Below are 72,089 nucleotides of genomic sequence, written 5' to 3'. Positions count from 1 at the left end.
GCAAACTTTCTGTTGAAGTTTTCAGGGATCTAATTGAGGTGGCGTTTAGCTATTGGACACACGGCCGGCCCACCTGCACCATTGGCGTTGCCCGCTCACACCCATTGATTTGCAGCTTCTGTGGTCGCCTATGTGGCCTGTGGACTCTTGAGATTAATCACTAGTAGCCATAATTTGTACGGCCATGCCCACCCGAGTATGTACTTAAGGCTTTGATGGTAGTTGTCCGTCCTTCGGCCATCATTGCATGCCTCGGAAATGTATGGGAAGGCTTTCGCTCTCAGCAAGGCAGAATGCTCAGTAGTTCTGGCCCGAAGGAAGGGGCTGACCGTGGACAGGACTTTCCTGCCTGATGGCACCCTGGGGGCTACTGCGCAGTGTATTCGAACATCGAACGACAAGCCATCGTTTCCCAATGAGCTGCAACACCCTTACCTGCAGATCTGGGGGTCTTGAGGCCGTGGATTGTAGTATTCTCTCTCAATCTTCAGACAGCATTATCTGACATGTCTACTCCAACTTCCATGAGCTCAATATGCACCTGGCGCGGGATCAGGTTACAGTTGACCAATTTTTTGTTCGGTTCCAGAGTAAAGTCTAGCGTGTCTTCTGAATCCCAGACGGAAACGGTGCCATCCCTGCACCGGGGCGGGAGGAGGGTGGGGGATGAAGAATGTTTGTAAGCGCTGTCACAACCTCCGGGCCGTCAAATCCACGTCAGCGACCGAAGATGGCTGTGTCATCCCTCCCCTTCTTCCGCCTACAGCTACAGCAATGGCTCTGGAGGTCGTAGTTTCCAAGGGGTTGGAAGGTGCGGCATCGAATAAAACATCTAAATACGTGTCCCCTGGACACTAAGGAGCAAAATGAGCCTGAGCAAAAATTACCTCTGAATCTGATCCCAGGGAGCTCATCTGCCCCCTTGTTTAGCTCAGGCCCAGGAGATCTGGGCTGAAGGAGGGTGCGGAGGTTGGGTCATTGACAGCTTAGGTAATGGAGGTCTGTGAACCTCTGCCAGTCTCCTGGAATATGAGGAAAAAGAGCCCCTCCTCTGAAGGGCACCCTAAGATGCAGAGTCTATCTCCTGGAGCGGGTCTTCGGGCTGCTCGCACAACCAATAGCATTAGGACCTCAACACTTGGGCGGAAACCTTTTATCTCTCAAGACGGAGGGGAGGGCAGAGCCGCTGTATATCTGATAAATCCCAGTGTGGGGGGAATGGCCCCGCCTGTGGCAGGGGATTCGGTGGACCCCCAGGAGACATCATTGCATTTGCAACCGGGTGAGATCTCCTGTGCGGGATTCAGGGCAGGATTGAGAGTGGAAACCTCTTAGCTGCCAGCTGCTGCCAGCCGGGACGTGTCCGATCCAGATGGCCATTTGAACATTGTAAGTAGTGTCACGTCTGCTGAGCCTTGGGCACTTGTGGGGAGCAGGACTCCTCCACCATCTATCGTGGGGCGAAAATCTGTCAGAGCTGGCACAGCCGAGACATCTGCCTCACAGTGCGTGTGATGGGAGGGGGGCGGGGTGGGGGTTGGTGACGGTAAGAGGAAGAGGGCATGCCAGCCGCTAACAATAACTACCCAGTGGAGGAATGGATTCTGATATGGAGTCCAACACCAGTGAGACAGGAGACACCCTCGTGCCTCCAGTATGTCTCCGACCATCCCTATTGTGAAACGCCTGGATTTCCTTGCTGCTTGCAGGAGTAGCCAAAATAAAGTTCAGCAGGGCCTCGAACGACGGTCGCATCTGTCTCTCTTCATCGGTCCATCTGTGCCGTCCTCAAAAAAGATGGTGAAGGGTGCAGACATGAAAACATTCGTGCAGCCCTGGTACAAGGTGTTCGTCACTGGTCTGCTGAGGGAGTGGTCACTGACTAGCACCTCTGCTCCCGACTCTATTTGAGGTATTTTGCTGAGGCGATTGAAATACTTTTGATATGAAGATATCCACAGCCAGCATCAACATCACCGGCAGCAGGGGGAGACTTTGCAGATTTCCCAATCTCTCACTCCTGAAGGAAGGGCGATATGCACAGTGTCATAGAGTCATTTGCAGCACAGAAGGAGGCTATTCGGCCAATCGAGTCCATGGCCGTGCTCCACGGAGCTATTCAGTCAGTCTCACTCCCTGGCTTGATTGGCATAGCCCTGCAAACGTATTTCTCTCAGATGACTATCAAACTTCCTGTCAAATTCCTTCCTCATTTCTGCTTCCACCAGCCTTGTGGGAAGCGAGTTTCAGAGAACTGCCACAAGTGAGCTTTCTGCAGGAAACCATCACCGTTGCAAGACACGAAGTGGAGTGGCAGGATGGAGTCCACATGTGACACCTCACCGCTTATTCTAGTGGGTGGCAATCTTCTTGGCCCCGAATTTTCACCAAAGATCGTGGGGATCAAGGAGCTTCTGTCAGGCCATTTGTTCGACTTCGTCCTTCTCTTATGTGACATGCCACTCCATATTATGAAAGCGTACACACCCACGTCCAGCTTGTTGCAAGCGTCCTTTGTTGAAGATGAGTCCACAGTCTTCAGCCCTGTCAGTAGTGGTGGGTGTATCAAACACCCCGAGGGTGGGGGGTGGGGCGGGCGTGGGTTTCAACTGAAACCTCGAGATGAGATATCGCTCAGCTGCACACCGTTAAGGATTGTTTGAAAAGTTGTGGGAAATTATCATTTCCTCAGCTTGTTGGACGTCTGGAGGGATGTACATCCCGAATCCAGCGCCTTCATCTGAAGGTATGGAGCAGGAGCCACACACATTGATCCGGTCCCTGCATTGCGGCGGTCTCCATACGGCTGGTGATGTGATCTGATCTCCACGCGGTGTGAGTGCATCTCACTTCATTATGCACACAGGCAGTGTCTGATTACTGGAAATTTACCAACTGGCTGCTGGAGGAAGAGTTATTAGAGGACTAGTTCAGGTAATGCTGGACCAACTGGAGCTACTTTCGAGTATGATGTGTCGTGGGCAAGAATAATAGCCACGTCTTCTGTCAGGATTATGAGAATGGGTCGACCAAGAGGCAGGGGTCCTAGATCGGGTATCTGGAGAGGTCGCTCCTCGACTTGGAGTCCCATCTCCGCCAAGGCGTTATCGACCAGGCAGGCATTCAAAGAGTCGAAGTTTGCGCTGAGGGATCTGGAGCTTCTGAGGTCCCAGGACACCTATGTAACATCATGGAACAAGATTCTGGAGTATTTGGTTGGCATCTCACCACTAGCAGCTCTTTAAACTGTTGGCCAACAACATCACAGGTTCTCCATCACAGTTCCAGAAAGATTGGGTCGTTTCGTCTCTCCAGATTGTTTCAGTGAGGATGTGCGCAGAGATTTGTGGGAGAGCCTTCCAAAGGTCAGTCCTGAGGGCTCCAAATGACTGGAGGCTTTGCTATATTTGTCAATCTGATTCCAGTCTCGATGGTCCAATCGACGTGGCTGGACGGGCTGTGCGTGAAGATCCTCAAGGCATTCAAGACATGATGGGGGTGATTGCACGTGGATCCGAGGGGAAAGCGACGAGTTAGGTGCCCCTCTCATGGCACAGGTTGGTCATTGACCTGCTGCCAAAGAAGGACGAACTCTGTCTGCCTAAAATCTTGCATCCAGTCCATCCCCCCTCAGCATGGATTATAATATATTTGTTGGGAGAATGTTTACCTGCTTGTATTCCATGCTGGCCCACATGATTCATGCCAACTAGTCCTATGCAGTCATGGCCAGTCCATCACGGAAAGCACCAACTTGGTTCTGGACCTGATCCATCTTTTTCAGATGACTCATCTGTCAGTTACCTTTCTCTCCCTCAATCAGCAGAATGTGTTTGGTAGGGCAAATCACAAATACCTTTACAGAATACTGCGCATGTTCGGACTTGAGCCTCATTTCGTGGCCTGTGTCTGACTTTTGTAAACCGTTGCAGAATGCCCAGTTAAAGTTAACCGGTCCTTGACAGCACGGCTTTGTTTTGGGGGAAGGGTACTTCAGAGATGCCCAATATCTAGGCAATTGTGCACCATCTGCGTGGAGTCATTCCTGTGCAAACTTCACAGGAGACTCGTGGGTTTGGCACTGTTGGTGCCGGGCATGCAGGTCATAATCTCGGTTTACTCCATTGTCATGCTCCTCACCGTCACCGATGACTTGCAGAGGGTGTGCGAGTGCCAGCAGGTTCCTTCTGCTGAATCCTGTGTGAGGAACAAGTTGCAGGAATATTCCAGATTCCTGATGGGTCAATGGTGGGTGGACCCCATGCAGAGGATTGTTGCGTGAAGGACGGCGCACCTTCTCTGTCTGGGACTCTACCTGAGCCCTGCTGAGGATATTTGGTCCATACACTTGCAGGGGTTGAAGTTTAAAATTCAGCTGTCGGCTAGGGCTATGGACAAGGCTGCTCTGTGTACTTTTCTGCAGGGGCCTCGATACTGTGGCATTGGTTGGCCACTTCCGTCCAATGATCATAACCAATCTGTTTTAGCAAAGTGACAACACTGACATCTATCTAATAATGTGGATAATCGCCCAGGTGTGTCCTGTGCACAAAAAAGGGTAAATCCAATCTGGCCAATGACTGCCCCAACAGCCTACTGTCGATTATCAGCAAATAAATGGAAGGTGGCATTGGTAGCACTACCAAGTGCCACATAAACAGTATCCTGCCCATCGATGCTCATCCTCTGTTACTCCAGGGACATTCTTCTCCTGGTCTTGGCCCAAACATTGGTAAAAAGAATGGAACTCCAGAGGAAACATGACAGTGATTGTCCTGGATATTTTGAAATCATTTAACGGCGTGTGGCAACAAGAGCCCGATCAAAACTGGAGCCAGTGGTGAAGTGAGGGAACTCTTCAGTAGTTGGAGCATTGGTAGCGCAGAAGAAGATTGTTCTCATTGTTGGACGTCAATTATCTCAATCCCAGGATAATACTTCAGGAGTTCCTAATGATAGGATCCTTGTCACAACCATGTTCAGCTGCTGCATCAATGTCATACCCTCCATTATAAGGTTAGAAGTGGGAATGTTCACTGATGATTATGTGATATTGATTGCCATTTTACAATTCCTCAGTTACTGAAGCAGTCTGTGTCAATATGCAACAAAACCTGGACCATTTTCAACCTTTGATTGGTTATTGGCAAGTAACATTTGCACCAAACAAGTGCTAGGCAACGGCAACTCCTATAAGAGAGCCTGTACCCATCTCTCCCTGACGTTCAACACCATTTCCATCGTTGCCTCCTCCACTTTCAGCATTCCTAGGCTTGCCATTGACCAGAAATTGAACTGGAACCAGCCACATTAATAATGTAACCACAAGTGCAGGTCAAAGGCAGGCAGTTCTGCGGTGAGTAACCAAACTGCAAGCTTCCCAAAGCCTTTTCACCATCCACAATACACAGGTCGGGAGAGCGATGGAATATTTTGCACTTATCTGGATGCGTGGAGCTTCAATAGCACTCAGGAAACACAACACCAATCAGGACAAAGCCTCCCAGTTGATCGGCAGCTGATCAACAACCATAAACATTCACTCCCACCACCACCAATGCTCAGTGACAGTATCGTGCACAATATACAACATGCACTGCAGCAACTCACCACACCTCCTTCAACAGAAGCTTCGAAACCTGTGACCTCTTCCAACTAGAGGGGCAAGGGAAGCAGACAAGTGGCAACACCAACATCTGCAAGTTCACCTCCAAACCACACATCATGACTTGGACATATGTCATTATTTCTTCACTGTCATTTGGTCAACATCTTGGAGCTCCCTTCCGAACAGCACTGTGCGTGTACCTGTACCAGATGACTGCAACAGTTCAAGAATGCAGCACACCACCACCTTCTCAAGATGAATTAGTGATGGACAACACATGTTGGTCTTGGCAGCGATGTCCACAATCCATGAAGCGAATAAATAAATGAAAGTTACTGTTAATTGTTAGTTTGGGTCAGATAAGAAATATGCTGAGGTATGAAGTTAGATAATGCCTCAATTCAATACAACGAGTACACGAGCTAATAAAATGTGCTGCTTGTTAAATTAGAGATCTGGTGATGTACTTCGGCAGAAGGGACAGTGAGAGGCAAAATAGAATTAATGGCACTCTGCTAAAGAGTATGCAGGAACTTAGGGACTCCAGGAGTGCATATGCATGAATATTTGAAGGTGGCAGTATACATGGAGAGAGTGGTTCGAAAAGCATGTGAAATATATGGTTTTAAAACTAGAGACATAGAATGCAACAGCAGAGAATTTATGCAGAACCTTTATAAAGCTCTAGTTCGGCATCAACTAGGTTATTGTTTCCACTTCTCGACTTCACACCTGATCTCAGTGTCCTTCAGAGGATACAGCGCCTCTCACTATTTAAAATATCCACTGACTTTCTGTTGTCTTTTCTCCCAAAGTTGATCACTTCACACTTATTGACATGATGTTCCATCAGCCATGTTTTTGCCCATTCACATAGCCTGTACAAATCCCCTTCAGGTGTCCTCGTATGCTACTCACGACTTACTTTCTCACCTGGTTTTGTGTCATAATGAAAGTTAAAAATATTGCATGAGGTCCCCACATCCAAATCAGTTATGTCGATCGAAAACAAATGTGGCCCAAGCACTGATCCTTGCAGTACCCCACTAGTAATAAACAGCCATCCTGAGAATGGTCCGTTTATTCCTACTCTCTGTTTTCTATCGTTGATCCAATTCTCTGTCCATATCAATATATTATCCCCCCCACCCTCAACCACAGCGTGGTCTAATTTCCTTTACTAACCTCCTGCATAGGACCTTATAAAAAGCCTTCAGAAATTCCAAAAGCACTGTCTCCACTGGTTTGCATTTATCTGTATTGCAAGTGATACGTTCGAAGACCTCCAATAGTTTTGTAAGACATGATTTCCTTTCATAAATCCATGTTGGCTCTGCCCAATCATATCATTATATTTCAAATGTCCAGTTATTACGTCCATTAATAATATTCTAACATTTTCCCTACTACTGACGTCAAACTAACAGGTCTGCAGTTCTCCATTTTCTCTCTCGCTCCCTTCCTAAATATCTCTTAAATTCTTTGCATGTGGCTGACTTAAATTGTCCACAATGCATATCACTAAAAATGTCAGCAACATATAACTCTTAAAATGTCCGCCACATGTATCTCTTAAAATTGCTCCCTTGTATTTACATTAAAGTGCCTACTAGGCATATCCATTAATTTTACAGTAAACAGATCGCTTAAAATGTGTACGCACATACTTCTCAAAATAACTGCCATACATATCCTTTACAATGTCTACCCATTCCGCCTGAAAATGTCTGCTATGAATAATTCTTAAAAGAACGCCATTCACAACCCTGACAATATTTCATCATGTGGCCCCTAACATTGCAGAGCTGACATTTTTTTTGTCCCAACAAGGCTATAATCAATATCGCAATATAGTGCTTCTTGTAGTCAGTCAGGAAAACTTACCTAAGAAATAAAAAGCGATGCATAAGAAGATTCAGATTGTCACTTTGTGGCTCTCAGTGTTGCGGTTTGCAATCGTATTTCGGTCGAGGGCGACGTGAGGACGCAGTCAGTCTATCTGGTCTTTTGACTTTTTTATTCGTTCTCCAACACTTTCTGGAATTCTTCTACTTCTATGATTTCACTTCTAAAAATATTCATGATCTCTGTGCACCCCAGCGGTGGGAGCCCTACCTTTTAACCCTTTATGACTGTCAGGCCATTTGTGTACGGCTGGATGATTGGCTCAGAACTTGGTATGGTTGTTGCTATCCCACTTGAGGTGACAGGACACCTGCCAAAGTTGTGAAAAAATCTATTCACTTCAGTTATCACCCTCTTGTGCTGGCACAGACAGTCCTAAATTTGTACAAATCTGGTTCATTTTTAGACAGGATGCTGAAGGTTGTCAAAGTTCTCAATTTATTTCTGATGGCAGAAACAATACATTATCGTTAGACTTTTTTTTGTTTACATTGTGAAAGTTACATTTAGGCTCTATAATCCGACATGACAGAGATGGAGGTAAGAGAGGAGGGGGAGTTGTACTATTGATTAGGGAGGACATCACGGCAGTACTTGGAGAAGATATTCCGGGGGGGAACGTCTAGCAAGGCCATATGGGTAGAATATAGAAATAAGAAAGGGGTGATTACTTTTATGGGATTATACTATAGGCCTCCCAATAGTCAGAGGGAATTGGAGGCTCATATGTGGAGGGAAATCACAGATAGGTGTAGGAATTATAGGGTTGTAATAGTAGGTGATTTTAACTTCCCGAATATTGAATGGGACTGTCTTCGAAGAAAGGGATCAGATAGGGAAGAGTTTGTTCAGTGTGTCCAGGATAGTTTTTGAAGCAGTGTGTGGATGGCCCTACTACAGAAGAGGCTACACTCGACTTCCTCTTAGGAAATGAGGATGGGCAGGTGGTTGATGTATCAGTGGGGGAGCTCTTTGGGACCAGTGATCATAACTCTATTGGCTTCAAGAGAGTTATGGAAAAGGATAGGGGGAAGGCTAATTTCAGTGGAATGAGACACGATCTCTCAAAAGTTGAATGGGAGAGGCAGTTTACAGGTAAAGGGACGTCTGGCAAGTGGGAGGATTTGAAAAGTGAGATAGGAAGAGCTCAAGGGCGGCATATTCCTGTTAGATGGAAGGGCAAGGCTGGAAAGTTTAGGGAACCTTGGTTGACGAGGGATATTGAGGGTCTGGTCAGGACAAAGAAGGAGGCATATGTCAGGTACAAACAGCTGGGATAAAACGAGTCCCTCGAGAACAAAGAACAAAGAACAAAGAACAAAGAAAATTACAGCACAGGAACAGGCCCTTCGGCCCTCCAATTCTACGCCGATCCAAATCCTCTATCGAAACCTGTCGCCTATTTTCTAAGGGTCTGTATCTCTTTACTTCCTGCCCATTCATGTATCTGTCCAGATACATCTTAAAAGATGCTATCGTGCCCGCGTCTACCACCCCCGCTGGTAATGCGTTCCATGCACCCACCAGCCACTGCGTAAAGAACTTTCCACGGATATCCCCCCTAAACTTTTCCCCTTTCACTTTGAACTCGTGTCCCCTTGTAATTGAAGTATAGGGGATGTAGGACTACACTTATGAAGGAAATTAGGAGGGCGAAAAGGGGGCATGAGATTTCCCTGGCAGTTAAGATGAAGGAGAATCCTAAAAGATTCGATCAGTATATTAAGAGTAAAAGGATATCTAAGGAGACAGTAGGTCAACTTAAGGATCAGTGTTGTAATCTATGTGTGGAGCTGCGGGAAATGGGCGAGGTCTTAAATGAATATGTCTCAACTGTATTTACCGTGGAGAAGGTCATGGGAGCTAGTGAGTTCAAGGGAGGGAGCACCAATATCCTGGAGAATATCAACATTACAGAATAGGATGTGTTGAAGGTTTTGAAGCACATTAAGGTGGATAAATCCCCAGGGACTGAACAGGTGTATCCTAGGATGCTAAGGGAAGCAAGGGAAGGGACCGTGGCAGAGATTATTGTTCGCCACGCGTGATTTACTGGAAGGATAGCTAATGTTGTGCCTTTATTTAACAAGGGCAGCAGGGATAAGGCAGGGAACTACAGGCCAGTGAGCCTTACATCAGTGGTGGGTAAGTTATTGGAATTGACTCTGAGACACAGAATTAACATGCATTTGGAAAGGCGTGGTCTGATTCGGGATAGTTAGCATGGCTTTGTGCGTGGGAACTCATGTCTCAAGAATTTGATTGAGTTTTTCGAGGAGGTGACGAAGAGGACTGACGAGGGCAGGGCGGTGGACGTTGTCTAAATGGACCTTAGCAGGGCCTTTGACACGGTCCCGCATGTTAGGCTGGTCTGGAAGGTTCGAACGCATGGGTGAGCTAGCCACGTAGATACAAAATTGGCTTGGTGATAGGAGGCAGAGGGTGTTCGTGCAGGTTTGTTTTTGTTTTTTCAGATTGGAGGCTGGTGACCAGTGGTGTGCTGCAAGGATCGGTGCTGGGCCCTCTGTTGTTTGTCATATATATAAATGACTTGGATGTGAAAGTAGGTGTCATAATTAGTACGTTTGCAGATGAAACCAAAAGTGGTGGTATAGTGGACAGTGAAGAAGGTTGTCTAAGATTACAACAGGATATAGATCAACTGGGAAAACGGGCAAGGGATTGGAAAATGGAATTCAACGCGGGCATGTGCAAAGTGATGCATTTTGGGAAGTTAAACCAGGACAGGACGTATATAGTATATGGCAGGGCCTTGGGGAGTGATGTTGAGCAGAGAGACCTTGGGGTGCAAGTACATAGTTCCCTGTAAGTGACAACACAGGTTGACAGGGCGGTAAAGAAGGCATATGGCATGCTTAAATTCCTCATGTGAGGCATTGAGTACAAGAGTTGGGACGTCATGTTGCAGTTGTACATAACATTGGCTAGGCCTCATTTGGAGTATTGTGTTCAGTTTTGGTCGCTGCATTACAGGAAAGATGTGATTAAGCTAGAGAGGGTGCAGAAAAGATTCACAAGGGTGTTGCATGGTTTGGAGGGCTTGAGTTGTAAAGAGAGATTGGATCGGCTGGGTCTGTTTTCCCTGGAGCGAAGGAGGCTGAGAGGGGACATCATAGAGGTATATAAAATTATGAGAGACATCGGTCGGGTAGGTATCCAGAGTCTGTTTCCCATGGCAGGGTTGACTAAAATTAGAGGGCATAGATTTAAGGTGAGAGGGAGGAGATTTCAAGTGGACCAAAGGAGTAAATTATTTCACACCAAGAATAGTGGGTATCTGGAATGAGCTGCCAGAGGAGGCACGATAGTACCAACATTTAATAGACAAATGGACAGGTATTTGAATGAGTAAGCAATAGAGGGATATGGAATTAATGGAGGCAGGTGGGATTAGTCTCGATAGGCATTATGGTCGACATCGATGCGGTGGGCCGAAGGGCCTGTTTTTATGCTGCAGGACTCTATGACTCTATAACTCTAAAATAACGAGGCGATGTCACAGCTTATGGAGGCAAACGTGATCAGCCAGATAATTTTCTTCATTGGCCTCTGCTTGAAAGGCTATTATCAGCCTTTCTCACCACAAGCAAATGGGTGACCAGGGGCCATCTGCCTCCTGAATGTGACCCCATATTTGGGGGTGGGGCATAAAATCGAACCAGAATTGTGGAGGCTGTTTTGGCGTTTGGCACAGTTAGCTGCACCATCCTCCTCCAACGCCTCTCCGCTGTCACCCAGCTGGCTGGGGCTTCAGTCACCTGGTTCCACTTTTATCTGGCTAATCATAGCCAGTGTGTCACTTGCAATGGCTTCTCTTCCTGCTCCAGTAATGTTAACTCTGGTGTCCCCAAGTATCTATCGTGGTCCCCTCCTGTTTGTCATCGACATACTGTCCCTGGGTAACAGACAGAAATACGTGCAGAAAAAGGACAAAACAAGCAACATATACTCGAGAGGCAGATACAATGACAAATAGACAGCGATAATAAGAGAAGATAAAGGTAGTGTCAGGAAGTGAGTTTAACCCATAGAGTGCAATGACTATGTATCCTTTTTTAGACAACGCCTTATAATGAGCCAGGAGAATGTATGTACTGGTGTTTGAGAATCGACAGATGAAACAGGCAGTCAGGTTAATGTCTGTTCTTGGCAATGCACTTTGTGGTTTTATGTCTATTGTAAAGGTCATGCGTACAGGATGAGCAATATTCCCACTCAGTCTTGTCTAACTGACCCTGCTGGCATTTACTGCAGTAATTTAATCTGCTGCTATGTACAATGTGCAACTTTACTGGTGAACTTTAGTCTTGTGCAATCATTCAGAATACATTCTTAGCCCTTCTTCTGTGTTGCAAACTCGGTCCCACTGCGCTGTCGCTTTCTCTGTCTTCACAGCATGTTTTATTTTTGATTCACATTGCATATTAAAAATGGTGGTTGGCGAAATATAAACCAAACACTGGATCTGAAAAACTCTCAGAATCAACGCAGTTTTTTGTCTAACCTGTAAAAGAAAAGCTGGAATTGCACAATCTGCACAAAATGTGCTCTTCCTGTGCGTTATCTCAAAATAATAAACTTCAGTCCATTTAATTTAAACAGATGTCATTATTTCATTCTCTGTGTTAAAAACCTTCGAATTACAAAATCCACGCAATATTCTCTCTACAGTAGCTCACATTTCGAGGTTTAATTCACTTCGTCCATTACATTCCCTGTGTTAATTCCCAAATTAAACACAGTTTGGAGGTTGATTATAGTAAACCTGTTCATATATTATAAAAATTTATTTAAAATGATGAACAAATTATGTTTTTCGATATCTATCGCCTGTGAGCTCTGACACGTCCGAACGCTTCAAGGACACTTAACAGCCTACTCCCCTTTCATATTACATCGTACAAAGGATTGGAGCAAACAGCGACAAACTCATAGGGAATTTGATGTTCAATGGTCCATTTCTGCCATCTTTGGCAGCATTCCGGTAAGCAAACTGGGATGTTAAAGTGAATTGTTGATGCCAAAATCTGCAGCAATGGGAGAAATCCATATTCCAGAACCTATGAGGCCAGGACTAGACCCATTGTGACTATAAGTGTTGATTGGAATGGTAGAAATCTCTTGCTTTTCCAGAAATCAAATGGATCAGGACAGCAACAAAAAAATAACGAGGCTCCAGAAATATACTGGGAAAATAACACTGGGCTTCTATATGACTATTGGAACGAAATAAATCGATTGGAATCCAAAAATACCGGGTAGAAAATAAATGGTTTTCCAGAAATCCGCTTGCCTGGGTGAAACCAATTTGGTTTACAGAAAGAAATTGGTTCAGGATAAATCTGTTGTGTTGAAGAAATACATCGTGTTCGAGAAATCAGTTGAGGCAGAAAATTCTGCTGGTGTTCCAAAAATTTACTGGGGTTCAAGAAATCCAGAATAGGCCGAGAAGTCCATTGGTGCATCACCAGTGGAATTATGACCGCCAATGTAAATATAATTCTTGCCCCATTGTACAGGTTCCTTCCAATAATTTCTTACCTGGGCAGCTAAAAAATTTAAATGAATGGGATAGGGCTCTGCACTGAGGAGCACAGGGACTCACATTGTTAAAAACAATTTTGTCATGTCGTGTCTGGTACCTTTGCATCTGTGTGCTCCAGTTAGTGGCTATTTGTCACTAGAAATAGTTTCCTCTTAGTCACTCTGTGGTAACAATTGACGATTTGAGGCACCTCTATCAAATATACACTCCACTCTCTCTGTTCAAAGAGGCATTTTATTCGCCAAAGGGGAGATGTTGTTATATCAAATGCCACCGCATAAATTTCATTTGAATTGCATTTCGAGTTTGGGATGGACACTCTCATAAAGGACATGTTCGAAGCATAGTGGGCTGGCAGCGACTTTTGCAAAAACACTAACAATAACATTTTCGCAGAGACCCAGGCTATAAGAATTACCTGCGAAAAAGTGCCCATTTCACCAGATGACAGGCTGCATTTCCCGTTCAAGACAGAAAGCAGCTATTTAAAATTTGATTGCACGTGCTGGCCATTTCTCTAAAGGCAGCTCATTTCTGGAGTGAGCCAAGTGAAGTTGCATGAAATAACATGCCTTCGAAACGATGGGAGAACAGGAGAACTTAAAATTTGTAATGTGTAACGAGGCAGAATTAATTAATATTCAGACACCAAATGAGCAGCGAGCAATGAGTGGTCATAATATGTCAGAGGCAGACCTTCAGTTTGAGGATAAAGGTAACACACGTGCAATTCTATTCACCTTAAATAAGGCTGGCATGAAATGAGACGTAGGCTGAGCACATTAAACTCGGATGTGTTAATAACAGGCAAAACTAGGCACAAGCAAACGGAAGCACTGAAAGAAGCATTTAGTACAGTAGGCATCCAATGCATAGAGCCGGTGCCAATCACCTTAAACATCTCTCCTCTGGTTACCTTCCCTTCTGCCAGCAAAGGGTTTACAGTGAGAAAACAATTCCTGATTTGGAAAACGTCTGCCAAATCTCCTCATGGGTTGGCTGATTTGAGAAAACAAGGCTAAACCATCAAGACACTGCTCCAGGTTGATTTGTAGCGCTCCCCTTCCCTCACTCACATCGACTGCTTAGACAAAAGGGCCAACTCCCTGTAAACAAAACCCAGTTCCTCTGGTAGCCTCTCTTGGTTCAAAATATTCTCCAAGAACATCTTGTGAACAAACCAACCGCTGTCCTTCCAAAAGCCAGCCTTCCTTTTGCAGAGCTTATTCATTGTGAAGACAGTCAGAATAATGACTGAGTTCAAGGCACAAAGGAACATTGCTGTGAATGGAACATCGCCCCCCAGGAGCAGCTGTAGCAGCAGAGCAAGGGAAACCGGTGCAACATAATGACTACGGCTCGGCCGTAGTAAAATGTCAATGAAGTGGAAGCAGATCAGCATTAAAACTGGACAGGAGAATAAACTGGGGGAAGAGATGGAGAGTGAACTACAGACATGTCTAAGTGCACGGATTTAAAAGGAAAAGGTTTTGAACATCAAGAACTAATGAATTTACATGGAGTGATGTTTGGTTTCTTGTTGCAGTTCTATGAGCAGGTGTGGCAGATGTTTAAGACAGAAAGCAAGCTTGCTGCAGATTTGAGTTGACGTTGTTATGCAAAGTATTAACCATTTTGCAGTCACAGCCTCCGAAAATCCGCTATGGTAATCTTAAACAGGCCACTGCAATGCTGTTGAAAGGAAGATATATTTGATAAAGAGCATCTCTCCAAAAGACCTGCCATCTCTGCGGAACGTTCCGCAGTCAACTGCTTTCATTTGAATAAAACCAATAACAGTGATGGGAATCGAGGTTCGCAGAGACTCGATCCTAAATCCAGTCCCTTTGACCGCTCAGTCCCGCCATCACGCAGGACCGAACTCAGTGTTGATATTGTTGACTGGTGGTTGAAAGCTGCCATTCCTGCTGTTTATCCTCGGAGTGTAATGATTTTCAGTGAGAAAGAAGGAAATAAGTGAACATTATGAGAGGTGTTCATGGAATGAAGTATCCGAGAGGTTAAAGCAGCGGACCACTAATCCATTACTCAGTGCATGTGTGGCTCAGAATTTCACAATCATTGATATTGTATTTCGGAATAGATGTGTTTTCCCTTTCTTTAACCAATCCAAGAGTCCGACATGTGAGTCCCATCCTTCCACAAGCCTCAGTGTGGGTGCTTTGCAGAGCTGTCTCAATCTTTTTGCTCAAATCAACAAAGTCATAATTTCCACGCAAACTGTTTCTGCACGGAGGTCTTGATAGTGAAAGATCTGAGCTGCCTGAATTCTCATTCCAAGTGACCAATGACATCCTGGTGAAATAGATATCTCTGCACACATTCTGCTTGATTTCACCTAAGTTTTGTTCATTTTTCTTTTTTTTAATTTCTGCTTTCACAACAACAGTATCACTGAAAGTACAAAACCTGCCTCATGTTTGTAGTTCCAGACAGACTTTTTCTCAGCTCTTCTCAGACGCATGTTTGCTCTTCACATTCTTACAGGTATTGTTAACTCCGGCGTTCCAACGCACAGTAGGCTGAAGCCTGACTATCCAAAAACACGTTACTCATGTTACCAGGGGTCCTCAGTAAATTCGCAAGGGCGGGGTACCACAGTGACTGTGACGGAGTATAATTAGTTATTGAGTTATCAAGTGGATTTGGAGGCTTCAGCGGGTGGGGGGTGGGGGTTGGCGGCGGGTAGCAAAAGAATAAGGGAGTTTCACAAGATATCAGAGACAAAGACAAAGAACAGTACAGACGTCAGAAACAAAGTGAGATTGAGATGATAATGAGCTCCAGGAGCATGAAAGCATATCAGACACGCTCAGGGAATATTGGATGGGATAACGGACGCTCAGGAGATATCAGAGAGGGCCGAGACGCTTTTGGCGTAGCGGAGACGGTAAAGAACAGTCAAAGGCAGCACATGGGCTAATGGAGGCTCAGGATGTCTCAGAGTCCAGCCAGGGCGTTCAGGATTTACTGGGGAAGGTGAAGCGTGCTCAGATTTTACCAAAGAGCGGAGCGAACGCTCAGAAAGTTTCAGAAAGGGTAAGTTAAGCTCAGGCTATTTCAGAGAATGTAAAGGATACTTATGCACCTCATATGCTTAGCTCAGTCCCTTTGGCATGGAAGCTTCAAGTGTGATATCGTTGCAGCATTTAAGATGATTATTGGATTGATTGGATTGATCGAGTGAAATTATCTGAGCAAGGGGTCATAACGAGAAATAATAAAAGACTCTAAAGACACATGAATAATGCAAGGCATGAGAGTGGGAATATGAAAACTCAGGCACGCTCATTATAAACGAACAGATAATGGCAGGGACATGGCCAAAATATTCAAATGCACTCCTGGCTGGTCTGCCACATTCTATTCTACATAATCTTGAAATGTTCCAAAACTCTGCTGCTCACATCTTAACTTGCACCAAGTCCCTTTTTCCCCCAACACCCCTGTGCTCGCTGGCTTGCATTGGCTCCCAGTCAAGCACGGTCTGAATTTTAAAATTGTCCTCGTTTTCAAATTCCACCATCGCTTCGCCCTGTCTTTCTCCGTAATCTCTTCCAGCCCGACAACCCTCAGAGATATCTGCACTTCTCTGATTCTGGTATCTTCTGCATCCCTGATTTTAATCGCTCCACCATTGGTGGCCACATCTTCAATTGCCCAGGCTTCAATCTCTGGAATACCCTCCCTTCACCTCTCTGCTTCCGTACCTTGATTTTTACCTCAAAGACACTCCTTACAACTGCCTCTTTGACTAAGCTTTTGGCCATCTGTCCTACTATTTCTTCATGTGGCTCAGTGTCATACTTTGTTTTACAATTCTCCAGTGAAGCACCTTGAGACGTTTTATTACGTTAAAGGCGTTATATGAATATAAGTTATATATGTCGTCATTGTCGACAGGAATAGTGCCGGAAGACTGGAGGATAGCAAATGTTGTCCACTTGTTCAAGAAGGGGAGTAGAGACAGCCCTGGTAATTATAGACCTGTGAGCCTTACTTCGGTTGTGGGTAAAATGTTGGAAAAGGTTATAAGAGACAGGATTTATAATCATCTTGAAAAGAATAAGTTCATTAGAGATAGTCAGCACGGTTTTGTGAAGGGTAGGTCGTGTCTCACAAACCTTATAGAGATTTTTGACAAGGTGACCAAACAGGTGGATGAGGGTAAAGCCGTGGATGTGGTCTATATGGATTTCAGTAAGGCGTTTGATAAAGTTCCCCACGATAGGCTATTGGAGAAAATACAGAAGTATGGGATTGAAGGTGAATTAGTGCTTTGGATCAGAAATTGGCTAGCTGAAAGAAGACAGAGGGTGGTGGTTGATGGTAAATGTTCATCCTGGAGTATAGTTTCTAGTGGTGTACCGCAAGGATCTGTTTTGGGGCCACTGCTGTTTGTCATTTTTATAAATGACCTGGATGAGGGTGTAGAAGGGTGGGTTAGCAAATTTGCAGATGGCACGAAGGTCGGTGGAGTTGTGGATAGTGCCGAAGGATGTTGTAGGTTACAAAGGGACATAGATAGGCTGCAGAGCTGGGCTGAGAGATGGCAAATGGAGTTTAATGCGGAAAAGTGTGAGGTGATTCACTTCGGAAGGAGTAACAGGATTACAGAATACTGGGCTAATGGGAAGATTCTTGGTAGTGTAGATGAGCAGAGAGATCTTGGTGTCCAGGTACATAAATCCCTGAAAGTTGCCACCCAGGTTAATAGGGCTGTTAAAAAGGCATATGGTGTGTTAGCTTTTATTAGTAGGGGGATCGAGTTTAGGAGCCACGAGGTCATGCTGCAGCTGTACAGAACTCTGGTGCGGCCGCACCTGGATTATTGCGTGCAGTTCTGGTCACCGCATTATAGAAATGATGTGGAAGCTTTGGAAAAGGTGCAGAGGAGATTTACTAGGATGGTGCCTGGTATGGAGGGAAGGTCTTACGAGGAAAGGCTGAGGGACTTGAGGCTGTTTTCGTTGGAGAGAAGGAGGAGAAGAGGTGACTTAATAGAGACATATAAGATAATCAGAGGGTTGGACAGGGTGGATAGTGAGAGCCTTTTTCCTAGGATGGTGATGGCAAACACGAGGGGACATTGCTTTAAGTTGAGCGGTGATAGATATAGGACAGATGTCAGAGGTAGTTTCTTTTCACAGAAAGTAGTAGGGGCGTGGAACGCCCTGCCTGCAACAGTAGTAGACTCGCCAACTTTAAGGGCATTTAAGTGGTCATTGGATAGACATATGGATGAAAATGGAATAGAGTAGGTCAGATGGTTTCACAGGTCGGCGCAACATCGAGGGCTGAAGGGCCTGTACTGCGCTGTAATGTTCTATGTTCTATGTTCTAAGTTGCTGTTGTTACTTAGATGACTCCTCACTTTAAACTAAATCTGAGATAGAATGTCTCATATAATTAATCTATTAGGAGGGTTTGAAAATACATTCATTCCCAAAAGTTAACTTTCTGCTTCTGCTCCTTCATCAAGTTTTCTCATTACTCTTTAATTCGATGTGAATCCAGGAGAAGTAAAGAGGCATGGAACGGATGGAAAAAGAAAATCTGCATTTCGTTTAAGATCTCTGCTTTATATTCATTCCAGTGTAACTTGGATGAAGGTTTCCATATGGGAGTGATAATTATAAAATGCGTTGAGGAACTGCAGTGAGATATTTCAAAATGTATTCAAACACAAATGTTAATACTTGCATGTTACATAAGTAAATAAGCAGAAAGGGATTCAAAACCGTGTATTGCAGAGCGCGGTGGAATAGCAGTCCTCGGCTTGCACACTTGAGCCATCACATGTCCTTTTTGAATCCCTTCAATGTTTGTACAAGGAAGCTAACATTTTCACATCTCCCCATTGTGCAGCCACAAGCTCAATTTGTACAGAATCAGGGAATTGTTAGAGCACAGATGAGGCCATTTCACCCGTTTTGTCTGTGCTGACTCTCCGAAGTAACAATTTACCTGGATCCACACCCGCGCCCTCTAAGTGTCGCCCTGCACATTCTTCCATTTCAGATACTCCTGATATATATTAATGACCTAGAGCTTGGTTTACAAGGCACAGTTTCAAAGTTTGCGGATAATATGGAACTTGGAAGCATTGTGAACTGTGAGGAGGATAGTGTGGAACTGAAAATGAACACAGACAAGTTGGTGGAATGGGAAGTGGGGGGATGTGGCAGATGACGTTCAATGCAGAGAAATGTGAAATTATACATTTTCGTAGAAAAAAACATGCAGACACAGTATAAAATAAAGGATACAATTCTCAAGGGGGTGAAGGAGCAGAGGGCCCTGGATGCATTTGGATATAAGTCATTGAAGTTGGTGGGACAGATTGAGAGAGAAGTTACGAAAGTTTACAGTATCCTGGGCATTATTAATAGGGACACAGAACAAGAGCAAGGAAGTTATAGGGAAGTTATGTAGAACGTGTATAAGACACTAGGTTGGCCTCAGCTGGAGTATTGCGTCCAGTTCTGGGAACCACACATTAGGAAGAATATGAGGGTGGTGTGGAGGGAAAATGCTGGGCGGGTCGTGTGATTTCGGGGGCGAAATTTGCAAGGGATAGAAATTACGGGGTGTGTGGGTGGGGCGAGATTTACAGGGGGGTGCGCAAGAATTTGAGGGGACAGACATTTGCGTGGTGGGAATTTCCGGGGGAGTTTGGGTGAATGGGTTTTCAGCGGGGCCGAAATATGCACGGAGGTGGCTATATGGCGGGGGGGGGGAATTCGCAGGGCAAAATTTGAGAGGGGTGGCAATTGCGGGGGAGATTTACGGGAGGGGGTGATTTGTGGGGTGGAGAATTGGCGGGGGCCGGTATTTGCGGGGGTGGAATTTAGGTGGAGGGGTGATTTCTGGGCAGGGGGAGAGAAACTGTGGGGGGCAGAAATTTGCAGGGGGCAGAAATTTTAGGGGTGGGGTTCATTTACGGGTGGGAGGGGACATTGCAGGGCTGAAATTTGCACGGGGAATTCGCGGATGGGGGTTAATTTGAAGTGGGGTAATGTGCGTGGGGGTGGGGGGTTTGCGATTGGGGCGATTTGTGGTGGGGAGATAATTGCCTGGGAGGTGGGGGATTTGCCGGGGGGAGGGGCGGAATTTCGGGGCGCATATTTGCAGGGGTAAGGAAATGTGTTGAGGATGCCCAAAATATGCAGGGCGTCTGTAATAAATCCAGAAAAAGAGAAAAAGCTACACAGCAAGAGAAAGAGAAGAAACCGCAGAGAGAAAGCCAGAAAGAACCGAAGAAAGAGACAGAAAAACGTCAGAGAAATAGAGAAAAGAGAGAAAAGGATTGAGAAATAGAGAAAAGACAGCAAGAGACCGAGTGGACAACAAGAAATAGAGAAGAGAGAAAAAAGAGAAAGAAAGGAAAAAGATGTAAAAATGGAGGTGTAAAAAAGCAGAGGGAAAGAAATGGAGGCAGAAATAAATTTTCCACCCCGAGAGACAGACAGAAAGCCAGTGAGAGAGAAAGACACACAGTGAATCACAAAGAGAGAAATACTGAGAGAAATAAAGAGATTGAGAGAGCGAGAGTGTTAGAGATTGTGAGAGAGTGAGAAAGATTCGGGGAATGGGAGAGATTGAGAGAGAGGGTGGTCGAGAGAGCAAGAGATTGAGACAGTAGGCGAAAAAAAAGCAGAGAGAGAGTCAATAAAGATGATACTCTTCATCCCACACGGCCTACGCTCCATAGATGGACTCTAACATCTTCCCTCCATCAGCTGGCCCATGGAGAAAGATCCTGGACGGAGACATTAGGGTGGAATTGTAGGAAAGGGTCACGACTGGGGCAGAGATAAAGGGCTTTTGGCTGGACTCTCTCTCTCTCTCACTGTCACACTGTAATCAGCTTGCAATTCACCTGGGCACTGAGATACAGTGACTGAGACACATAAACTCACCTTCACACACCAGTGTAAACAGCAAGTGGGGCAGGGAGGGATATTCCAGCCATATCCCAAATGAGCCATTCCAGAGAGAACCTGTCTGTCTGTCTGTCTCTCTCTCTCCCTCCCACAAAACCTCATTACCAGTGCAGAAAAGCTGCTTTTATTTTAAAGCATGGAGGGGCCGGTTTGGATAATCGCCATTGACCACAAATTGCATTAAATGTATTTCACTATTCACCTCCAGTTTACGAAAAGTTCAGAAAATAACTAAACATGTCTCGCTGGAGTTAGTTTGAAATTCTGGCAATGATTTTTTACTTGAGAGATCTGTTTGACTGAAGTATAAACAGGCAGTTTTTCTTCGGCTTTTCAATTCCACTGTGTGACAAAGTCTGAAACTAGAGTCAGGTTAATGATGCAGCCAAGATAACTTTTACAATTGGTGACATTTCACACAACAATTCTGACACATATTGACAGTTATATTTGTCAATGATTTTTTGCACTTTATTTAATGCTGCTGTGTTTATGCATTACCCTGTAATCATTGGAAAAAATATTCTTAAAATCTACAACTTTAATGTTACAGGAGTTTACAAAACTGGAAAATGGTCATTTCACACAAATTCTGTTAAAGTTCTTTTACTTTTCACCTCCAGTTTATGTAAAGTTCAGCGATAACGACCTCCACATTCTGACAAAGAGTTTTAGCTTCTGCAATAAAGTGTCAATTCATTCCCTTTGCTTTCTGACTGTTTCTTTCCTCTGCTCTCCTGGGAGATTCATGGGGATTTTTGTTCATCGCTTGTCCAAATTCAGGAGGGTCCTGCTCCTCTGCAGCTGCTGTCTTCGCGACATTAATGGTATTCAAAATCTTTCTCTCAGTTTGGCGACAAGAGGATAGACTGTTTACACCAGCAGAGGGGAGAAACAAGTGGGTCGGGTGTTGTTATGGCCTGAAACTCACTGTCTGGCAGGTTTCTGAAAGCAGATTCAATATTAACTTCCAAAAGACAATTGGATCAAAACTTCAATTGCTCTTGGTTATAGTGGAGTAGATACCAGCATATTAAGAGAAGGTGTGACTGAGAGATGTCATAACTTTAGCAATAATGAACTCAACACAACCTATATTGAGAATTTTATTTGTAAATGATTGTTTGAGATTTATTTGATGCTGTTGTTTTATTTATACATTACCTTTAATTACTCACAATAATTTTCCAAACTGGAGCCAGTTTAATGTTACTTGTGTTTACATAGTAGGAAAATAGACATTTAACACAAATTGTACTGACATTATTTTATTCAGCACTGGCTCATCATCTCCATTTGCTGATTTCCCTGCCTCATTGCAGCTATGGTCCCTCTCAACATCTCCATCTGCTGGTGTTCTGAGGAAGGGTCACTGACCTGAAACTTTAACTCTGCTTCTTGCTCCACATATGCTGCCAGACCTGCTGAGCTTTTCCAGCATTTGCTTTTTTTATTTCCGATTCCCAGCATCCGCAGTATTTTGTTTTTATTATGTGGTGCCTCTGTTTCACTGCAGTTTCTGCCCCCTCTCACCATCTCCATCTGCTGATGTCGCTGCTTCACTGCAGTTGCTGTCCTCCTCTCACTATCTCCAGCTGCTGGTGGCCCTGCCTCACAACAGTCTCTGCCCCTCTCACCATCTCATAATCACTGTGATTTGCAGCTTTGCCTATTTTGCTCTGGGTCCAGGGTGTGTTTAGTTGAATCCAGCAGACCTTTGTAATGATGCACCTTTTGAGAAACAATTCATGAATCTTCTGCAGAGCAAGTAAAGCCTTAATAGGTCAGATTGTCAATAAGATATGGTCTCAGAATCTGATTTAAAATCATTTCAGTGCTCAGTGCTGTGAATATAAAATGCACTTTCTCTCCTGTGGGGACTGTCGGGAATGGAATATGAAATGGGATTTAGTTTTTATATTTGAAACGCTTCAACTCTTTCTATGATTTCACGAATTTAACGATGAGATTGAGAGAGTATTTCACCGCCTTCCTCAGCTCCTGTCTGAATTTATTCTGGGTCACAGCGTAAATACATGTGTTGGTGCAGGAACTGAGAACCTGCAGCATCATTGATGTGCGATCTGTGATAAAGAGAGGGTCAGTATAGGAGGAATAATACCGAATATCTGCAATTCACCTATAAATGCTAAACACAACCCGGGTCACCCATAACAGTATAAAACTGCCGGATATAGTGAAGCGTAATATAATTGATTTTCTGCGATTCTCGATCTCTTGGTCCTTGTGATTTTCTCCATTGTTGTGCCCCCGAAATCCCCGGCGGACTTTGCTGGAGAATAGAATCCGTCTTACAGTCAAAACATTGAGCAGCAAAATCATAAAGACGGGGCACAAGGGGTTAAAAAGTAGTGACACAATTCAGATGTCCCCCATGTGGGGGAAGTAAAGAAGCTCAATTTAGCAGCACAACCCATGGGAACATTATCAATAATGCAATATTGTTCCTGTGTAAAGTACCAGGGGACAGACTGTATACAGCCCATCACACTCACTGCTCCGACAACCACAACCGCCGTTTTTTCGCTGCAATATTTTGTTTTCAGCTTCACACAACAAATGGCCACAAATCGATCAAAGGTAAACGTGACTGTGAGCCAGACAGAAACAACTGTGGCTGAATTAAGCAGAACTATAATGAGAGAACACACTGCTGTAATTCTCAGGAATGAATCTGGGAAATAAATTGAAACAATCCAACACAATATGGGGTCTGTGATAACGACCAGAAGATCAGACACTGCCATTCCCACCAGGTAGACTGTAATACATTTAGAGAGACCGCACCTTCCTCGGGACAGGATCACAACCGCCACCAAGTTAACTGGAAGAGAGAGAAAAGGAAGCAGGGAAATGCTGATCAAACTTGGTGACAAAGCAGCAGTTTGGTGGGATCTGGGCTGAAATTTCTAGCTTTGTTGCTGCATTGAGCAGTGAAAACTGATTCGTTGACCTGGACATTGCTTTGTCACAGTGAAATGTTTGAAAACACAATTATTAATAATGAATTGGGAAATTGATACAGAAAGTGAATAAAGTCAGCACCAGGTCGACTGGAATTATTGAGTGAGGATGCAATGCCAGTGGGGAAATGAGAAGGAGTTTTACAGAGATGGAATCGAAAGAGTTGATTGGGAATTTGTCTCCAGACTGTTGGTTGGGACGGTTTGGGGAGAGCGGCATGTGCAGCTGCTTTGTAGCTCTGGGTTCAGAGAACCAGCAGGGACTGTTACCAAATGGGAGAAGGTTGTAAACTGCAGTGTTGAGTTTCACTATCAGCCATGTTCTAGAATGGCGGAACAGGCTCGAAGGGCTGAATGGCCTCCTCCTGCTCCTGTGTTCCTGTATTCCTATCAGGTTTCACGAGGCAGCTGAAGGTGGAGCCAGTGAGTGAGATTGGGAAGGAGAGAAGGAAAACGACATGTTGGAGCTGGAGGGAAGACAGGAGCAGATGGTTTGGGAAAGTGGGAAAACTGAAGCAATGGATGTGGAGACTGAGGATTCAATACAGTGAGAGGAGAGGCTGAGATTCACAGGGAGAGACTGCAGCAGAGTGTTAGAGGAAATATAATCTTCAGATCCTAGTAATACAGTTCAATTAATATATTTAAACTATAATCCCTGTGGTTATTGGTGTTGGAGAACAGCTCATTGTTTATACAATATAGTCAATATATTTAGTTTGTACAGGCAATTAAATATAAATATCAATATATTTCTGATATCAGCCTCCCTTTATTGAATTCAGCAGTCACAGAGATTTTAAAGTGCGGTATTTAAATAATGAATCACCATCAGTGAAGAAGTGATTCTATTCTGTTTATTCAGTCATTAAGAATGGAATATTGTCTTTCTACAAAACGAAATGAAGAGCTGACAGAAATCGACACAGAGGATCAAGTCCAACAGGAAAATGAACACAAACTGTAAACAGACAACTTCAACTCACAGTTTCTCTCACTAATTGTTCTGGCCATTCCAGCACTTTATGATAGTGAATTATTCACACTGCTGCTTCTTTCTCTTTACTTATGCTCATCTCTTTCCCTCGTTTTCACTCTCCCCGCTCTTTCTCTACGTCCCTATCTTTCTGGAGAACACACGCCCCGCAAACTGTGACTTACTTTCACATACGATTTATTCCTTACATTTTCGCTTGTGTTATTTTCACATGCCCAATGTTCAATTATTCTATTCTCAGAGTCGGTTTGTTCAATGGTGAATCCTCTGTGAATAATTTAATATATCTACAGAACACCCAAGTTTCCTCCTATTCACCTACACTCTTCACTTCATCTACAATGCATTGAAATAACAGGATCGAAAGCTTCTTCCAGAAAAACTTCGCAATCATTGAAATTCCTTCTCTGAAATTATAAAGTAACCATTTAGAATATGGGACTGCTTAACTAATAAAAAACAAGAACATCAGCGCTGCAGCTGATAATCTGCAGATAAATTCGAAAGACTCTTGATTCGAACTGATAGAATGTAAATCAATAAAACATCACATCAATACTTTCTATTTTACAGTCCAGTGACAGTGAAGGCTCCATAGTGAAGCAGAGAAGGAGATGTGAAAGTGTCAGCAGCAAACTCAGTTTAGTTGCCAGACTTCTGAAGCAGCGACAGACACACACAGAATGAAATAATATTTGAAAACTGTGATAACCAATAAATACATTGGAATCTCAGTTAAACTGGGCCATGTTATTGGGGAGGAAGGATATCGTGCTGTTCCCTTGTAACACTGAGACAGTGAGATTTCTCATTATCAGTCACCGAAAAAAAACATTCATAAAACAATTCCAGGACTGGTTAGATCCACATCATGACTGTTAATACCTCCTGATGGATTGATTTCTGATCCTAACCAAAATACCTCATTGAATACACAGAATAATCCAGCAACAGTGCCACGGTTACTTAAAACAACAGGATTAAAGACATAATACAACTTCTGTAAGACTGGAAGTGTAGTCAATGAGGAGATTCTATCAGTAAATTGCTGGAAACGACCAGGTGGCTGTGTAAAACACGCATTGAGAGATAATATTGTGTACAGCAGCACAGTGAACAAATATTTCGGTAAGTAACAGCTGAGATACATGCTTACCAGGAACTGCAATTGCTGCAAGTACAGGATGGTAAATGCCTTCCACCTGATACATTACTGGAACTCCCATTTCTATGAGAGGTAGAGACTATTGTTCGCCTGGAACCCACAGTTTCAGCAGGCACTCGGAGCTGATTCATTCCAATGGGTCCTGATTTATACAGGGGATAGGTCTCCGCAGTCACAGTTATACCCTGATCATAGCTATTAGTTACAGTCACCTGAACAAACGCATTACATCAGCAGCTTTGAATCTGATGAAAGCAATGTGGTGGATTAAACACAATTATTTCAATTTCAATGGCATTTTCTTAGTAAGACTTCTCTCAGGAATAAACCTGAAATCTACACTCATACTGGACAGATCCTACAATTACGTGTGGCGTCATTTGCATTTTACATATTATTGTATTGGCCTTGTTCACTCTTGGCGTTTCAATTGTAAATGTAATTGATCTGTGTGCAGTGGACACTGAATCCTGGGGCAGGAACAATGCCGTTTCTCTGTGTTCCTGCTTTTCCCAGTTAAAATGTGAACTTTGATTCTCTGATTCAGGACCATGTTCAGGGTTACAGCCTAGAAACTACTGTGGGTGATATTAGGGGGCAAACACTGTGCACGTCCACTGGGACGCACGACATAGGGATAATATCACTGGGTAAGTAATCCAGAGGCCCAGCCCAATGGCCTGGTGACTGGAGTTCAAATCCCATCATGACATATGCTGGAATTTAAATTCAATTAATTAACAGAAGTCTGCAATTGAAAGCTGCTCTCTGTAATGGTGCCATGAAACTATCATTGATTGTTGTACAAACCCACTTGGTTTGCTAATTCCTTTCAGAGAAGGAAATCTGCCATCATTACCTGGTCTAGCCGACATGTTGCTACAGACAGAGAGCAATGTGGCTGACTCTTAACTGTCCTCTCAAAAGGCCCAGCAGTCTGTCAAGGGGAACAAATGCTGGCCTTGTCAGCGGAGCTCACATCAGATGAAAGAATAAAAGAAAATCTTCTCTCTACTATTTCATTGCAGATATTTACCTGTTTATTCTACAGTGGTTAATGGCTTCGGTAAAATTGCAAGAATACCAACTCCTGACTCCTTACCTCCAGTCCACTGCTGACCAGGCACCCAAATATCAGCTTCCCACACTATCAACTGCTCCAAATCCCTGCTTCCATGTCCAACCCTCACCAAGTCCCTCTCGCCCAACACCTTCAGCCTAATTGACCTGCATTGACTCCCAGTCCTCTAAGTACTTACAATTATAATTCTTACCATTGGGTTAAAATTCTTGCATGTCCTCACCAGTACTCATCTCCAGCCACTCCTCCAAACCAGCAGTAAACCCATCCGTGATCTCCCCATAGCTCTGACATTGGTATCTTTCAGTGGGACTGTCCCCGCCTGTTTCCAATATTTCTGATCTGATTTTTATCAGAGCATCTCCAGCAATGGCCTCTCTTCCAACGCCAGCACTGTTAACTGTGGAATCCCAGAACTTTCTATTCTAGCACCATCCTCTTCTGCATCTACACACTACCCGCTGGCGACATCATCTACATATATGGGGTTAGTTTCCACATGTGTGCTGGCAACACCCAACTCCAGCTCTCCATCATCTCTCTCGATCCTCCACTGCTCTGTGTTAACAGACTGTAACAGTCTGTATTCCATGAACTGCAATATCCTCCAATTAAACATGGGACAGAGCGAAGTCTTCACCTTTGCCTCCACCACAGACTCCACTCTCTTGTCATTGAGTCCATCGTCATCCCTTGCTGTTGCACTGCGCTGAATATGATGTTGTGTAAGATATGCTCCTTATTCATCCCTGACCTGAGTTTCCGACCTGATGTTTTCTCCATCAGAAATGATGCCTACTTCCACCTTCTTAACATCTCCGACGTCTGTCCCTATATCAACCCATCAGGCACTGAAAACACTCAATCACTCAGCTGTGTAAGATTATTAGGTTACTAAAAGCTACTAAACAGAGTACTCATTGTTAAATTCCAGTTATTATAAACTAATATTTGACCTATTATTATAAACGAACATTTAGCTTTATTAGAACCTTTCTTAGTATGGAAAAGCGGGTAAACTTAGAAAATAGGACTCCGTATAGACAAGATGTCATGGATTCTGGGAGATTTCGTAAAATTTTTAAATTCTTCCTTGCTGCACAAGGCTGATACCTTGACAGCAGACAATGAAAACAGCTTCTGTGTAGATTTGGCTTGTAATAAGATAAAGAATCTCGAAATGTGACCGCATTGAGATACAGTAGTCAACACAAAGGGGTACTATATGTACAAATCCCTCACAAAATTATTCTTGGTTAGTTCAGAAAGTCATCCACTCATATAAAACTAATCACTGATCGGGAGAAAGAGTGTGAGTGAGAAAGAAGTGGGGGAGGGAAACGTGATTGGTGGAGACCGCTCAAGACCCGGCTGGAATGCAGCCCCAAATGTCGAATATCCACTTTGGACGTCATGAATTCTCTCATCCTTCCAAAGGTTGGTCAGTCATCCTGTGAGCGGAACCTTTACCCGAGGGACCCGGTGAGCAGTTGTTCCAAATCTCGGACCCGTTTGCCGCACCAGCTGTGGAATATTCAGCGCCACCTCTGCTCCCAGCACCCCGCCCCCCACCCACAAACCAGGCAGTGAAATGAGCTGGGCTAATGCAATTGCCCCAACAACACCCCTTCAGCCGTTCCCACTGCTCCACCTCCTGCCTCAGCAATCGAAAGAAAGAACAATAAGTAAACTTTTCTGAATTCTTTAATTGAGAACGGTACGATCCCACTGCAATCAAATAGCTTCCTCATGGGCACCGTATATAGGGTGGGGGAGGGCGCTTTATCGCAGCAGAGGTGCTGTTCAGGTCTTCAAAAGTATTTGAAAAAGGTGTGTTGCATGCAGGCGGAGACAGTTTTATGCACAGGAAGATGCTATTAGCACATCATTCAGCTTTGTTTTTTGCTGCCTGTGTTTTATTTTGAGAGCAGAATGGGGATTTTTTTTCTTTTTGAATCTTCTGTTCTGCGGTTGTGCGGGATCACTGGCAAGGCCTAGCGTTTATTGCCCATCTCTAATTGACATTGAGAAGATGCTGGTGAGCTGCCTGCTTGAACCGTTGCAGTCCATGTGGGGCAGGTACACCCACAGTGATGTCAGGGAGGGAGCTTCAGGATTTTTACCCAGTGTCCTAGTTATTCGATTCAGTGGAACACTGGTCCCAGCTCGGTTTAAGTGGAGCCCGACCCAGTGGAAGATGTCTCTCTTTCGCCAGTACTGGTTCCAGTGGCCCAGGAAGTGAAACGTCTGCCTTTCAAGCCACTCTTTCGCACCCACATTTAACCTTCTAATCTGTTTTTTTCTGTGCCAATTGGCGGGCTGGTCAAACTGGGGCTCAGCCGAAAATGACCAAAATTGATTTTCGTTCGACACAGGGATTAAGGGTGATGTACCCACGACAAGCAGATGGGTTTAAGATCCATATCAGCTGAGATGTCACTGAATAGGGAACAGGATCAAGGGAACAATCCCACAGCGATAACAGGTCAGAACATCCGTAATATCACTGTAAAGGCATCAGTCACATTCCATAATGGTCACATTATCATTCCTGACAGTTTTTTCCTTCTGGCACATGGCTCAGGTTTTACTTGACGTCCAGGAGGTAAAGAATAAAATCTGTCTTCTTTCATACCAAGCAAATAAGAGCAAATAAACTCCTGGGGGTGGGAAAGTATCAGTGAAGGAGGAAAATGATGCTCATGCACCTTCCTAATGTATTTCAATTTCCCACGGAACAGTATCTCGTCTTTAATGTGCCAGGATATGAAGCAGGTCTATGTTGTCACAGTCCCATATTGAAGGAGTGGTGAATAAAGTGTATGGGATCTTAAGCTTCATAAACAGAGGCACAGAGTACGAAAGCAGAGAGGATATGCTGAACCTTTATAAAGCTCTGGCTAGGCCCCATCTGGAGTTTTGTTTCCATTTCTGGTCACCACACTTTAGGAAGGAGGTGAGGGTCCTTGAGAGGGTGCAGAGGAGATTTACCAGAATGGTTCCATGGATGGGGGATTATAGCAAGAATGTTAGGTTGGAAAAGCTGGGTTTATTCTCATAAGAACAAAGGAGATAGAGGGAGATTTATTAGAGGTGTGCAAGATTATGACAGGCTTAGATAAGTTGGACAAGGAAACACTGTTCACATTAACAAATGGTAGAAGGCCTAGGGGATACAGGTTGAAAGTTTTGGGCAAGAGATGCGGGGGGGGGGTGGTGGAGTTGCTGTTGGTGGGGCGGTGGAATATGAAGAAGCACTTTTTTACGGAGTGGTAGGTAATGACCTGGAACTGGTTGCCCACAACGGTGGTGGAAGTGGAGACGATCAATGACTTCACGAGGAAGTTGGACGTCCACCTGTGAGCAGTAGATTTGCAGGGCTACGGGGATCGAGTGGAGAATGGGACTGATGAATAGCTTCGTAGAGAGCAGGCAAGGACTCTATGAGCCGAGTAGCCTCATACTGTGCTGTGAAAGACTCTGTAACGATAAGACTCTATGACTCCCGCTCTTGCATTCCACGCACAAGGTGGGTGCTGTTAACCTTTGTGAAATTGCACATCCCCATTCAGCTGGTTAACCCACTGTTCAAATTCTCTGACCGGGGGCCAGGTTTGTGTTTTACACCCACATTATGCAGTAACAGTGATGCAGTATGCAGTTATCTCAAGACGATAGGGAATACAAATTATGCTGCAGGTGTACGGATTCATAGTAAGGCCCCTTCTGGAGTCGCTGTGTACAGCTCTGGTTCCCAAACCCCAGGAAGGATCTATTGGTATTTGAAAAGGTGCAGCAGAGTTTGACGAGACTGATATTGGGCTCAAAGGATTATATTATGAGGGCAGGTTGCAAAGGCGAGGCTTGTATTTCCTTGAGTACAGAAGATTGTTGGGAGACCAAACTGAGGTACATATTATAAATCAACAATTTGGATTTGGGCACCAAACGTAATTTTTCCAAGTTTGCAAATGACACAAAACTAGCTGGGAATGTAGGTTGTGAGAAGGATGCAAGGACGCTTATGAAGGTTTGTAGGTTGATTGAGTGGGAAAGAACATGGCAGGTGGAATATAATATGGAAAACTGTGAAGTTATCGACTTTGGTAGGAAAAACAGAAATGCAGAAATTTTCTTTAATGGTGAGAGCTCTGGATGTGTTGATGTTCAAAGGGACCTGGGTGTCCTTGTTCATGAGTCACTGAAAGCTAACATGCAGGTGCAGCGAACAATTAGGACGATAAATGGCATAATGGCCTTTTTTACAAGAGGATTTGAGTGCAGGAGTAAAGATGTCTTGCTGCAATTGTATAGAGCCTTGGTGGGACCGCACCTGGAATATTATGTACAATTTTGGTCTCCTTACATAAGGAAGGATACACTTGCCATAGAGGAAGTGTAACGAAGGTTCACCAGAATGATCCCCCGGATGGCAAGATTGTTCTCTGATGAGATATTGAGGAGACTTGGACTTTATTCTCTAGAGCTTTGAAGATTGAGAGGTGATCTCATTCAAACATACAACATTCTTACTGGGCGGGCAGGGTGGATGCAGGAAGAATTTCCCCCTTACGAGGGCGTCTAGAACCAGGGACACCATCTCTGAATAAGGGTCAGGCCATTTAGGACTGAGATGAGGAGGAATTTTGTCAATTAGAGAGTGGTGAATCTTTGGAATTCCCTACCCCAAAGGGCTGTGGAGTCTCAGTCATTGAGTATATTCAAGACAGATGTGGATAGAATTCTAGTTAATAAAGATATCAAGGGATATGGGGATAGTGCGGGAAAATGGTGTTGAGGTAGAAGATCAGTCATAATCTAGTTGCATGGCAGAGCAGGCTCGAGGGGCCTAATGGCTCACTTCTGTTATCATATTACAGCGAGGTAGCTCAGGAGCAAAATCAGAAAACAATTTTTCACACAACGGTCAGCAGAAAGTTAATACTCTTTCCCCCAAAGGGTGATGGATGGTGCTGCACAGTTATAACTTTGGAGACTGTGATATTTCTCTTAATTACAGGTGTTACGGTTGATGGAACAGAGACGGGCAAAGAGTGCTGATTTGCAGAGACGCCATGATATAATTGAATGGTAGCAGGCTAGCAGGGCTCAATGGCCTACTCCTGTTTGTTATGTTTCAAAGTTGTCATGTGGTTGACATGTAAAGGAAACTCCATACCAAGAGTTGGTTAGGGTTTCTCTTGTAGATTCTATTTTTCAAGATGGCTGTTTGCAAACACTTATTCTCTCTGGATAGCATTGAATGAAAAGTCAATAATCATCATGTTGTTCAGCACTGGACCTCTTGTTGAGGGCTCACGCCTTGTGCCCAGGAGATCTGTAAATGTTCTATATCTTCACCACTGCAGAGAGGGTGGATTTCTCACCGAGGGTTGGGTGCTCTCTGGCTGACGCTGAAATAAATGGTGAAATTGGTCAGAACAATTAACCCATTGTCGTAAAATATAATAAAAGTTTAGTGGAATTCTCTGAGCAGTTGACGGCAGCAGAAGGAAGCAAAAATAGAAAATTGCCTTGTTCATACCAAACAACACTCTTCTTAGTCCATACATAAACCAAGAGTGAAACAGTAACTGCTGTGCAATACTTACATCTGATTGTAAAGCGGTATATGTAACATATACACTGCAATTGTCCTAACTTAATTGTCAATGCCCTTCATTTCTTAGAGAGGCAGCAGCTCTGCCTTTCACTGCTCAAAGATTCATCTTCCACTGAGAATCAATCCACTGAGACAAACACAAACTGTTCACTTCCCTTGCCTGTGTGCATTTTTGTGGCCGTTTGCAGAGAGTTTAAAATGTGAACTAAAACCTACTTCTCCTCGTGAATATTTACGAATGGAACAAGCGAGCTGAGATATTAAAAACAGAACATGGACTCAGTGAGAGAAAGCTGCAAGATATTAGGGCACTGCTTCCTAAGAATATGAATGAGTTAAATAAAAGGTAACGTCGAAGGATAGATATAACGCCCAGGGCCATTTGTAACTTACATTGTTTCTCTTCGGTTGCACCTTCAGGTTAAGGACAGTGTCTAAATGAAACAAAACAAAATAAATCATGGATGTGTTAAAACTTAAAATATGTGATCGTTTCTTGAAGATTTCAATGTCGGTAGTTAGATTGTCTACATTTTCACTTCAGTAGATCATTACACTTATTGAGCTTTCCCGGTTTTATTAGCTGTAGCTTTGGCCACCGTGCCTTCAGCTGCCTGGAACCCAAGCACCCGAATTCCCTCTCTAAACCTCTCCAACTCTCCACCGCTCTTTCTTCCTTTAAGATGCTCCTTCAGGCGTTCCTCTTTGACCAAGCCTTTGGCCATCTGCCCTATTAACGCCTTATGAGGCACACTGTCTAATTTTGCTTGATAACCCTCTTGTGAAGTTATTTGGGTTGGGTTAGCACTTTACTGGCTTTATATAATTATAGGTTGGTGCTGTATCATATTGACGGGACACTGACTCTATGCCAAGTGTTGGGAGCAGCTCGTCCTTGACAAACCCTAATAGCTCTTTGATTGTTTGTGAAGAAGTGCATGTACCTCCTTTGCTGACCTTTTCTTTCCCATTTCAACTCTTGCTGCAGTAGCTGGATGAGATGGCCTAGATTTCCCTGGGGATGGGGAACAGATTTTCAGTCTGTGACTTGTTATTGTTATGGTCCTCACTAATGCAGCATTGGAGTGTCTAGTCTTGAGCTGACCAATGGTTACAATGATTGTTTATCTGTATCTCTCTCCACTTTGACTATGAATGCATATTCATCCATGTGCAGTAGTCCAAAGTATTTATACAACGAAATGCATCAACGTTGACATATTTGGATAGATGTCATTTTTTCATCTGATTCCCTTCCGACAATTTCTGAGTAGCTGTTGGTATGGTTCATATCCTATCTAGCTATCACGCTCCTACCATTATAACAAACTATGACCACCACATCGACACCACTGGAAACAGTCTATGTTAATAGAAAGGAGGGTCAGCGTCCAATTGGATAAAAGAAAACGGCTGAAGGACAAAACCTGTGAGTCACTGAAAGTCAAAGATAAAAGAACAAAGAACAGTACAGCACAGGAACAGGTCATTCGGCCCCCCAAGCCTGCGCCGATCTTGATGCCTGCCTAAACTAAAACCTTCTTCACTTCCGGGGACTGCATCCCTCTATTCCCATCATATTCATGTATTTGTCAAGATGCCTCTTAAACGTCGCTATCGTACATGCTTCAACCACCTCTCCCGGCAGCAGGTTCCAAGCACTCACCACCCTCTGTGTAAAGAACTTGCCTCGCACATCCCCTCTAAACTTTGCCCTTCTCACCTTAAACCTATGTCCCCTAGTAACTGACTCTTCCACCCTGGGAAAAGGCTTCTGACTATCCACTCTGTCCATGTCACTCATAACTTTGTAAACCTCTATCATGTCGCCCCCCACCTCCATCGTTCCAGTGAAAACATTCCGTGTTAATCCAACCTCTCCTCATAGCTAATGCCTTCCAGACCAGGCAACATCCTGGTAAACCTCTTCTGTACCCTCTCCAAAGCCTCCACGTCCTTCTGGTAGTGTGGCGACGAGAATTGCACACAATATTCTCAGTGTGGCCTAACTAAAGTTCTGTACAGCTGCAGCATGACTTGCCAATTTTTATACACTATGCCCCACCGATGAAGGCAAGCATGCCGTATGCCTTCTTGATTACCTTATCCACCTGCGTTGCCACTTTCAGTGACCTGTGGACCTGTACGCCCAGATCTCTCTGCCTGTCAATACTCCTAAGGGTTCTGCCATTTACTGCATACCTACCACCTGCATTGGACCTTCCAAAATGCATTACGTCACATTTGTCTGGATTAAACTCCATCTGCTATTTCTCTGCCCAAGTCTCCAACCGATCTATATCCTCTGACAATCCTCATCACTATCCGCAACCTCACCAACCTTTGTGTCGTCCGCAAACTTACGAATCAGACCAGCTACATTTTCCTCCAAATCATTTATATATACGACAAAGAGCAAAGGTCCGAGCACTGATGCCTGCGAAACATCACTAGTCACATCTCAGCATTCAGAAAATCACCCTTCCACTGCTACCCTCTGTCTTCTATGACTGAGCCAGTTGTGCATCCATTTTGCCAGCTCACCTCTTATCCTCGGATTTCCGAAGAAGGGTCACTGACCCGAAACGTTAACTCTGCTTCTCTTTCCACAGATGCTGCCAGACCTGCTGAGTGAATCCAGCATTTCTTGTTTTTGTTTCAGATTTCCAGCATCCGCAGTACTTTGCTTTTATTTTAGTGTTTAATTCACTGCCACTTCTCTTCCAGGAATGCCTACCTTGAAGAAGTTCTGCTCTTCTCTCCGACGGGATTTTCGTTTGTCTCTTTTACCTTGTTCACCTTCATTGCTTTCTATTTCCCTCCTGGTGTTTGATAAGGTATCTACCAAAACTCGTTTTCACAGCCACATCTCCTTCCTCAGAGTTCCGAAGAAGGGTCACTGACCCGAAACGTTAACTCTGCTTCTCTTTCCACAGATGCTGCCAGACCTGCTGAGTGAATCCAGCATTTCTTGTTTTTGTTTCACCTCTTATCCTATGTGACTTCACCTTTTGTACCAGTCTGCCATGAAGGTCCTTGTCAAAGGCTTTACTGAAGTCCATACAGATAACATCCACTGCCCTTCCTTCATCAATCATCTTTGTCACTTCCTCAAAAAACTCAATCAAGTTAGTGAGGCACGAACACCTCCTCACGAAACCATGCTGCCTGTCGCTCATAAGTTCGTTTGTTTCCAAATGGGAGTAAATCCTTTCCCGAAGAATCCTCTCTAATAAATTCCCTACCACTGACGTAAGGCTCACCGGCCTATAATTTCCTGGATTATCCTTGCCACCCATCTTAAACAAAGGAACGACACTGGCTATTCACCAGTCCCCTGGGACCTCACCTGTCGCCAATGAGGATGCAAGGTTTTCTGTCAAGGCCCCAGCAATTTCTACCCTTGCCTCCCTCAGTATTCTGGGGTAGATCCCATCAGGCCGTGGGGACTTATCTGCCTTAATGCTTTGCAAGACACCCAACACCTCCTCCTTTTTGATAATGAGATGACTGAGACTATCTACACTGCCTTCCCTAGGCTCATCATCTACCAAGTCCTTCTCCTTGGTGAATGCTGATGCAAAGTACTCATTTAGTACCTCGCCCATTTCCTCTGGCTCCACACACAGATTCCCTTCTCTGTCCTTGAGTGGGCCAACCCTTTCCCTAGTTACCCTTTTGCTCTTTATATACGGATAAAAAGCCTTGGGATTATCCTTAATCCTGTTTGCCAATGACTTTTCATGAACTCTTTTAGCCCTCCTGACTCCTTGCTTAATTTCCTTCCTACTGTCTTTATATTCCTCAAGGGATTCGTCAGTTCCCAGCCTTCCAGCCCTTACGAATGCTTCCTTTTTCTTTTTGACTAGGCTCACAATATCCCGCGTTATGCAAGGCTCCCAAAGCTTGCCAAACATATCCTTCTTCCTCACAGAAACATGCCGGTCCTGGATTTTAATCAACTGACGTTTGAATGACTCCCACATGTCAGATGTTGATTTACCCTCAAACAGCCGTCCCCAATCTAAATTCTTTAGTTCCTGCCTAATATTGTTATAATTAGCCTTTCCCCAGTTTTGCACCTTCACCCGAGGACTACTCTTATCCTTATCCACAAGTACCTTAAAAGTTATGGAATTATGGTCACTGTCTGAAAACGTATGGAATTATGGTCACTGTCGTTGTTTTTCAGACTGGTGTTTGGTGGACAGTTGTATTCCCCAAGGGTCAGTGCTGGGACAACTGATTTTTGGCCATATATAAATAAGTAGGATCTTGGAATACAGAGTAGAATCTCAAAATTTGCACCAAACTTGGAGGTGTGACAAATATTGAAGACGAGAAGAACCGACTGCAAGAGAATAAAGCAGAATGGATAGAAAGGTTGCAGATGGAATTTAACACTGAAAACCGTGAGGTAAGGTATTTGGGCAGAATGACAGGGGGAGACAATATATACTTAATGGTACAGTTTTGAAGAGTATGCAGTAACAGTAGGACCTGGGGTACATGTGAATCGATCTTTAAAGTTGGCAGGACATATTTAGAAAGTGATTAGTAACGCATATGGGATCTTGGACTTGATAAATAGAGACATTGAGTACAAAAGCCTGAAAGATATGCTGAACCTTTTATAAATCGTAGGTTAAGCCCGAACCAGAATTGTCAACAATTTATGGGAATGTTGTAATAACCTATACTTATTCATTAAATGCTGAGAAAATTCTAAAGGTTAATGAACATTCTGGAAGCAGGAACACAAAACAGAACTTACATGTCGGAACTTCGCTGCTTTGCTAGCTAGGAGGCGCTGCGGTCCTTCAAACAATAAAACATCACCAATTAATCACAGTAATTTCATGACCATGAACTTATTAAGGCAGTTATTGAATGGATTGTGTGCGTGGTTTATGCGTTATGTGTAAAAGTGCCCCACTTTGCATGGCCAGGAACACATGTGCCTATCCAACTGTTCAAAGTCCAGATCTATTCCTTCGATTGAAAACAAATTATTGAGTTGGAGAAACGCTGCAAATGTTTGGATGAGTGTGTGTATGGTCACTAGAGTGTGAGTGGGTGAGTACGTTGCGAATATATGTGTGTCTGTGTGTGCTTGGGTGTTCGAGTGTGTATGTATATGTATGTCTCACAACGGATGAAACAAGAGCAGGAGTAGGCTATTCAGCCCTTCGAGTCCGCTCCACCATTAAAATAGATCATGGCTGATATTCTACTTCAACACCAATTTCCTGCACTATCGCTAAATCCCGTGTTTTTTTTAATATGTAGAAAACTATTGATCTCAGTCTTGAACATTCTGAATGACTGAGCATCCACACGCCTCTGGGGCAACGAATTCCAAAGTGTCAACATCCTCTGAGTGAAGAAATTGCTCCTCATCTCAGTCCTAAATGTGCTACTCCTTATTCTGAGACCATGTCCTGTGGTTATAGAATCCCCAGCCAGGGGAATCATCCTTCCTGCATCAACCCTGTCACGCCCTGTAAGCATGTTGTATGCTTGAATGGGATCAGCACTCATTCTTCTAAACTCTATAGAATAAAGGCGCAGTCTACTTCATTTTCCCTCATAGAATAATCCTTCCATCCCAGGGAAGAGTCTAGTGTACCTTCATTGCACTCTCTCTAGGGCAAGTATATCTTTCCTTAGGTAGGAAGACCAAACTGCACACAATACTCCAGGTGTTGCCTCACCAAGGCTCCATATATTTGCAGTAAGCCATCTTCAGAGTCATCGAGTCGTACAGCATAGAAACAGGCCCTTCGGCCCACCGCGTCCATATGGACCTTAATGCCTATCTATACCAATCCCACCTGCCTGCATTAATTCCATATCCATCTATGCCTTCTTCATTCCAGTACATGTCCAGATGCCTCTTAAATGTCGCTACTATTTCTGCCTCCTCCACCTCCTCAGGCAGCTCATTCCAGATACCCACTATTCTTTGTGTGAAAAATTTACCCCTTTGATCCCCTTAAACATCTTCCCTCTCACCTTAAATCTATGCCCTCTAGTTTCACTCACTACTACCATGGGAAACAGACTCTGGCTATCTACCCTATCTATGCCTCTCATAATTTTATATACCTCTATCATGTCCCCTCTCAGTCTCCTTCGCTCCAGGGAAAACACAACCAGCCTGTCCAATCTTTCTTTATAACTCAAGCCTTCCAAACCAGGGAACATCCTTGTGAATCTTTTCTGCACCCTCTCTTGCTTAATCACATCTTTCCTGCAGTGCGGCGACCAGAACTGCACACAGTACACCAAATGCGGCCTAACCAATGTTATGTACAACTGTAACATGACGTCCCAATTCTTGTACTCAATGCCCCGGCCGATGAAGGCAAGCATGCCATACGCCTGCTTCACCACCCTGTCTACCTGTCATGCCACTTTCAGGGAACTATGTACTTGCACCCCAAGGTCTCTCTGCTCAACAATACTCGCGGGGCCCTGCCATTCACTGTATATGTCCTGCCCCGGTTTGACTTCCCAAAATGCATCACTTCACACTTCTCTGCGTTAAATTCCATTTGCCACTCCCTTGACCACTTCCCCAGTTGATCTATATCGTGTTGTAACTTTAGGCAACCTTCTTCACTGTCCCCTATACCACCAATTTTGGTGTCAACTGCAAATTTACTAATCATGCCCCTTACATTCAAATCCAAGTCATTAATATGTATGACAAACAACAGAGGGCCCAGCACCGATCCCTGCAGCACACCACTGGTCACCGGCCTGCTATCTGAAAAACTACCCTCCACTACCACCCTCTGCCTCCTATCACCAAGCCAATTTTGTATCCAATTTGCTAGCTTCCCCGGATCCCTTGCTCACCTCCTCGAAAAACTTAATCAAATTCGTGAGACATGATTTCCCACGCACACAGCCATGCTGACTATCCCTAATCAGACCATGCCTTTCCAGATGGATATAAATCCAATCTCTAAGAATCCCTTCCAATAACTTTCCCACCACTGATGTAAGGCTCAACAGCCTGTAGTTCCCTGGCTTATCCCTGCTGCCCTTCATAAATAAAGGCACGACATTAGATATTCTCCAGTCTTCCGGTAACTCACCTTTGGCCAATGATGAAACAAAAATCTCTTTAAGAGCCCCAGCAATCTCCTCCCTTGCGTCCCAGAGCATGCTAGGATACACCTGGTCAGGCCCTGTGGATTTATCTACCTTAATTCGCTTCATGACCTGCAGCACATCCTCCTTTGTAATGTTGATATGCTCCAGGATAACGGTGTTCCTTCCCTAGAAGTCTCTAGCTTCCTGACCTTCTTTATTTGAGACCTCGCCCATTTCCCATGGCTCCACACATAGATTGTCACACTGATCCCTATCTACCCTCTAGCTCCTGTACACAAATCCTCTTTGGATAAAGGTCAATCACCTGCCTTTTTAATTGCTTACTGCACCTGCATGTCAGCCGTGTGATGAAATACTTTCCAATTGACTGGATGGGTGCAGTTCCAACAACACTCAAGAAGCTCAACACCATCGAGGACAAAGCATTCCGCTTGATTGGCACACCAATCACTAACATGCTCTCCCTCCAACACCGACGCACAGTGGCAGCAGTGTGTACCACCTACAAGATGCACTGTAGGGTCTCACCAAGGCTTCTTCGACAGCTCCTTCCAAACCCGCGACCTCTAAGGCCTAAAAGGACAAGGACGGCAGATGCATGGGAACACCACCGCCTGCAAGTTCCCCTCCAAGCCTGACACCATCCTGACTTGGAACTATAGCAGCTGTTCCTTCACTTTCGAAGGGGATCGCTTATCTCTGACTATCTCATGCCACTTGCGCAGTTTGGCACACAAGTAGTGTTCTGCTGTAGCTTAACCAGATTGACACCTGATTTTGAGGTTTCCCTGGTGCTGCTCCTGGTATGCACTCCTGTACTCTTCATTGACCCAGGGTTGGTCTCCTGGCTTGATGGTAATGGTACAGTGGGGTATATGCCATGAAGTCACAGATTGTGGTTGAGTTCAATTCTTCCGCTGCTGATGGTTCACAGTGACCCATGGGTGCCCTGTTTTGCTTTGCTAAATCTGTTCGGAATCTATCCCATTGATCACGGTGGTATCCTCAATGTGAAGGTGGGAGTTCGTCTCCACAAGGACTGCGCGGTGGTCACTGCTACCAATACTGTCATGGACAGATGCATCTGCGGCTGGCAGATTGACGAGGACGAGGTTAAGTAAGTTTTTCCTTCTTGTTTGTTCCCTCACCACCTGCCGCATATCCAGTCGAGAAGCTGTGCCCTTTAAGACTCGGCCAGCTCGCTCAGTACTGGTGCTTCTGAGACACGTTTGATGATGGACATTGAAGTCTCCCATCCAGAGTACATTCTCTGCCCTTGCCATCCTCAGTGCCTCCTCCAGGTTCTGATCAACATGGAGGAGTACTGACTCATCAGCTGAGGGAGGGTGGTAGGTGGTAAACCGCAGGTTTCCTTTCCCATGTTTGACCTAATGCTGTGACTAGTCATGGGGTCTGGAGTAGATGTTGAGGACTCCCAGGGCAAATCGCTCCCGACTGTCTACCACCGTGCCGCCGCCTCTGCTCGGTCTGTCCTGCCAAGGTCACAGGACATAACCAGGGATGGTGATGGCAGTGTCTGGGACGTTGTTTGTAAGATATGATTCAGTGAGCATGACTCTGTCAGGCTGCTGTTTGATTAGTCTGTGAGACAGCCCTTCCAACTTTTGCACAAGCCCCTAGATGTTAGTAAGGAGGACTTTACAGGGTTGACAGGGATGGGTTTGCCTGTGTTGTTTTCACTGCCAACGTCGATGTCAGCTGGTCCGTCCCGTTTCATTCATTTTTATTGAATTTTTGACTCCCTCCCTAACAGCACTGTATGTGTACCTACACCACATTACTGCAGCGGTTCAAGAAGGCATCTCACCACCACTTTCTCAAGCGAAATTAGCGATGGGCAGTAAATGATGGCCTAGCCAGCGAAGATTGCATCTTGTGAATGAATAAAAATATGTTAACTTTCAGTGACTCATGAACACAGACACACAAGTGCTTTTGAAATTCAACTTATATCTAATTGTCTATTGTAATTTTCTTTCAAGTGTATGTGTGAATGGGGGAGCACATATCTTAAATGAAAACAAAGCGTACAGAGAAGACACATTGTTCTTAACATTTGCTTCTGAACATTATGATGGTCGGGTGTGATTGAAGGTTTAATGTTCTCACCTCATTTCTCCACTGCTTCTGCACTTCCCGGAGAAGAAAACAATAAGTGGCAGGAATTGCGAGCCAGTTACTGGTCGACAGAATGGGATCATGAGAAAAGTCAAACAGCAGAAAAGTTATTCAAGTCCCAATGCTCAATACAGCAGGCGGAGTTGCTTTGTGGCTAAGTGATGCCCAAAAATTGCCAAGTGTGAAATGGTCATATTAGGGTCGGACTTCCAGCACATTCTTCTCAACAGTGTTAATGTATAAGATGATAATGAATATGTTGAAGGACAGAACCTAGTGTACAGTTGAAACGCTGTACAGACAAGGGAGATGAAGCTGTAGCAGACAATGTTATGACTAGTTTATGATACATAGGAGGAGCAATAAAAGCAAACAGTTCTATGGAGGTTGTCAGTGCAGGACACAAGTTTCAGAGTTGATCAAGGTGTGAGGATCTGTAAAGGACTGGGTATAGTTGCTTGATGGCAGCAGTGTTGAGGGATGCATCGACTAAGCCAAAAGATGATCAGTGCGTTGAGGGAACTGAGTGGGAAGAATTGGATTGTGGAGATGTTCAGAAAGGAGCCGGTTCATTGAGCAGTTGATGGGTCTCATGGACAGTGTAAGTTTAGCTATGATGGATGAGGGGATATCAAAAAATACACAGCGAAGTTGGAATGAATTACCTAAGGGGGAGGTCAGGCGACTTGGAAGCAGAGTGGCGCGAGGTAGTCACGTGGAGAAGTGGATTATCTTTGACTTTGAAAGACAAGTGTCTTATGGACAAGGGTGGCCATCCACTGTATTTTAAAACATCTTCCCAAAAGTCTCTAAATTTCCCCCTGCCCCCATTGCAGCATCAAAACATTATGTCAATGATTCCAAAATATTAACTTCCGGAACTGTAGTTGGGAGTCCATTCCAAGCACCATTGATCATTGAAGGAGAACGCCCTTATATCTGTACAGGTTTACTCTCACCAGTTTGAGTCTGCATCCCTTTGTCTCTTCCTCATTTCCTGCCATGTGCCAGCTTTCCCTCTTCCATACCATCTAAACAAACTCTATATAATCACCTCTCCGTGATCTCCCTCCAGAGAAAGAAGCCTGAGATTTTCCACTCATTCCTCAGAAAGTTGCATGGTTGGGGCAGGGAATTGTCTTTGTTGAATCGGCCTGTGTGATACGACCCTCTACTTTTTCACCAGCCAAGGCAAATTTCTAAGCCAACCATATGGCCCAGGAGTGATGTTGTGGCTGAGCTCCCACATTATAAACCCAGCCACTTATTCAACCCTAGCGAAAGCCATGGAACAGAATACCTGGTGCGGAGTGGAAGAGGTGGCCATTGTGATATTGCGTCTCTTGGCATTCTGCCCAAGGTAAATTTCCACCCAGGTCACTTCCAGCTTCGCCATTGGCTGTTTCACCTTTCAGGTGAAACTGGTGATCGCCCTACATATAATTGTCAGAGGTTCAGAGTCAGGGGCTAAATGGTTTAGGGATTTGGGTAGTAGTTGTGAAGAAGAGGTGATATTTACCTCTGTCTATTCGTTTGTAATGTACGGTTACTACATTGAGTTTAACCTACCTTTCCTCCAGAGACAAAAATCAAAAGAGCAAGCTTAAGAATCAGAATCACAGCAGAGCCAACACCATCCTCCAGCGCAATGGATTTCGCTTAATTAGATAATGGGTGCAAAGTGGCACCTAGTTAATGAACAGCATCTGCACAAGATAAATAATCTAATGCTTAGCACAGGGCACACATTGTAACTGGAATACTATTACACAATAAAGAGAGAACATAATGAAATAGAGATTGCAAGGGCAATAGAGCAAAATGGGCGGTGTTGTATGGGCCGCCTGTTTTAGGACCACCCGATATTGAGCAAGTGAATATTGGGCGGGTTGTAAAGAGGGAGGCAGGTATGATTCAGCTCAAGATGATTTTATTTTACATCTGGCTCTCATTTCACACGGTGGTAAACTGGTCCTTACACAACTGACACAGAGACTGAAAATGAAACAGATACAGCTTTTACTGAGGTATAATAAACACAATGAATGTGAGAATGGCACTCACCTCTTACAGTGATGTGTTCAAGGCACTCAGAGCTGGTGTTATAGTCCTTCCCCCAACATCCGCTTCATACAGACAGGTATAATAGAACATAGAACATTACAGCGCAGTACAGGCCCTTCGGCCCTCGACGTTGCGCCGACCTGTGAAACCATCTGACCTAAACTATTCCATTTTCATCCATATGTCTATCCAATGACCACTTAAATGCCCTTAAAGTTGGCGAGTCTACTACTGTTGCAGGCAGGGCGTTCCACGCCCCTACTACTCTCTGAGTAAAGAAACTACCTCTAACATCTGTCCTATATCTATCACCCTCCCAAATTTGTAACCTCACTTACCCAGCAGTCCCGCGTGCGCTCCGCCTATACACGAGAAATGCTCTGCTCCCGCTGTTCTCTCTCTCTCTCTGTGGCTTAAGATTTCTTGGCGCGCTTTTCAAAGCTCTGCTCCCGCTGTTCTCTCTCTCTCTCTGTGGCTTCCGATTTCTCGGCGCGCTTTTCAAAGCTCTCCTTCCACTGTTCTCTCTCTATCTCTGTGGCTTCCGATTTCTTGGCGCGCTTTTCAAAGCTCTGCTCCCGCTGTTGTCTCTCTCTCTCTCTCTCTGTATAATGTCCTCCTTAACCATGATTTATCTTCCTGATGGTGAAGGTGACACAATTACTCCTTGCATCAGCAGACTGGACATCTGAGTAATTGGCTTCTCCTTGTCTGTATATATAAAATGTGATGCCAGGAAGGTCCCTGGAGCTTGTACAGTTAAGTATGACCTCTCCAACTTAGTCGTGGTACGAGAATCCACTGGTAGATTTGGTTTGGGGAGATCTGCAATTGGTAAATTTGAATTAAACACAATTGATATAAAACGCACATCAGACTTAAAGCAATTTCTTTTCTTTGAAAACACTAAAAGTGCTGATCAACATTTCAAACAATCTCAATTCCCTTCACTAGCCTGCTAGAGTGATTATCACAGTTTTACTGAGTTTGGATTCTAACCATCTTTCTTTGATAGAGTCTGTATATTTGCATTGGTACCGCCCTCCCTGGTTTGTACCGGTCATTATGAATGTTCCGATGTTGCCCCTTGTGACAATTTGAGGAGAGTTCAGCAGGTGATTATCTCTGTAAATGTAGATTTGACTGGGACTCTTTCTGCTCACTGTGCAGCTAATGATGACCATCTCTCCCTCTACATACACCCCAGTCTGCTGATCAGGTGATATCCTTGGCCGTGCCAGCGGTTCTGTTGTCAATTAATGAAAGGAAGAAGCAGAAATTGATTCTATAGATTTTCTTGTGCAGTGCAAGTCTGGTACCTCAATAACAATTGCCCTGTGTTCAAAGGAAATGTTTACAGGAATGGTTGCGATTGGACCAAAGGACAAGTGAGGATTTAATGAAAGGAATCAAACAGCAACGAGGCACACAATAAATCAGCAGGGGATCTATTTCCATAACCTAGGGATCAGCGCTGAAATTTCACTCTGGGATGTCAAAAGAAGATTTTATTGGTTTGGAATTCTGGTAATTTAGGATAGAGCTAACCTAATTCAAAGAAGTGAACAATTCCCACAAATGGTGCCAATTTGCATTTCAAATAATGGAGTGAGGGTATGATGTGTGCTGCGATGTGGGTATCGTTGGCTCGGCCAGCATTTATAGCCCATTACTAATTCCCCTTGAGAAGGTGGTGGTGAGCTGTCTTCTTGAAACGCTGCACTCCATGTGGGGTAGGTGCAGCAGCAGTGCCGTTTGGAAGGGAGTTCCAAGATTTTGACCCAGTGAGAGTGAAGGAACGACAACATAGTTCCAGGTCAGGAAGGTGTGTGACTTGGAGGGGAACTTTCAGGTGGTGGAGTTCTCATGAGTCTGCTGCTCTTATCCTCAAAGTGGTGTGTGCCAGGGTTTGCAAGGTGATGTTGAAATGCAAAAGGAAAGGATATGGAGGAGCACGGTATAAATAAATTAACAGATTTCACATAAGAGGATCATTCTGGAAATCTTGGTACTCAGGTCAGTTTCTGAGGCTGGATCCTGAAAGTGACAAGAGCAGCCAGTCTGAAGGCAACTCGAAATATGCCACTCAGTGGTGTTCAAATCTTGGTGCCGTGCTGTCATTGCGGGATTAATCTGTTCACTTTGATATTCCAGACAGTATGGGGTAAAATTGAACATCAGGAACCTTGAAGGGACCGTAATACCCCACAAGAGATACATAAGAATGCAAACAGATGATTAAGAAATATGATACTGGAACTGAGAAGTTATAATGATCAGGAAAGTTTGAACAGGTAGGGGCTCTTTTCTCTAGAACAGAGAAGCCGGAGGGGTGTCCTGAGAGAGGACATTAAGATTATGAAGGGGATTCTGTGGTCTATCCCCATTACTGGTCTGGAGGTGTACTCTGGGTATCAACGATTCAAGGCTACCAAATTATTGTTCACACATAGCACGTTTGTTAAGCGTTTCAAAATCTTATCTTCAACAGAGATTATACTCACGCATCCACGTACGCTAGGTTACTTAGGTTCATCCGAGAGTCGGAACGGAGTGGATGATGAATCCTCCCCTTCCAATTCTCCAAGTAGTTGATCAAACTACTTAGTCCTTAACCAGCTCGCCAGCACTTCAGAGCATGCTTTCTTATACCCTGTTTCTTGCATGCTACCCACGTGATCAGATCGGGATGGGCCAGACGTGACTACCCAACGTACAGTGATTGGTTGGTCAGCTGTTGCTAACACCGCGGGTGCACTATGTCAGCCACAGTTGGTCAACTTTTCACTGGTTTTGACATCCATTTATTTCTGGTAGCCTCATCCCTCAATTTTCGACCACATTGCATAGCTAGATCTCCAGCCCTTCTCTGATAACAAGCCATTACTTCACTCCGCCGACCCCCAGTCTCCATACAACCAGCCAACGTGGCATATCTGTTGCAAATTTAGCTATAGTTTAGACATGCCTTAATGACCGGCTAGCAGGTTTCACCAAATTCACTTTCTCTCTATCAGTTCAATTACACCAGATTACTGCTTCAGTACATCCTACTTCCCTGCTGCGGACTTATTTACCACTTTTAGACACACAAACTACTTTCTACACATACCATTTTACATACAGTTCACGAGTTGGATGGTGCTCATCTACAATTGAGAGGGTAGATGTTGAGAAAATATTTTCACTTGAGGGCCAGACCCAAACTGGACCCAATCTTTAGAAGATAGTCACTAATAAATCCAATGACGTAATTCAGGAGAAGCTTCTTTACCCAGAGATTGGGGAGAATGTCGACCGTCTTAACACAGGGAGAGACTGGTGAGAACAGTTTAGATGCATTTAAGGAGCAGGTAGATATCCACGAGTGAGTGAGCAATAGAAGGATATACAGATAGGATGTGATGAAGTAAAGTGGGATGAAGCTCGTTTGGAGAATAAACACCAGCCCCAGCAGTTGGGTCGAATAATCTGTTTTTGTGCTGTAAATTCCATGTAATTATTTGTAGATCAACACTTTCCCCTTTCAAGATAACAGATGAACATGTGCTGCTTTGTTCAAGAAACAGCCAGAAGCTGAGCACACAGACATACTCTGCGATATTCAAACACTGTCACATTGAAACAAATGTGTATTTCCGTAAATACCAAAGGGTGTTGAGCAGACATATTAACACTCTCTGTTCCCCTTCACTCACCGGCTACAGTGACCAGCACAGATTCACTGAACTGGGATTCTAACCATCTTCCATGGATTGAGGTTGTATATTTGCATTTGTACCACCCTCCTTGGTATGCACGGGTCACTGGGAATGTTCCAATGTTGCCCTTTGAGGAATTGAGAATAGTACTGTCTTTAGCTCTGTAAAAGCAGAAGGTTTTAGCGCGATCATCTCCAGTCGCAGTGCAGGTAATGGTGACATTCTACCCTACTACATACACGCCAGTCCATTCATCAAGGGATACCCCTGGCACTGTTGGCCGATCTGACAGGACAGTTCGAAATGAATCTGTAGAATCTGTGCTGCCTTTCTCCTGGAAGTTACACACCTTCACATGTTATGCTCTTTTTGCATGTACGCTCAATAAATTCAACGGATGGTTAACTGGAGTGGAGCATTAAATGGGTATGGACCTGTACCTAAACCAATACCGTTCCCTCTGACTTGCTCTGAATTTGACCATGGTTGAAGTCACAATATTGTGAGACAACAATCCCCTTGGATGGTCTAATGGTTTGGCATCTCATTTTCCAAATTGGGAATAACATTCCCACTGAAGCTTATACCAGGATAATGAGGCGTGGTGTGTCATGGGGTGGATTTAAATACCTCCTGTTTCACCATCCAGAAGATCTACCCCAATACACTGTTTATTTTTAGTTTAGTTTAGTTTAGAGATACAGCACTGAAACGGGCCCTTCGGCCCAACGAGTCTGTGCTGACCATCAACCACCCATTTATACTAATCTTACACTAATCCCAGTGATTATGTCCCCCGATTTAGATTTGAGGGGGGTGATCTTCTTGATGGTTGGCCCAAGAGCTCTCTTCATGCCATCATACATTCCTCTGATGTTTCCGGTGTCTGAGGCCAGCTGAATATGACTGCATAGGTGTTGCCAGTAGTCGTTTGCGCAACGCCTAGCTGTTCTTTGTGCAGTACTTCTGGCTGCTTTAAGTGCTGCGGATGTTAAATCGCTGGGGGCTTTCTTGTAGTTCAAAAGTGCAATGCGCTTAGCGGCTATGACAGGTTCCAGCTCTTCATTATGAGATTGAAACCAGTCTGCATTTCTCTTCGCACTTTTGCCGTAGGTGGTCAAAGCTGACTCATAGATGGCGTCTCTGATGTGGGCCCACTTGGTCTCAGCATCCCCTGTGGGAGTGTTTTGAAGGGCTGTTGCAAGTGAATTTAGACATTTTTGTAACAGCTGTGGGTGAGAAATTCTGCTCGTGTTGATGCGCGGGTGGCCCTTCTGCTTGGAATGATGCAACTTCTTTGGTCTGAGTCTAACCTTGCTGCACACCAGGGAGTGGTCGGTGTCGCAGTCCGCACTGTGGAAGCTGCGTGTGATTTGAACACTGTTTAAGGCGGCTCGCCTTGTGACAATGAGGTCTAGCTGGTGCCAACGACGTGATCTTGGGTGCCTCCATGAAACCTGGTGACAGGGTTTAGTGTGAAAGAACGAGTTGCCAAGAGAGTGTGGGAAAATGGCGCACTGACACGGAACACAAAAGTCCGAGTGTATCAGGCCTGTGTCCTCAGTACCTTGCTCTACGGCTTCCTTCTCTGCCCAGATTAAACCCAGGAGTAGATTGTAAAGTCCATTCAAATTTCAGAGACAGAAGCTTCCAAAATGGTAAGGAATTTACTGGATAATCTGAGTAACGTCATTTAAGTTAAAATTAGCATCAAATGGAATGCTAATGTCTCATTATATGCATAACACATGCTTAAAATATAATTTATGCACTTTTAAGTTCTAACTTTGCAAGTACAGACTTGGAGAAATAGTTGTAGTGGCCTGCCCAGACCACCCTGGTTGTAAGCATGTTGATGATTTGTCTTAACTTAAAAAAAAATAGCTCTACCCAGTTATTGAAAGAGGATAAAAAAATACTCTGCCACGGACTTCCATGATGGGATAGTTTGTGTTTAAAGTCATGTTGCAGCTGTTGTGTTATGTACATCTGAAAAACTGCTGCATTATGATTGAAGGCGAGTGAAATTGACCAAACCAATGGATCTTGTGGACAAAATCCACTAAGAATTATAAAATACGCCAAAACACAGGATCTAACTTATTTAATTCTCATGACTGAGTGGGTGAGGGACTAGATTATACTCAAAATATCTTAGTTTTGATAATCCAGTGTTTCAAATGCAAACAGTAAAAATGAAAATGCATAGAACCAATATTTATTGCATCTTGCCCAGACGTTAATTGGCATTGTGCACAGTGTTATTTTTCCTGTGGATATGTGGTGCGGCTGGGTGGGTTTAATAATCACCACTGGTAATCCAAGTATACATTCTAAATATTCCACAGTAATGAAGTAAAAAAAAACTGGCATGTTAATCTGCTGTCGCAGTCTATATTAATCAACTAAATAGGTTCGTGGGCGGCACAGTGGCGCAGTGGTTAGCACCGCAGCCTCACAGCTCCAGGGACCAAGGTTCAATTCTGGGTACTGCCTGTGTGGAGTTTGCAAGTTCTTCCTGTGACCATATGCGTTTTCACCAGGTGCTCCGGTTTCCTCCCACCGCCAAAGACTTGCAGGTGATAGGTAAATTGGCCATTGTAAATTGCCACTAGTGTAGGTAGGTGCTAGGGGAATATAGGTGATAAGAATATGGAGTTAGACTAGGATTAGTATAAATAGGTGGTTGATGGTCGGCACAGACTCGGTGGGCCGAAGGGCCTGTTTCAGTGCTGTATCTCTAAAGTAAACAAATAGCTTTTGTTCCTTGAATGAAGTTTTTCTCTGATCCCAAAGGCTGGTGTTCTGTTCCTTGGGAGAGTTGGCTATCTCTAGAAACTTCAGGTCATGTCAAAAACATCTTGAAGACATTAAACAGTGTTATTAATGCAATACTTCCCATCAAATGCATATAATTTCAACCAAGCTATAATAGCGGTAGATGTAATAATGATTGCTTTTCAAAGGTAAGCCTTTGCCCCATTAGTTTCCAACTGATTGTTTCACAGCAGCAGATGAATAATGTTGCAGAGAGAAAACCACCTATGAGCTGAACTAAAAAAAAAAATTATGAAACTATATACGCATAGCAACAGACAGGCTGTTAGATGATTCTTTTTCTCGTAGAATGTAGAGCCTCTGGAATACATTGTCAGCTGGTGTGGCGGGTGATGACGTTCTCAGCGGCTTCAAGAGTGAGATCGATCAGTGTCTGACTGTGAGAAAGATTGCGTAATATAGAAGGTAAGTCTCTTTATAGGTGACACGTGGTCCATGTAATCTCTTGGACTGGTTTTCGACTGCCAGGGCAGCAGGGCATTGGAGAGGAAATTTACTGAGTTTTTTATTTCAAAACATTGGCCCAGAGTTTTTACGATTTTTTGTCACTCCGAGTAGATGTTGATGCGAGTTAGGGAGAGGAAAGAAGTATGCAGCCGTGATGGTCCAGCTATCTTGGTGTGGGACAGTCTTGATGGGCCAACTAGTCTTTCTGCGTCATTTCCATAAGTTTGTAAGCTAGAAATTTCCATATACTCACGTTGTACAGAAGGCAACAATGCTACAAGTACCTCCTTCATCAATATTATAGACGAATAGGTTTGTAGCAGAGGATCTAAAACAGACAGAAGTTGGTTATGCTCTCTGACAGCACCATGTCTGGCTTCCTCAACAGTTTGCGGATGCAAGAGTAATGTATGTGGCTCATCCTCACACTTGTTGACTTATCATGTCTACCTTAGGTACCCTAGAAGAGTTTGGGAACTCTCTGACACTATATTACTGATCTACATTTCCCAATTGCACTACCAATTGACATTACCATTAGCAGGTGGTATTGATTTAATTTTAATCTACAATATTTTTTTCCGTTTCAATAATATATTTCGGATCGGGTCGGGCATGAAAATAATTTCAAGGACGCTGGACCGGCCGGGTTCAGGTTGGCTGTTATCTGGTCGGGCCTGGATCGAGTTTTAATTTTATACCCGAGCCAGGCTTTAAGCCATTGCAATGTTGGTCTGGAGATAAACATCCATTGCAATGTTGGTCTGGAGATAAACATCCATTGCAATGTTGGCCTGGAGGTAAACATCCATTGCAATGTTGGTCTGGGGGAAAAGATCCGTTGCAATGTTGGCCTGGAGGTAAACATCCGTTGCAATGTTCGCCTGGAGGGAAACATCCATTGCAATGTTCGTCTGGCGGAAAAGAGTCATTGCAATGTTGGCCTGGAAGTAAACATCCATTGCAACGTTGTCCTGGAGGTAAACATTCATTGCAATGTTGCTCTGGAGGTAAACATCCCTTGCAATGTTGGTCTGGAGGTAAACATTCATTGCAATGCTGGCCTGAAGGTGAACATCTCTTGCAATGTACGCCTGGGGGTAAACCACCATTGCCAAGTCAACTGGATCAAAACTTCAATTACTCTTAGTTATAATAGAGATGGTAACAGCATCGAAAGAGAAGTGAGGGAGAGAGATGCCGTAACTTTAGTGATGACGAACTCTGTGACTTTTCTAATATTTGTCAGTTCCGAAGAAGGGTCACTGACCCGAAACGTTAACTCTGCTTCTCTTTCTACAGATGCTGCCAGACCTGCTGAGTGAATCCAGCATTTCTTGTTTTTGTTTCAACACAACATATATAGAGAGTTTTTTATTTGTAAATGATTGTTTGATTTTTCTTTTTGACGCTTTAGTTTTATTGGTACATTGCATGTAATCACTCAAAACAATTTTCCAGATAGGCACCAGTATAATGTTACAAGTGTTTACATAATTGAAAACAGCCATTTGTAACGAATTGTATTGAAATTATTTTTATGAAACATCCCAGCTTGCATAAAGTTAATTCCTCAATCCTGCGGAAACTTTCAAACTCTCAGTAACACAGAATCTCTCAATCATTAATGGCTCACCATCTCGATGTGCCGGTGTTCCTGTCTCACTGCAGGTACAGTCCACTCTAAACACCTCCATCTTCAGGTGTCCCTGTCTCACTGCAGTAAGTGAACCCTCTCACCATCTCCATCTGCTGGTGTCCCTGTCTCACTGAATTTGCTGCACCTCTCACCATCTCCATCTGCTGCTGTCCCTGTCTCACTGCTGTTACGGTCCACTCTATTCGTCTCCATCTGCTGGTGTCACTGCATTTACTGCAACTCTCACCATCCCCATCTGCTCGTGCCCCTGTCTCACTGCAGTAACTGGCCCCTTTCACTTAGTCCCGCCTCAGTATGTCAGATTATCAATAAAATATAACCACTGAATCAGATTAAAAACATTTGAGTGGTCAGTGCTGTGAATATAAAATGTACTTTATTTCCTGTGGGAAGTGTAGGGAATGTAATATGAAATGGAATTTAGTTCCAATGTTTGAAACCCATCAGCTCTTTCTATGATTTCACTAATTTAACAATGATATTGAAAGGGTATTTCACCGCCTTCTTCAGCTCCTGTCTGAATTTAGTCTGGGTCACAGCGTAAATACATGTGTTGGTGCAGGAACTGAGAAGCTGCAGCATATTTCCTGTTCGTTGTATGATATAAAGAAGGTCAGTGTCGGAGGAATAATACTGAATATCTACAATTCGACTATAAATAATGTAGACAAATACTGTCATCCATAACAGTATAAAACTGCTGGATATAGTGAAGAGTAAAATAATTGATTTTCTGCGATTCTCCATCTCTGGGACCTTGTGAGTCTCTTCACTTTTGTGGCCCTGTAATCCCTGCGGACTTTACTGGAGAATAAAATCCGTCTGACAGTCAGAACATTGAGCAGCAAGATCAGAATGACCGGGACACAAGGGGTTAAAATGAGGTCAGCCCAGTCAAATGTAGCCCATATAGGGGAAGTAAAGAAGCTCGGTTGAGTACCACAACCCATGGGAATATTATCAATAATGTGACGTTGTTGCATTGTAAAGTACCAGGGTACAGACTGTATACAGTCCATCACAGTCACTGCTCCGACAACCACAACCGCCATTTTCTCGCTGCAAAATATTGTTTTCACCTTCTCACAACAAATGGCCACAAATCGATCAAAGGTGAAAGCGACTGTGAGCCAGACCGAAGCAAGTGTTGATGCAGACAGCAGAAAGAAAATGAGAGAACAGACAGGAGTAATTCTCAGGAATGAATTTGGGAAATAGATTGAAACAATCCGCATCAATATGGGACCAGTGATAACGACCAGGAGATCAGACACTGCCATTCCCACCAGGTAGACAGTGATACATCTGGAGAGACGCACTTTCCTCGGGACAGGATAACAACCGCCATCAAGTTAACTGGAAGAGAGAGAAAAAGAAGCTAAGAAATTTCTGATCAAACCTGGATACAAAGCAGCAGTTTGACGGGATCTGGGCTGAAATTTCCAGCTTTTGTTTTGGCTGCATCGAGCATTGGAAATTGATTTATTGACCTTTGCCATGCTTTGACACATTGAAATGTTTGAAACAAAATTATTATTAATGAACTGGGAAATTGATACAGAAAGTGAATAAAGTCAGCACCAGATTCAGTGCAAGCACTGAGTGTGGATGGAGTGCCAGTGGGGAAATGAGAAGGGGTTTTCACAGAGAAGAAATCCAATGGATTGATTGGGAATTTGTCTCCAGACTGTTGTTTGGGAACGTTTGTGGAGAGCGGGCTGTGCAGCTGGTTTGTTGCTCTGGGTTCAGAGAACCAGCAGGGACAGTAACCAAATGGGAAAAGGCTGAAAATTGTAGCGGTGAATTTGAGTATCAGCCAAGGTCCAGAATGGCGTAACAGGCTTGATGGGCTGAATGGCCTCCACTCGCTCCGATATTCCTGTTTTCCTATCAGGTTGGGCGAGGCAACTGGACGTTGTGCCAGTGTAAGAGATTGAGAGGGAGAGAAGGAAAATGACATATAAGGTGCTGGAGGGGAGACTGGACCAGATGGTTTTGGAAAGTGGATAAACTGAAGCAATGGATGAGGAGGCAGAGGATTCAATACAGTGAGAGGAGAGGCTGAGGTCTACAGGGTGAGATTGCAGCAGAGGGTTGGAGGAAAGATATTCTATAGATCACAGTAACACAGCTCAATTAATATTTTCAAACAGTAATCCCTGTGGTTATTTGTTTTGGACAACAACTCATTGTTTGTACAATACAGGCAATATATTTAATTAGTAAAGGCAAGTAAAGATAAATTTTAATATATTTCTGATATTAGCTTTGCTCTTTCCTGAATTCAGCTGCCACTGAGAATTTAAAATGTGGTATTTAAATAATGAATTACCATCAGTGAACAACTGATTCTATTCTGTTTATTCAGTCACTAAGTAAGGAATAGGAACTTTCTACAAAACAAAATGAGCTGACAGAAATCAACACAGAGGATCAAGTCCAACAGGAAAATAAACACAATCTGACAACAGATAACTTCAACTCACAGTTTTTCTCACTAGTTGTTCTGTACATTCTAACACTTTATGATAGTGAATTATTCACACTGCTGCTTCTTTCTCCTTCTCTTTACTTCTGCTGATCTCTTTTCCTCGGTGACGTTCTCCCCGCTCATTTTCTTCTTCTCTATCTCTCTGCAGTACTCACACCCTGCAAACTCTTACTAAATGCTACTTTTCACATAAGATTTATTCCTAACATTCTTCGCCTGTGTTCTTGTCACCAGCCCCAGGTTCAATGATTTGATTCTCAAAACCAGTTTGTTCAATGGTGAGAACTCTATGAATAATTTATGGTATCTACAGAACACCCAAGTCTCCACCTGTTCACCTACACCCTTCACTTCATCTACAATGCATGGAATAAACAGGGTCGAAAGCTTGTTCCAGCCAAACCTCACAATTATTGAAATTCCTTCTTCTGGAATTATAAAGTAATCCGTTAGAATGTGGGATTGTTCAATTAATAAAACACCAACATCAGCGCTGATAATGTACAGATAAATAGAAAGACTCTTGATTCCAACTGATAGAGTGTAAACCGATAAAAGATCACATCAATAGTTTTCATTTCACAATGTAGTCCACCGACAGTGACGGAAATGTGAAAGTGACAGCAGCAAACTCAGTCCAATAGCCAAAGCTCAGAAGCAGCATCAGGCACACACAGAATGAAATAATATCTGATAATAGTAATAATCCCAGTTAAACTGAGAGATGTTATTCTGGAGGGAGGACATTGTGCTGACCCCTTGTAACACTGAAACCGTGAGATGTCTCATTATCTATAACTGAAAACAAAAACATTCATAAGAAAATATTCTAGGACAGATTAAATGCATATCATGAAACTGTTAAGAGCTCATGATGGTTTGATTCTTGATCCTAACCGATACACCTGATTCAAATGCATTCAATACGCAGAATAATCCAGTAACATGTCAGGTTTGCTTAAAAATACCTTTACAGACATAATACCACCCCTGCAAGACTGAAAGAGTAGACAATGAGGAGATTCCATCAGTAAATTGCTGGATAAGTACAGGCGGCTGCGTAACACATCCAGTGATAATACCGAGCACAGCAGCACTGATAACACCGATTTACACCATTAAAAGTTCAGATACAGGCTTACCAGGAACTCCAATTGCTGCAAGTATAGGATAGTAAATGCATTGTATCTGATACATTAATGGAAATCCCATTTCTGTGAGGAGCAGAAACTTCTGTTAGCATGGAATCCACAGCTCCAGCAGGCAGTCAGAACTGATCCATTCCAATGGATCCTGATTTCTAAAGTGAATGAGTTTCCACTGATATGGTTATACCCCTGATCATTGTGATTAGTTACACGCACCTGAACAAACACATTATATCAGCAGCTTTGAATCTGATGTAACTAATATGGTGGATAAAACTCAGATTGGACTGATGCTACCATTATAAGTGTCAAAATTTTCAATTTACATATTATTGTATTGACCTTGTTGATTTTTTGGTATTTCTATTGCAAATGTAACTGATCCGTCTGCAGTGTACACTGAATTCAGTGGCAAAAACAATCCTGTTTCATTCTGTTCCTGCAATTTCCCAGTTACAATGTGAACTTTGCGTCTTGAATTTGGGACGACGTTCAGGGCTGCGGCCTAGAAACTACTGTGGGTGGTGTCAGGGGACAGAATCTGTGCACGTACATTGGGGAGGCACTTGCATAGGGATAATTTCACTGGGCTAGTAATCCAGATGCCCAACCCAATGCCCTAATGACAGGGGTTCAAATCCTACCATGGCAGCTTGTGGAATTTAAATCAATTAATGAACAGAAGTCTGCAATTGAAAGCTGGACTCTGCAATGGTGACATGAAACTATCATTGATTGTTGTAAAAATAACATTCGGTTTGAATTAGAATTAGAACATTACAGCGCAGGACAGGCACTTCGGACCTCGATGTTGCGCTGACCTGTGAAACCATCTGACCTACACTATTCCATTTTCATCCATATGTCTATCCAATGACCACTTGACCAATGACCAACAAATAAAACTACAGGGAGTGAGATTTTATAATTGTTCCCGTTATGTTAGGTGTCTGATCAAAAAAAATCTTTGCCTTGTTTGCTAATCTGAGATTGGCGGGCTTTTTGAAATTGATTAAATTTCAGTTTCAGTTACAGTTCAACCAATCAGGGCCCAGCATTTCCGCCGCCCTGTTCTTTCCCAGAGCGAGTTTCAAACATGACTGATGGACGTGGCAGCCTCCAATCACAACACGAGGGCGGTCCCTCTAGTGTCTTAAATAGACAGTCCCTGAGCAGCCTCAACATTTACAGTGTCTTTGTTCCACATCTTCGAACAGAATGGCCAGAACCAAGCAAACAGCGCGCAAATCGACCGGAGGGAAAGCTCTCCGCAAGCAGCCGGCTACAAAAGCGGCCCGCAAGAGCGCTCCAGCCACGGGCGGAGTGAAGAAGCCTCACCGTTACAGACCCGGCACTGTGGCTCTGCGGGAGATCCGCCGCTACCAGAAATCCACCGAGCTGCTCATCCGCAAACTGCCCTTCCAGCGCCTGGTGCAGGAGATCGCGCAGGACTTCAAGACAGACCTGCACTTCCAGAGCTTGGCCGTGATGGCCCTGCAGGAGGCCCGCCGTATCCGCGGGGAGCGCGCCTAAACTCACCCTGCCCCAAACCCAGTTTGGCATCAAATAACACAACGGCTCTTTTAAGAGCCACAAAATCGGCAAAACAAAGAGCTGCGATCAACTAGAACATAGAACATAGAACATTTCAGCGCAGTACAGGCCCTTCAGCCATCGATGTTGCGCCGACCTGTGAAACCATCTGACCTACACTATTCCATTTTCATCCATATGTCTATCCAATGACCACTTAAATGCCCTTAAAGTTGGCGAGTCTACTACTGTTGCAGGCAGGGCATTCCACGCCCCTACTACTCTCTGTGTAAAGAAACTACCTCTGACATCTGTCCTATATCTATCACCCCTCAACTTAAAGCTATGTCCCCTCGTGTTTGCCATCACCATCCGAGGAAAAAGGCTCTCACTATCCACCCTGTCCAACCCTCTGATTATTCTATATGTCTCTATTAAGTCACCTCTTCTCCTCCTTCTCTCCAACGAAAGCAACCTCAAGTCACTCAGCCTTTCCTCGTAAGACCTTCCCTCCATACCAGGCAACATCCTAGTAAATCTCCTCTGCACCTTTTCCAAAGCTTCCACATCCTTCCTATAATGCGGTGACCAGAACTGCACGCAATACTCCAGGTGCGGCCTCACCAGAGTTCTGCACAGCTGCAGCATGACCTCGTGGCTCCTAAACTCGATGCTCCTACTAATAAAAGCTAACACACCATATGCCTTCTTAACAGCTCTATTAACCTGGGTGGCAACTTTCAGGGATTTATGTACCTGGACACCAAGATCTTTCTGCTCATCTGCACTACCAAGAATCTTCCCATTAGCCCAGTATTCTGCAATCCTGTTACTCCTTCCGAAGTGAATCACCTCACACTTTTCCACATTAAACTCCATTTGCCATCTCTCAGCCCAGCTCTGCAGCCTATCTATGTCCCTCTGTAACCGACAACATCCTTCGGCACTATCCACAACTCCACCGACCTTCGTGTCATCCGCAAATTTACTAACCTACCCTTCTACACCCTCATCCAGGTCATTTATAAAAATGACAAACAGCAGTGGCCCCAAAACAGATCCTTGCGGTACACCACTAAAAACTATACTCCAGGATGAACATTTACCATCAACCACCACCCTCTGTCTTCTTTCAGCTAGCCAATTTCTGATCCAAAGCACTAATTCACCTTCAATCCCATACTTCTGTATTTTCTGCAATAGCCTACCGTGGGGAAATTTATCAAACGCCTTACTGAAATCCATATAGACCACATCCACGGCTTTACCCTCATCCACCTGTTTGGTCACCTTGTCAAAAAACTCAATAAGGTTTGTGAGGCACGACCTACCCTTCACAAAACCGTGCTGACTATCTCTAATGAACTTATTCTTTTCAAGATGATTATAAATCCTATCTCTTATAACCTTTTCCAACACTTTACCCACAACAGAAGTAAGGCTCACAGGTCTATAATTACCAGGGCTGTCTCTACTCCCCTTCTTGAACAAGGGGCAACATTTGCTATCCTCCAGTCTTCCGGCACTATTCCTGTCGACAATGACGACATAAAAATCAAGGACAAAGGTCTGCAATCTCCTCCCTGGCTTCCCAGAGAATCCTAGGATAAATCCCATCTGGCCCAGGGGACTTACCTATTTTCACACTTTCCAAAATTGCTAACACCTCCTCCTTGTGAACCTCAGTCCCATCTAGCCTAGTAGTCTGTATCTCAGTATTCTCCTCGACAACATTTTCTTTCTCCACTGTAAATACTGACGAAAAATATTCATTTAACACTTCCCCTATCTCCTCCGATTCCACACACAACTTCCCACTACTATCCTTGATTGGCCCTAACCTATCTCTAGTCATTCTTTTATTCCTGATATACCTATAGAAAGCCTTAGGGTTTTCTTTGATCCTATCCGCTAATGACGTCTCGTGTCCTCTCCTTGCTCCTCTTATCTCTCCCTTTAGATCCTTCCTGGCTAGCTTGTAACTCTCAAGCGCCCTAACTGAGCCTTCACGTCTGATCCTAACATAAGCCTTCTTCTTCCTCTTGACAAGCTCTTCAACTTCTTTAGTAAACCACGGCTCCCTCGCTCGACAACTTCCTCCCTGCCTGACAGGTATATACTTATCAAGGACACGCAGTAGCTGCTCCTTGAATAAGCTCCACATTTCGATTATGCCCATCCCCTGCAGTTTCCGTCCCCATCCTACGCATCCTAAATCTTGCCGAATTTCTTCATAATTTCCTTTCCCCCAGTTATAATTCTTGCCCTGCGGTATATGCCTGTCCCTGCCCATCGCTCAGGTAAACCTAACCGAATTGTGATCACTATCACCAAAGTGCTCACCTACATCTAAATCTAACACCTGGCCGGGTTCATTACCCAGTACCAAATCCAATGTGGCATCGCCCCTGGTTGGCCTGTCTACATACTGTGTCAGAAAACCCTCCTGCACACACTGGACAAAAACAGACCCATCTAAAGTACTCGAACTATAGTATTTCCAATCAATATTTGGAAAGTTAAAGTCCCCCATAACCACTACCCTGTTACTCTCGCTCCTGTCAAGAATCATCTTTGCTATCCTTTCCTCTACATCTCTGGAACTATTCGGAGTCTATAAAAGACTCCAAACAGGGTGACCTCACCTCTCCTGTTTCTAACCTCGGCCCAGACTACCTCAGTATACGAGTCCTCAAACGTCCTTTCTGCCGCTGTAATACTTTCCTTGATTAACAATGCCACCACCCCCACCCCCACCCCCCCCCCCCCCCACCCCCCGGCTCTTTTGCCCTCTTCTCTGTTCTTAGTGAAACATCTAAATCACGGAACCCGCAACATCCATTCCTGTCCCTGCTCTGCCCATGTCTCTGAAATGGCCACAACATCGAGATCCCAGGTACCAACCCATGCTGCAAGCTCACCCACCTTATTCCGTATGCTCCTGGCGTTGACGTAGACACACTTTAAACCAAGCTCTTGCTTGCCAGTGCCCTCTTGTGTCCTTATTACCTTATCTCTGCCCTCACTACTCTCAACATCCTGTACACTGGAACTACAATTTAGGTTCCCATTCCCCTGCTGAATTAGTTTAAACCCCCCCGAAGAGCTCTAGCAAATCTGCCCCCCAGGATATTGGTACCCCTCTGGTTCAGGTGAAGATCATCCTGTTTGTAGAGGTCCCACCTACCCCAGAAAGAGCCCTAATTATCCAGGAAACCAAAACCCTCCCTCCTACACCATCCCTGCAGCCACGTGTTCAACTCCTCTCTCTCCCTATTCCTCACTTCGCTAGCACGTGGCACGGGAAACAACCCAGAGATAACAACTCTGTTTGTTCTCGCACTAAGCTTCCACCCTAGCTCCCTGAATTTCTGCCTTAAATCCCCATCTGTCTTTCTACCTATGTCGTTGGTGCCTATGTGTACCACGACTTGGGGCTGCTCCCCCTCCCCCTTGAGGATCCCAAAAACACGATCCGAGACATCACGTACCCTGGCACCTGGGAGGCAACACACCAACCGTGAGTCTCTCTCGTTCCCACAAAACCTCCTATCTGTTCCCCTAACTATGGAGTCCCCAATGACTAATGCTCTGCTCCTCTTACCCCTTCCCTTCTGAGCAACAGGGACAGACTCTGCGCCAAACAGTCAGAAACAGCCAAATATATAGGTTTCTACTTACCCAGCAGTCCCTGCTCCACCGAAACTCCCGATGAAATTGACTTCCCAGCTTTTCACTCCCCACTCGCAATGCCTGTGCTCCTGGAAAAGCTGCACAACGAAAAGGTAAGAGAATTTACACAGCCCAAATATATAGGTTTCTACTTACCCAGCATTCCCTGCTCCACCGAAACTCCCGATGAAATTGACTTCCCAGCTGTTCACTCCTCGCTCGCAATGCCTGTGCTCCTGGAAAAGTTGCACAACGAAAAGATAATACCTTTCAGAGAAGGAAATCTGCCATTATTACCTAGTCTGGCCTTCATGTGGCTACAGACCTAGAGCAATGCGGCTAACTCTTAACTGTCCTCTGAAATGGCCCAGCAGGCTCTCAAGGGCAACAAATGCTTGAGCTTGTCAGCGGAGCTCTCATCACAGGAAAGAATAAAATAAAATCTTCTCTTTTCTATTTCACTGCAGATTTCACTTCATCTGTTTATTCTACAGTGGTTAATGGTTCCGGTAAAATTCCAACTGCACCAAATCCTGACTCCCTTCCTCCCGTTCACTGCTGATCAGACACCCAAATTCCAACTTCCCTCACTATCAACTGCTCCAAACTCCTGCTTCCATGTCTAACCCTCACCAAGTCCATCTCGCCCAACACTTTCAGACTAACTGACCTGCATTGGCTCCCAGTCCGCTAAGTACTTACATTTATAACTCTTACCATTTGGATAACATTATTTCATGTTCTCACCACTCCTCATCTCCAGCCACTCCTCCAAACCTGCAGCAAACCCATCCTTGATCGCCTCATATCTCTGACATTTGTATCTTTCAGTGGGACTGTCCCCGCCTGGTTCCAATATTACTGACCAGATTGTAACCAGAGCATCGCCAGCAATGGCCATTTTTCCCACACCAGCCCTATTACCTCTGGAGATTCGATGCCTGCTCCCTGCTCTTCCTCATCTATACACTGCCCTCTGGCGGCATAATCTACAGATATGGAGTTAGTTTCCACATGTGTACTGACAACAGCCAGCTCCAGCTCTCCATCATCTCTCTCGATCCTCCACTGCCTCTGTGTTATCAGACTCTAAAAGTCTGTTTCCCATGAGCTCCAATTTTCTCCAATAAAATATGGGGCAAAGTGAAGCTTCCACCTTTTGCTTCACCAGAAACTGCACCGTCTTGTTATTGATTTCATTGCCATTCCGCGCTATTGCATCGGGCTGAATATGGCGTTGTATAAAATATGATCTTTATTGATCCCTGACCTGAGTTTGTCACCAGATGTTTTCTTTATCAGAAATGATTCATCCTTCCAACTCCATGATATCTCCAACCTCTGTCCCTGCCTCAGCCCATCAGGCACTGAAAGAACTCAATTACTCATCTGTGTAACGTGATTAGGTTACGAAAAACTACTAAACAGAATACTTATTGTTAAATTCCAGTTGTTAGCAACTAACAATTGACATTATTCTAAACTAACATTGAGCTTTATTAGAACCTTTCTTAGCAGTATGGTAAAGTGGTAAATCTTACAAAATAGGGCAGAGTACAGTCAAAATGTCAAGGTAAAGGGAATCTGGAAGATTATGATAAGTTTTAAAATGTTTACTGGCACAACAAGGGTGAGAAGTTGTGACGCGACAGTGAAAATAGCTTCTGTGTCTGTTTGCCTTGTAATGAGATAAGGAACCTCGAAATGTGAAAGCATTGAGATAAACCAGTCAACACAAAGGGGTACTACATGCACAAATCCAAATGTTTAGCAACCATCACAAAATGCTCCTTGGTTCGTTCAGAAAGTCATCCTTTAATACAAAACTAATCGCTGTTAAGGAGAGAGAGAGTGAGTGTGAAAGAGGTGCGGGAGGTAACTGTAATTTGCGGAACCTGCTCCAGTTCAACAGCTAGTTGGAGTGCAGCCCCCCAATAAAGAACAAAGAACAAAGAAAATTACAGAACAGGAACAGGCCCTTCGGCCTCCAAGCCTACGCCGATCCAAGTCCTCTATCTAAACATGTCGCCTATTTTCTAAGGGTGTGTATATCTTTACTTCCTGCCCATTCATGTATCTGTCTAGATCCATCTGAAAAGACGCTATCGTGTCCGCGTCTACCACCTCCATTGGCAATGTGTTCCAGGCACCCACCACCCTCTGCGTAAAGAACAGTCCACGCATATCCCCCCTAAACTTTTCCCCTTTCACTTTGAACTCGTGTCCCCTTGTAATTTAATCCCCCACTCTGGGAAAAAGCTTATTGCGATCCACCCTGTCTATACCTCTCATGACTTTGTACACCTCAATCAGGTCCCCCATCAACCTCCGTCTTTCTAATGAAAATAATCCTAATCTGCTCAACCTCTCTTCATAGTTAGCGCCCTCCATACCAGGCAACATCCTGGTGAAACTCCTCTGCACCCTCTCCAAAGCATCTACATCCTTTTGGTAATGTGGCGACCAGAACTGCACGCAGTATTCCAAATGTGGCCGAACCAAAGTCTTATACAACTGCAACATGACCTGCCAACTCTTGTACTCAATACCCCGTCCGATGAAGGAAAGCATGCCGTATGCCTTCTTGACCACTCTATTGACCTGCGTTGCCACCTTCAGGGAACAATGGACCTGAACACCCAAATCTCTCTGTACATCAATTTTCCCCAGGACTTTTCCATTTACTGTATTGAATTGGATCTTCCAAAATGCATCACCTCGCATTTGACCTGATTGAACTCCATCTGCCATTTCTCTGCCCAACTCTCCAGTCTATCTATATTCTGCTCTATTCTCTGACAGTCCCCTTCACTATCTGCTACTCCACCAATCTTAGTGTCGTCTGCAAACTTGCTAATCAGACCACCTATACTTTCCTCCAAATCATTAATGTATATCACAAACAACAGTGGTCCCAGCACGGATCCCTGTGGAACACCACTGGTCACACGTCTCTATTTTGTGAAACTCCCTTCCACTGCTACTCTCTGTCACCTGTTGCCCAGCCAGTTCTTTATCCATCTAGCTAGAACACCTTGGACCCCATGCGCCTTCGCTTTCTCCATCAGCCTACCATGGGGAACCTTATCAAACGCCTTACTGAAGTCCATGTATACGACATCTACAGCCCTTCCCTCATCAATCAACTTTGTCACTTCCTCAAAGAATTCTATTAAGTTGGCAAGACATGACCTTCCCTGCACAAAACCATGTTGCCTATCACTGATAAGCCCATTTTCTTCCAGATGGGAATAGATCCTATCCCTCAGTATCTTCTCCAGCAGCTTCCCTACCACTGACGTCAGGCTCACCGGTCTATAATTACCTGGATTATCCCTGCTACCCGTCTTAAACAAGGGGACAACATCAGCAATTCTCCAGTCCACCAGAACCTCACCCGTGTTTCAGGATGTTGCAAAGATATCTGTTAAGGCCCCAGCTATTTCCTCTCTCGCTTCCCTCAGAAACCTGGGATAGATCCCATCCGGACCTGGCGACCTGTCCACCTCGGTGAATACCGAAGCAAAGTACTCGTTTAGAATCTCACCCATTTTCTCTGAGTCCACGCATGACTTTCCTCCTTTGTCCATGAGTGGGCCAATCCTTTCTCTAGTTACCCTCTTGCTCCTTATCTATGAATAAAAGGCTTTGGGATTTTTTTTAACCCTGTTTGCTAAAGATATTTCATGACCCATTTTAGCCCTCCTAATTCCTCATTTCAGATTGCGTCGACAATCCCGATATTCTTTCAAGGCTTCGTCTTTCTTCAGCCTCCTAGACCTTATGTATGCTTCGTTTTTCCTCTGAGCTAGTCTCAGTATTTCACCTGTCATCCATGGTTCCCTAATCTTGCCACTTCTACCCCTCATTTTCACAGGAACATGTCTCTCCTGCACGCTAATCAACCTCTCTTTAAAAGACTCCCACATATCAAAGTGGATTTACCTTCAAACAGCTGCTCCCAATCTACATTCCCCAGCTCCTGCCGAATTTTGGTATAGTTGGCCTTCCCCCAAATTAGAATTAGAATTAGAATTAGAACATTACAGCGCAGTACAGGCCCTTCGGCCCTCGATGTTGCGCCGACCTGTGAAACCATCTGACCTACACTATTCCATTTTCATCCATATGTCTATCCAATGACCACTTAAATGCCCTTAAAGTTGGCGAGTCTACTACTGTTCCAGGCAGGGCGTTGCACGCCCCTACTATGCTTCTAGCACTCTTCCTTTAGGACCACTCTCGTCTTTGTCCATGAGTATTCTAAAACTTACGGAATTGTGATCACTATTCCCAAAGTAGTCCCCGACTGAAACGTCAACCACCTGGCCCGGCTCATTCCCCAACACCAGGTCCAGTATGGCCCCTTCCCAAGTAGAACTATTTACATACTGCTCGAGAAAACCCTCCTGGATGCTCCTTGCAAATTCTGCTCCATCTAGACCTCTAACACTAAGTGAATTCCAGTCAATGTTGGGAAAATTAAAATCTCCTATCACCACCACCCTGTTGCTCCTACATCTTTCCATAATCTGTTTACATATTTGTACCGCTATTTCACGCTCGCTGTTGGGAGGCCTGTAGTACAGCCCCAACATTGTTACGGAACCCTTCCTATTTCTGAGTTCTGCCCATATCACCTCACAGCTCGAGTCCTCCATATTGCCTTCCTTCAGCACAGTTGTGATATCCTCTTTGACCAGTAATGCAGCTCCTCCACCCCTTTTACCTCCCTCTTTATCCCACCTGAAGCATCGGTATCCTGGGATATTTAGTTGCTAATCATGCCCTTACCTTAACCAAGTCTCAGTAATAGCAATAACATCATACTCCCAGGTACTAATCCAAGCCCTAAGTTCATCTGCCTTACCTAGTACACTTCTTGCATTAAAACAAATACACCTCAGACCACCAGTCCCTTTGCTTTCATCATCTGCTCCCTGCCTACTCTTTCCCTTAGCCACACTGACTTCATTATCTAGTTCTTAACAGGCTTTAGTTACTACCTCCTTACTCTCCACAGACCTCATTTGGTTCCCGTCCCCCTGCCACATTAGTTTAAACCCTCCCCAACAGCGTTAGCAAAAGCACCCCCAAGGACATTGGTTCCAGTCCAGCCCAGGTGTGGACCGTCCAAATTGTAATAGTCCCACCTCCCCCAGAACCGGTCCCAATGTCCAAAAAATCTGAACCCCTCCCTCCTGCACCATTTCTCAAGCCACGCATTCATCCTGACTATTCTTTCATTTCAACTCTGACTATCACGTGGCACTGGTAGCAATCCTGAGATTACTACATCTGAGGTCCTACTTTATAACTTGGCTCCTAACTCCCTAAATTCTGCTTGTCGGACCTCATCCCGTTTTTTACCTGTATCATTGGTGCCTATGTGAACAACGACAACTGGCTGTTCACCCTCCCCCTTCAGAATGTTCTTCAGCCGATCTGAGACATCCCTGACCCGTGCACCTGGGAGGCAACATACCATTCGGGAGTCTCGTTTTCGACCACAGAACCGCCTATCTACTTCCCTTACAATCGAATCCCCTATGACTATAGCCCTTCCACTCTTTTTCCCGCCCTTTTGAACAGCAGAGCCACCCACGGTGCCATGAACCTGGCTACTGCTGCCTTCCCCTGGTGAGCCATCTCCCTCAACAGTATCCAAAACGGTATACCTGTTGTGGAGGGAGATGACTGCAGGGGCCACCTGCGCTGCCTTCCTGCTCTTTCCCTGCCTTTTGGTCACACATTCCCTTTCTCCCTCAGCAATCCTAATCTGCGGTGTGACCAATTCGCTAAACGTGCTATCCACTACCTCCTCAGCATCGCGGATGCTCCAAAGTGAGTCCATCCGCATCTCCAGAGCCGTCATGCGATCTAACAACAGCTGCAGCTGGACACTCCTCCTGCACGTGAAGGAGTCAGGGACATCAGCCATGTTCCTGAGCTCCCACATTGAGCAGGAGGAGCATGTCACTGGTCTGAGATCTCCTGCCATTTTTACGCTTAAGCTTAAAACTTAGTTAAATGAGAAAGGATCGAAAAGTTTTTAACCAATCACACGTTTAAAAAAAAGTGAAATAGAGAAAGCCTTACCTTATCTACACACCACCAAGTCCTTTTTTTTTGCTTAAAGGAGGAGGGCGGGTGGGAGACACTACAGGTGTCTCGGGTTCAGAAACCGCCCAAACATATAGGGTTTTACTTACCCAGCTGCAATGAAAGGCAAGTTATTTTAAACGGCCCAAATATGTATGGCTTTACTTACCCAGCAGCCCCCTGGTCTCCGCCGCAAACAAAAATAAATTAAGTTTACTTTAAACTGACCTTCCCTGCTGCTCACTCGCTCGCACTCTCTGCTCCCGAAAAAGCTGCTGCAATGAAAGGCAAGTTATTTTGAACGGCCCAAATATATAGGGTTTTACTTACCCAGCAGCCCCCTGGTCTCCGCCGAAAACAAAAAGAAATTAAGTTTACTTTAAAATGACCTTCCCAGCTGCTCACCCGCTCGCACTCTTTGCCCCCGAAAAAGCTGCTGCAATGAAAGGCAAGTTATTTTAAAGGGCCCAAATATATAGGGTTTTACTTACCCAGCAGCCCCCTGGTCTCCGCCGAAAACAAAAAGAAATTAAGTTTACTTTAAACTGACCTTCCCTGCTGCTCACTCGCTCGCACTCTCTGCTCCCGAAAAAGCTGCTGCAATGTTGAATATCCACTTTGCACGACATTAATTCTCTCATCCTTCCAAACGTTGGTCATTTATCCTGCGAGCAGAATTTTTACCCGAGGAACACGTACAGCAGTTAGGTAGCAGTCCAGAAACCTCTGGCACTGTTGCACCAGCTTTGGAATATTCACCCCCAACTCAGCTCCCCGCACCTCGACCCCAGGAAGTGAATGGAGCCCCGGCGAAGACAATTACCCCAACAACACCCCCATCAGCCCCTCCCTCCGCCCCACCACCTGCTCCAGCAATCTAAAGAGAGAACAATATGTAAAAGTGAAATAATTATTTAATTAAGAAACTGTACGATGCCTGTCAAGTCAAATAGCTTCCTCATTGGTATGGGAGTACCTGGGGTGGGTGAGAGCGGCTTGTAGCAGCAGAGGTGCTGTTCACATCTTCAAAAGCACTTGAAAAAGGTATGTTGCAAGGAGATGGAGCCGGTTTTATTTTATTTAGAGATACAGCACTGAAACAGGCCCTTCAGCCCACCGAGTCTGTGCTGACCATCAACCACCCATTTATACTCATCCTACATGAATCCCACATTCCTACCACAACCTACCTATACGACGGGAAATTTGCAATGGTCAATTTACCTATCAACCTTTAAGTCTTTGGCAGGAGGAAACCGGAGCACCCGGCAAAAGCCCACGCTGTCACTGGGAGAACTTGCAAACTCTGCGCAGGCAGTGTGCAGAATCAAACCCGGGTCGCTGGCGTTGTGAGACTGCGGTGCTAACCACTGCGTCACTGTACCGCCCTAAGGCATAATAAGGTCCCGTGAGCACATCATCCAGCTTTCAATTTTGCAGCTGATGTCTTTTCTTCACAGCTGAATGGGGATTTTCCTTTTCGAATCATCCGTTCTGCGGTTGTGTGAGCATCGCTCGATGGCATGGCATTTATTGCCCATCTCAAATTGCCATTAAAAAGATGGTGGTGAGCTACATGCTTGTGAACCGCTGCAGTCCATGTGGGGTAGGTACACCCACAGTGCTGTTAGGGAGGGAGTTCCAGGATTTCTACCCAGTGTCCTCGTTATTCGATTCACCTGGACACTGGTTCTAACTCGATTAAAGCGCAGCACGTCCCAATGGAACAGCTCCCTCTTTCCCAATTACTGGTGCCAGTGCATCAGGAAGTGAAACGCCTGCCTCTCCCGCCAATTTTTCACACTCACATATAAGCTCCTAATTTGATTCTTCATGTGCCAACTGGCGGGCTCGTGAGGATGGACTCAGCTGAAAATTATCAAACTTTTTAATTATTGTTCAGCAAGGGGATTAAGGGTATCAAAAGGTAGGCTGATGAGATCAGCTGAGATGTCAAAGAATGGGGAGCAGGATCAAGGAGCTGAATGGCCTCCTCCTGTAGCGAAAATAGAGAGAGAGAGAGAGAGAGGGGGGGGGGGGGGGGGTGCAGTGAGAATAAGTGATATCCCTGTCTCACTATTAAAGATTATAGTTTCCGAGCCGATCACTGGAAAATCACTTCCCTCTTGCAGCAACCAGACAAACACGAGTACAGTGTCAATAGTGATATTGTAATGCGTTTATTGAGACATTGAAAGCGCAGTATTGCTATACAATAACATGTACATTACTTTATACAACCATTAAAACATCTTAAATACCTATAGTTGCAACACAGCTTCCCAGTAACAAACTCAACCAATTTCTCGGATTGGTTTTGGTCGGATTGGATTTGAATTTTGCCTTTAGTTTCTGAAGGCCTGGCCTGAGAGCAGAGACTGCTAGGGGCTTGGATGGGGGACAATTTGTAAGGAGCATCCAGAAGGGTTTCTTGAAACAATATGTAGATAGTCCAACTAGGGTATTGGACCTTGTATTGGGGAATGAGCCCGACCAGGTGGTCAAAGTTTCAGAAGGGGAGCATTTCGGGAGCAGAGACCATAATTCCATACGTTTTAAGGTACTTGCGGCGAAGGGTGAGAGTAGTCCTCGGGTGAAGGTGCTAAATTGGGTTAAGGCTTATTATAACAATATTAGGCAGGAACTGACGAATTTAGATTGGGGCGGCTGTTTGAGGGTAAATCAACATCTGACACGTGGGAGTCCTTTGAACATCCGTTGATTAGAATCCGGGACCGGCATGCTCCTGTGAGGAAGAAAGACATGTTTGGCAAGTTTCGGGACCCTTGGATCACGAGGGATATTGTGAGACGAGTCGAAAAAACTTACCTCGGGGATTCTCGGAGAAGACTCGGAGGGCGGAGTTCCAGAGCGGTAAGTATAAAAAACTGACCTCAGGGATTCTCAGAGCAGACTCGGAGGGCGGAGTTACGGAGCGGTAAGATACCACAGGTGGGGGAAAAAAAACTGAAACAGTGACGTCACAAGAAAGCTGTGACCTGATTGGCTGGTAGGGAATCAGTACCGAATTTGAAAATAAAACTGATAAAAATTGATTAAGACACTAATTAAATAATTAATAAGTAGAGTAACTAAACCAGAGGGAGGAGATTACTGTATTTAGTTAGCATTTAGTATTTATTGTAGAAATCTAGCACTAGGGACTAGAAGGTTAAGTGTATCATAATTTAGTAAGGATTTAATAAGTATTTATTTATTTTATATTAATTAACTAATTAGCGCTAGAAATGACAGTTAGAAGGGTGAAGTGCTTCACCTGTGAGATGTGGGAAATTCGTGATGCTTCCAGCGTTCCGGGCGACTACATCTGCAGGAAGATGCAGCTCCTCACAGACCGCATGTATCGGTTGGAGCAGCAACTGGATGCACTTAGGAGCATGCAAGTGGCGAAAAGCGTCATAGACAGGAGTTTTAGAGATGTGGTTACACCCAAGGTGCAGGCAGATAGATGGGTGACCGCTAGAACGGGCAGGCAGATAGTGCAGGTATCCCCTGTGGCTATCCCCATCTCTAACAAGTATACCGTTTTGGATACAGTTGGGGGGGATGGCCTATCAGGGGAAAGCAGCAGCATCCAGAGCAGTGGCACCACGGCTGGCACTGTTGTTCAGCAGGGAGGGACAAAGCACAGAAGAGCAATAAGTATAGGGGACTCTATAGTCAGGGGCACAGATAGGCACTTCTGTAAACGTGAAAGAGACTCCAGAATGGTATGTTGCCTCCCTGGTGCCAGGGACAAGGATGTCTCTGAACGGACAGGGGGCATTCTGAAGGGGGAGGGTGAACAGCCAGAGGTTGTACTACACATCGGTACCAATGACATAGGCAGGAAGAGTGATGAGGTCCTGCAAGGGGTGTTTAGGGAGATAGGTAGTAAGTTAAAAGACAGGACCTCTAGGGTTGCAATCTCTGGATTACTCCCTGAGCCACGTGCCAGTGAGGCTAGAAATAGGAAGATAGTGCAGCTAAACCCGTGGCTGAGCAGCTGGTGTAGAAGGGAGGGTTTCAGATATCTGGGCCGTTGGGCTCTCTACAGGGGCATATGGGACCTGTACAAGAAGGACGGGATGCATCTAAACTAGAGGGGCACTAATATCCTGGCTGCAAGGTTTGTGAGCATCACGTGGGAGGGTTTAAACAAGTGTGACAGGGGCAGGGAACCAGAGCAGTAGGACAGCTAGTGAAATAAATGAGGTGGACACAGTAAATAAGGCCAGTTGGACAAAGAAGAAGAGCAGGCAGGGAGATGATGCTA

Source organism: Heterodontus francisci, unplaced genomic scaffold, assembly GCF_036365525.1.
Source record: "Heterodontus francisci isolate sHetFra1 unplaced genomic scaffold, sHetFra1.hap1 HAP1_SCAFFOLD_310, whole genome shotgun sequence".
NCBI classification, from domain to species: domain Eukaryota; kingdom Metazoa; phylum Chordata; class Chondrichthyes; order Heterodontiformes; family Heterodontidae; genus Heterodontus; species Heterodontus francisci.
Note: the sequence above shows the minus strand (reverse complement) of the source record.